The following is a 70602-nucleotide window of genomic DNA, read 5'->3' as shown; positions in this document are numbered from 1 at the left end:
CTCAATGATGGTGGTTTGTGGCTGTTTTCCTCAAGAGCGACTCAGGTGACCTTCAGGTTGGGGCCTGCAGCAGTCCCAGGGGCCAGCTGGGTGGAGGGCCCGGTCTGGCCGGGTTGCTTTTCTCGCCCCTTTGCCCGCCCTCTGGCTTCACGCACAGATTACAACTTCCCCTCCTCGGCTGTCTTACGCAGGCCACCTCCGGCGGGCCATTGTCTCATTGTTTGCCGAGGGAAGCTCCAGGAGGAAATTAACCTGCTACTCACCCCAAGCAGGGAGTCGCACCCCCAGTCCCCACTGGGAATGCCTGGGGGCCTGGCAGGAGGGGGGGCAGAGATGCTAGTAGACAATACAACAGGCAACCTTGAAAGGGGTGAGCTCCCAGGCAGAAAAAAATGCAAGCAGAGGCTACATTTACAGGCGAAGTTTATTAGGGCCCTATCATGGGTCAGGGACCTGGAGATGCAGATACAAATCAGAGATCGTAAGGATCCTGTCACTGATTGGAGCCCTCCAAGCCAAATGCCTCTGGGCAGGTGACAGAAATCTGAAGGCATGTGGGCAATGGGGGTGGTGGGGCATTCGGCAAAGTGAAGACGGCATGAGTCTCCTACAGGCCTTTAGATTCCACCTTCATTTTAAAAAAGTGCTGATGAAATGAATCCCCCAGACTCATGCAGCTCGTAGACTCCCAATCCAGATCTTTAAAAGGGAGTTTTTGTTCGGAGTACAATTGGATCATTTGTTGTTATCAGTGTCCCATACGTCATCCCTTCAACCTACCACTGACTTTAGCCATAGCAGCAGTGCCCCCCACCTCGCCCCGCTGCCCCCAGCACAATGACAGCATCCCATTTCAAGGGCCCGTCATTAGGTTTCTCTGAAGACTTGGCACTTCTCTCAACCAGGACCTGGGAAGAGTCTGATGTTCCCAGTGGCAACCATCAGTCCCGGGGGGGACGGGCCTCGGTGGGTAAATATCTCAGCCTCCTATCCATTGGAGGTGGTTCTCCTTGGTGGTTCAGAAGATCAGGCACTAATTGCCCATATTGGAAACTAGCATAATAGCTTACCTTCTGTTGGCTTTCCTCCCTTCTCTGTCTCACTCTCTCAGATCCCTCTGGGCTTCCTGGACTAGTGGCACTACAATCCTTGCCTCAGGCTCTGCTTTCAGGGCCATCCAAATTAAGACAATCTAATGTTCTTTCTGAACACAGTTTATGATCCTAGTCTTTTGTGATTCTAAAATTGAATGGCTTTAACTCTGTGATGTAAGTTCTCATTAGTTAAGTCATCTGTGATTTCTGAAAAATGTCATACTAGTATGGCCAAAACACACCTATCAGCCATGTTATACTGGTAATGTAACACCCCATTTTCTAACCATTAATTAAGTAAGTAAGTAAGTAAGTAAGTAATCTCTACATCCAACATGAGGTTTGAACTCATGACCCTGAGATCAAGAATCAGATGCTCTACCAACTAAGCCAGCCAGCCACCCCGTTTTATAACTGAATTTTGCTTCACCTGAGTACCTATTTTCCCTGATGCCAGAAAATGTAGATGTCAGTCACATCTAGACAAAAACCAGTCATTTCACATTTGAACACAATTGAGTCAAGCTTCCTCCCCACTTCCTCCTTTTTCTCTTGAGTTGATTTAAGTCCGGGATGGGTGGGGGCATCTTGACATAGGTTGGGAGTTGAGGTGTGTGTGGCGGGTATTTCTCAAGATGTAGCAGCCCATCTGGCCCGCCAGCATGCCTCCCCTATTGGTGTCCACTGGGAACACTCCACCTGCATTGACAATGTAACATCTACGATCAAAGAAGCATGGTTCTTCCTAGGCCACTAACTGTAAGTAGAGTTAAATCACCTGGGGGAAAACATGTGAAAATTTTCTGCACCTCATGCAACCCTGGTACACAGTCTCATCACTTAATCAAATGTATTTGCTGAGCATTTGTGTTGGGCATTGTGCCAAGCACTGGGGATACAAAGATGAAAGGGCGTATATGGTTCCTTCCCTCATATCATTCAGAAGCCAGGTAAAGTGTATAGATTTATAGGTTACATATTGTGAAGTCTGTTATAAAGGAGACTAAGAGGGTGGGCTGAAAATGTCTCTTTGCAGAATTGTCTCTTAAACTAAGACTAAGAATATAGCATCAGGAGGAGCTACCAAAAGACTGAGCAGGAAAGGAAGAGGTCTGAGTTGTCTCCATAGCTGAAAGACATTTTGTAATCCTAACAACATCTCCTGCATTTCTCTGTACTAAGGTTTTGTTGGTGACCTCCGTCCCCTTAGAGAAGGGATTAGGAGGCAGAAATGGAAGAAATATTTTTCTGAGTCTCAAAGGCCAAAGCTTTTGATTTGCAAGAGTCATGGACATTTAGTCAAAACCCTGAGTAATTCGAGGATATATAATTTATGTCATAACTAAAAAGGTGAGGAGAATAGATGAGTCAAAATTGGTTTTCCTATTTAGAAAATGAGATAAAGACTATCTGGGAGGGGGGAGGAAGTATGGCAGATATAGTCAGTTGTCCCGCAGTGATCTGACTTTTTCTCCTGGAGCTCCAGATGGCCACACAGCTCAAGACTACATTTCCCATTCTCCCTTGCAGGCAGGTGTGGCCACATGACTGCGCTCTGACAGGGTCTGTAAGCCTAGTGCTGTGTGCAACTTCTGTGTCATGTATTTAAAAGATAAAGGGACTTTCTCTTGGCCTTCCTCTTCTTTTGTTCCTGCCAACTAGAATCTGATACTGTGGTAGCAACTGCAGCACCCATCTTAGGTCACAGGATGGAAGCCACATATGAAGAAGGTCAGAGCAACAAAGTGGAAGGAGCCAGGGTCTCTGATGCCATGGGACTCCATGTCAGCCTGGACGGCTGATGGAGAAATCAACTTCAGTCATAGGACACAGTTAGTTTGGACTGTGTTACATTAGCTAAATTAGCATCCCCAGTTAATACAGAGGGTTGGATAGAGGAAGCCATGGTGAGGGGAGATACTGGTATGTGACTCTGTAAAAGAACTCAGAGACGTGGGGTAATCGTGAGGGATTGGAGGGCAAGACCCAGGGCCTCAATCTTGAGTCAATGTCAGGAAGTCACACACCCAGAAGTCTGAGTGGATGTGTAGGCCCCCTGGACCAGGACCCTTTCTGCACAAATGAAAAAGTGAAAAAAGATACCCAGGATTGATTAAGTTTCTACCACCAGTGGAATGGAGGGTATGGACTGAGAGTGATACCTGCTTCACATTTTTTTCACTTTATTTATTTATTTGCCTCATATTATTACTATTACTACTACTACTACTATTACTACTTCTTGCCGTCACATCACTTCTCTGAGCCCAGGTGATCTCACTGGGCACATAAAGGAGTTGAACTTTAGAAGGTCCAACATCATTGTTATTTCTGCAATGATGTTCTGTAGTTCTTCTCTGTGTCTGACACTGAAGGAGTTTCAGGATATGTGTAATGAAGAGTCTCTGGTCCAATCCGTGGAGAGAGAAGACACAAACACATGGGCATACACACACACACACTCACACACACACACACACACACACAGACATGGATAGTCACACATGACAGTAGCAAAGAGGAAATACAGCATTAAGGTTTAAGACACAGGCTTTGGTATCGAACTAAGCAGAGTTGCACCATTATCTTCATCACTAACTATCTGGTGACTTTGGGCAAGTCACTGCACTTCTCTGAGTCTTGGCTGTATCATATTTAAAATGAGATTAACAGTATCTACCTTTAGAGCTCTCATGGAAATAAAATGAGTTAATATACGTGGAGCTGCAAGACCAGTGCTGAGCACATGGTGGGTGTTCAGTAAATGGTCATGATGAAGATTGTGAATCATGGTAGGAACCAAATGAAAGGTAAAGGAAGGCAGAGGTGGGAGGTCTAGATCATACAAGAGAGAGATCCCTGAGGGCAAGGGTGTGGGGAGGCTGTTGGAGGAGGAAAGCCATGAACAGTGCAGGGATGTGTGAAATGGTTAGCAGAGGGGGATGTGGTACCACTGGCAATGTTGTCACAATGATTACTGGAGATGACATAAGTCAAGCACCTATGAAGATGCCTGGATCATGGAAGCTTATCAAATATCAGTTTCATTTCTGATGGAGTCATGAAATATCAAGGCTAGGACTCACAAAATATCGGGGCTCAAAGAATATCCATGGTAACACACACTTGAACTGTTTGTATATCATCCATCAATCTATCCAATGATCATTTATCCATTTCTCATACATCCATTAAAATGCAAACAATTGGGACGCCTGGGTGGCTCAGTTGGTTAAGCAGCTGCCTTCGGCTCAGGTCATGATCCCAGCGTCCTGGGATCGAGTCCCATATCGGGCTCCTTGCTCCGCAGGGAGCCTGCTTCTCCGTCTGACTCTGCCTTCCACTCTGTCTGCCTGTGCTCGCTCTCTCGCTCGCTCTCTCTGACAAATAAATAAAATCTTTAAAAAAAAAAAAAATGCAAACAATTTATTCATCACCTACTCACCATCCCTCTAGCCAAATGTCCATTCATCCTTCACCCACCATCTATTTCTTATCCATCATCATGAATTAACCACTATCCATCTACCTATCCTCCATTCCATACCCATCAATCTATTTATCATCCATACATCTATTCCACCAGCCAGCAAGCTATTGTTATTCCATCTGTCTGTCCACTTACCATATATCCATCACTCATCTGTCCACCATTCACCAGTCACTAATAGCCATCCACCATCTCTCATGCATTCATCAGTTCTTCATCCATCCATTATCTATGCATCTATTCATCTATTTATTCCTCATCCATCCACCCATTACTCCATTCATCATTTATCTACCCACCATCTCTCATGCATTGAGTATCCATCAAACATATGTTCCTCATCCATTCCTTCGTATCTACTTACCATTAACAAGCCAATCGTGAACTCATCAACCTATTCTTCATCCATTCCCCTTTCATTCACCATCTATCCTTCATTCACTCTTTCACTAAATATCTACTATTTATTAGCCACATCTATCATCATCCATGCATCTGACAACTATATAACCACGGGTAATTCATCTAATCACTTCATCACCCGCCTGTATCTACTCATCCAGTCATCCATCCATTTATGTTTCATTTTCTGTATCACCTGCCAGCTAATCTGCACTAGGGATAGAGACTACATAAGCCGAAATCTGTCCTCAAGGGGCTCTGTGTCTAGTAGTGATAGTGATAGTGGAATGATAGTAGAATGATTGTACCATGGGAAGGACACAGGAGATGAAGGGAGGACTCATAGTGGGGGTGGCAGTTGAACTGGGTCTTGAAGGATGAGTAGAAGTTCGGTAAGTTCTTGTGGGGGAAAGAATTGAGTCCTAAACCTGGGTGGCTCAGTGGGTTAAAGCCTCTGCCTTCGGCTCAGGTCATGATCTCAGGGTCCTGGGATGGAGCCCCACAGCGGTCTCTCTGCTCAGCAGGGAGCCTGCTTCCTCCTCTCTCTCTCTGCCTGCCTCTCTGCCTACTTGTGATCTCTATATGTCAAATAAATACATAAAATCTTAAAAAAAAAAAAAGAATTGAGTCTTAAAGCAGTGAAGTAACTATATACAACCATAGTGATAGTTAGCAATGGGTAGAGACTTCTAACCAGGTTTAGCTTTCTAGACAAGTTATTTCCACTCCCCCAGTATGGGAGGGCAAGTACGTGAGGAAAGCCCACCTCAGAACAATGAAAGAAGGTTGCATTCTCAGAATCTGCCTGTAGACTGGGTGGAGAAGAGGATTTCCTTAGACCTCGGCTCTCCATTCAGGGAGAGGTGACAACAGAAACCCCCAGAACTGGCATCTCTTTGACAAAGGGAAGGAAAGGATGACCTTGGGAGGGCGAAAGGGAGATGGGGAGGGGGTGAGGTAGGGAACACTTAGGTGTTAGCTTCTCAGGTAAAGTTGGATCAGAAAAGAGACCCCAGTATTTCCTTGTTACCTTTACTCAGACAATTATTATTACTATTACTATTATTATTATTATTATTCTAGCAGTCACGTTTCACTGAACACGGCTATGTGTTAAACACTGTACTATAAGCTTTCCATTCATTAGCTCATTTTGTCTCCTCTCCCCAGAAACCGTAAGACGTAGTTATTAGTTTTATTCCCATTTTACGGATGAGGGAATTAAGTGCCAAGAGGTTAAGCTAGGATTTACATATAGTTCATGTGGCTACAAATTCCACATCTTTTCCACTTCTTTTCATCGCCTCTTTTTCATCATTCTTTCGGTATGGTATATGGCTATGCTTGTCCCTGGGCATGGGAGATGAGTGGTGAAGGAGGAGGAGCGGTAGAAAGAGGAGAATCAGACATGATGCAGACACAATTATACATTTACTAAAATGTATGCTCCATCGTATTTGAGATTCTCTCTGGATCCTCAGACCTTCAAAGAGTGCCTAGCACATACTCAGCACTTAACAAGTATTTGTTCTTGCTTGAATTCTATTGCAAAGAAAATGGATGGACAATTAGAATATAGATTATATAGGTTCATCTGTTCTAACACAAGTCCAAAGGAGTACTAGCAAAAAGAAGATAGAATTTTATTTCTCTCAGGCCTGGGTATAAGTAATCCCGGACTAACTCAATGGAGATGGGGTCCCAGGCTGCTTCTATCTTGTAGCTCTGCCATCCCTGGGGTATTGCCCTGATCTCATGGTCTCAGATGGCTCCCCCATATCTACACACAGTCAGTGGGCTCAGGGAAAGGGCAAAGGGCAGTCATGACTTTGAAGATGCACACATCACTTCTGTTTGGATACTATTGGTTAGAATTTGGTCACATGGCTATAACAGCTGCAAGGGGAAGGCTGGGAAATGTAGTCTTTATTCTGTGTGGCTAAGTGTCCAGCCAAAAGTCAGAGGTTTTATTTCCATAGGAGAAGGGGAACATGAACATGGGGGGCAACTGGTGGTCTCTGCCACAGATGAGAAGACGACGTGTGGGCACCAGTATCCTCCACTGCGTGAAAGGTCCATAGGGAAAGACATCATCTCTCCCACTAGGCCCTGAGGGGGGCTATTTTAATCACCCTGATGTTTCTGGCAGCTTCTAGCACACACTGAAGGAAGATGACCTCTCAGATCCTGGATAGAAATTTGATGATTTGATGGCATCAGAACAAGTGGGTTAGAGGGTTTTTGCCTGGTGATGATCAAGGTGGGGAGGACTAAAGGTCAGGCCAGGCGCCTGAGAGGCAGCCAGCAACCGCAGAGCAACACAGGAAGGTGACTTGCAAGGGGGCTGGATTGGGTGAAGGGGCAGAGAAGAGTCTGGAAAGGAGGAGGCAGTGTGGCTGGAGGGAGGGATGACTCAGTAATCATGGCTCTTCCTCAGTAGAATGCTCAGCAGTCTGCCTGGCATGTTGGCCTCTGTTACCTCATTGGTGAGGACGGGTGGTGCCTGAAGCTGGGGGTCGGGTGGGGGATGGGGGGCAGCTTCAGTGCCGCTGTCTGCCCATTCTGTCAGAGAGAACCATTGCGGGTTTCCTTCTTCCTTTCCTTCCATCCTTTTTCCCACTCTCCCTCTCCCTTTCTTTCTTTCCTCCTTCGTTTATTAAACTCGCCTCAGAAATTTGAATCCTTCTTCCAGAAAGGATTCCATTGTATACTGGGAGCTTCAAAGAGGTGTCCAGTCTGTTCTTAATCGGGCAGAACACAACCCATCCCCTCTGTGTGTATACATAAACATAAACGCTAATATACCTGTGTATTTATACACGTACTCACATACGTACACAGGCATACCTAACCACTGGCACGTGTCGGGAGGTACCATGTTGGTCTCTGAGAGACACAGTGGCCAGCAGGTCAGACAAGGTCCTTGCCTTCATGGAGCTTCATGGAGCTCATGGAGACAGGGAATACAAAAATAATTATTAAATTAGTACTACAGGAGGTACAGAATGCTATGAAAGCACATTTACTAATAATCCCAGCGTTGATTATACAAATATTTAACAAGAGAGATTATATGTGTTAGAGGATCATTTTTACAAGAGAATAAAATTATGCCTCTCATTCAAATATAATATGAACATGTTTCAAAGTTCTGATTTAAATCATTAATTTATGAGGGAACCAATGTTAAGAACCAGTTCAAAGGAGAATCCAGAGAGAAGACACGCACACATACATACACACACACGTAAATGAAGGAGGCTGAAATTAACTGGCTGAAGATGTAAAATTATTTTCTTCCAAGAGGGCTGGGAGGGATGCAGGTCAATTGTGTCTCGAGCAGATAAAATCTGTTTGCACCTCTTTGGACAAGAAATACTTTTGTTACTATCAGTCTTGTTACAACTTACAGAGCTATATGACAGCTCAAAGATAGTGACAGGCAGGGACCACTGTAGAATCAGTTAACCCGAAATGAGGTGAAGACAATGCAAAATATTCCATAGGACATCCAGTAATCTTTTTTTTTTTTTTTTTTTTTACCATTTCAGACTCTCATAATTTTCCCTGATGTGAGTCAGACCTGTGGTAATACAGAGGTAAGCCATACACACCCAGAACCTCTCAGGGGTTATACTATTCCTTTCTGTTCTAATCGTGGGCTAGAGGGCTGGGGGGCTGGAGAACAGACAGCATCTGGAAGCCAAACTGGGTCTTTCCCATTTTTTCTAACAGTCAGATTATAGAAGCACTTTGTAGGCTGAGAACTACCAGGCCCCTCTGTCTAGTTCTAAATCCCCTAATAACCAAAGCCTGAGCCTTTCCTGTAAGTTACTGACTCTTTAACAAAACAACTTCATTTCTTACTTCTGCAAAACTCTGTCTGAAAAGATGTGATTACACTTGCAGATATAATAATCAGGAGAGAAAATTGCTCTTTTGTCTACTTTGGACAGACTGACTCTAGGTAATTTGTTTTCCCTCAAAAAATCTGTTGTATTTTTTATTTGGTGATTTATGGTTCTAAAAGCTGGAACTTCTTGTAAAGCTCCTTTTCTTGAGATAACAATTGAGCACACACACACACACGCACACACGTGACAACTGAGGTAATTACAGATTGTTTTAAGCAATGTGAAGTAGATAAGTGGAGTGGTACAGCAGAGATGCATGTGGGAAGAGGGAAGGAGTGCTTTGGATCAGGGGTCAGCAAACTTTTTTTTTTTTTTTTAAGATTTTCTTTCTTTTTTTTTTTTTCTTTGACAGACAGAGATCACAAGTAGGCAGAGAAGCAGGCAGAGAGAGAGGGAGGAAGCAGGCTTTCTGCTGAGCAGAGAGCCTGATATGGGGCTCGATCCCAGGACCCTGGGATCATGACCTGAGCCGAAGGCAGAGGCTTAACCCACTGAGCTGCCCAGGTGCCCCCAGCAAACTTTTTCTGTAAAGGACAAAATAGTAAATATTTTAGGCTTTGAAGGGTGTCCAGTCTTTGTGAGAGCTCTTGGCTCTGCCACTGTAGTGGGAAAGCAACCACAGACCATGTGTATGGAAATGTGCATGGTTGTGTTCCAATAAAACTTTATTTACAACAATAGGTGGTGGGCCAGATTTGGAATGTGGGCCATTGTTCGCCAATCCCTGCTTTAAATAAGGAGGTCATGTAAGGCTTTCCTGAGAAGATAATATTTAAGATGAAACCTGAAGTATAAGAAGCTGGCATTCTAAGCAGAGAGGACAGGATGCACAAAGGCCCTGAGGTAGAAAAGACTGGTGTATCTGAGGAACAGTAAAGGGGCCAGTGGCCGAAGTGCAGTGACAGAGGGAGAGCGTGGTAGAAGACGAGGTCAGTGATGTTGGCAGAGGCTGGGACAAGATGGAGGGGTGAAGCTAGCAAGGAGGTGATAGTGGTCATTTGGGCAAGAGAGGAAAGCAGAAAGCAAAGATGGTACTGGAAAAGAGGAGGACGGGTTCTAGTATTTTTGTAGGGTGGCAGGGATTCATCTCAGCGTCAGAGACAACCTCTCCTCCCATTTCCTGTTGCCTAATGGCTGAGCTCTGCTCCTGGTGGCTGGACATTAATGAGGGGACCCCCATAACCCTTCTGGCCTCATTCTCCCTGCTCCTGCCTTTGCCTCCCTTCCCCCCATCCCACCCAGGAGAACGTGCCAAGGTCCTGAAGTGGCGCCCCGACAATCTGTTGTCTCCCACCTTTGCACAAGTTGTGCTTACTGTCTGGTCTCTTGGCAGACTGCTTGCCTGTCAGGCCACCTGCTTCCCCTCTAAACCTTGATCTTTTTGAGGGCAGGACTAACCACTGATCTGTCGTCACGTGAGTGAACAGAGTCACACAGTCCTGATGAACATCTGCTGCCTGAACGAACAAATAAACCCATAGTGCCTAGCGTAGGGCTCTCGAGCCGTGGTTTGTGCTAATCCTCATGGAATTGATTCCTTTATAAAAGAGTGAATGGGGCGACTGGGTGGCTCAGTCGGTTAAGTGTCCGACTCTCAGTTTGGGCTCAGCTCATGATCTCAGGGTCATGGGATTGAGCCCCACCTGGGGCTTCCCACTCAGCACGGAGTCTGCTTGGGTTGCTCTCTCTCCCTCTCCTTCTGCCCTCCACCTGCTTGCACTGTTGCTCACTCTCTTAATAAATAAGTAAATAAATAAATGAATGAGTGACCAACTGACAGAATGAATGAATTCATGATGCCTAGCATCAAGTTGTGCTTACAGACCAGGTGCTAATAAATATTTGTTTTCATTATTCAAAATTTGAGGAAGTACTATATTAGTAAGTTTCAAAAATATAAAAAGGGTGAAGAACGTCCTTCCCACTGTGTTTCCTATCTCTTTGGGTCCCACCGTGTTTATTCATTTCTCTTCTTTTCAGAGGCTCTTCATGAAAATATATGGAAATGAAAATACATGCTGTATTCCCCTCCATGGGGTGGGACAGCCAGGTCCACTACTTCCTGAGAGTGGGTTAGGTGTGACAGGTCCCACCTGAATGATGGTTTGTTGGAGTCACACCTCACAAAAGCCACAAAAGCCCAGAGCAAGAACCTTCCTCCTTTTCCAGTTTTCCTGCAACTTGTTATTAAGGAGAAAGTCTCAGTGTTGCATGCTGGTGTGTTTTTAACACCTCTCTTAACACTTACTTCCCTTTTTAACAGAAACCAAGCCTCTACCTCCAAGCCTTCGGCAGGCAGCCGTATCTGGCAAGAATTTAATGACATTGTTTTGTTTTCATTGTACTTATTTTTATGGTTACCTTCTATTTATGGCACAAGAGACTGGTTTTCCATTTATGGAGGGATCTAAAGTTCCCTTTTGAAATGAATATATTTATGTACTTTAAAGAGGATCCATTTAAAGAAAAAAAAATAATTATGTAACTGGCAGCACAGGTGGTACCCAGACACGGAAAAAATTATAAAGATGGACATGATGGGCTGGAAAGGAGAATATGCATCTCAGGTCAGATGCCTCTCCCAGCCCCTATTTAACCGGAGGGACCACTGAGGTTTGGCAGGATTGGGGTGCGGCAGGGAACCATCCAGACTTTCTCAAAGTCACACCAAAGACATGGACCAAGAACTGGACCTCCTGATTCACCCGTGGTGGGGACAGGGTGTGCCAGAATGGTAGGGCAGGGCCAAGTCACAGATAGAGGGCAAAAAAGCCTCTGTGTCCTGAAGGAGAGGAAGGAAGCACGGACGTGTTCATCCAGAGCCGTCCATGCACTAGACCCCGCACTGGCGGCTGGACTTTGCCTCAAGGGAACTCACAGATTCAGAGGGAAGACACATCCTACAAAAATAACTCAAGTTCCTGGCGGCAGTGGGGCAAATGCTCCAACACAGGCGTTGCTTGTAACATCTGAGGCTCTTGCCTGCCGAATGGCCATTCCCCCATTTTCTTTTAGGAAACTGCCCCTCCTCCACTTTTGGTCCTTGCAACTCAGGCCAGACAAAGCTGCATCCACTTCAGAGGTGAGCACGTGACCAGGCCTGGCCAGTCAGAATGCTTCATCCCTCTGGCTACAGGGATTGACACCAGGTGGGCCAAGTAACCCAAGGTCCAAGCCAGTGGGGGCCTTCCCCAGGACCTTTCGCTGGAACTGCTGGGGACAGGGCCCAATCCAAAGGCATTTCTACAAGGGTAAGTCGTGATCCGGAATCCCTGGGGAGGACCCTGGGATCACGACCCGAGCCAAAGACAAATGCTTAACCGACTGAGCCACCCAGGTGTCCTTGTCCCTATTACTCCTGAAGGGCTGGTGAGAAACCAGTGGACAACACAGGCCAAGTCCCTGCCCTCCTTTTAGCTTCTATTCTAGCTGAAGGAGGCAGACAGTAAATATGAGGCATACGTAAATAAATGTCATAGTGTCAGGTAGCAATAACTTGTGAAGAAAAACTAAGAGAAGTCAAGGGGATAAAGATTGGTAAAGAGTTCTTCAGAATGATGAAAAAGTTTGTAATGTTTCTGGTGATGATGCGCAACGTTGTGACTGTACCACTGAATTATACATTTAAACCTGATGAAAATGGTGAATTTTTATGTTATATATATTTTACCACAATAAAAATAAAACAGACTGGTGGAGGCGTGCTATTGTAGCTAGGGTGGTCAAGGCAGGCCTCCTGGAGGAGGTGGCATTTGAGAAGAGATCCAAATGAAGGGAATTAGTAAGCCCTGAGGATATAGTGGGAAGAGCACTCTAGGCAGAGGGAAGCAGAAGCAAAGGCCATGAGCCTGGAGTGTTCTAAGGACTGAAAGGACACTGGTGTGCCTGGGGCCCAGAGAGCAAGCTGGGAGAGGGAGGGAAATGAGGCTGCCGGGGGCGGGTGGCAGGAGCTGGCACGCCAGAGAGAATTGGTTTATAAGGGCAGTGGGAAGACAGTGCAGGGTTGGGCGGGGGAGGAACCTGAATTTTCCCAAGGCCCTACAACTCAGAAATAGCTGAGCTGGCAGTCCACAATACCCAGTCCCAAGCCATGAGCACACAACATCCAGAAGAGATGTCTAGGGGTCCCTGGACCCCACATGATGCTCGGTTGTCATGAGGGTTTTTGGAGGAGCGTAGGTTCATCATTGCTTTCATCACAGTCCCAGAGGGGTTCTTTATAATCCCTACATTGAAGGTGACCTTGTGCTTACAAAGGAGAAAGATAGGGAGTTTTTGAATATTGGACCGATGAGGTCCAAGCTATGCTTTTAGAAAAATTACTTTGGCTATTCATCACGACATTATTCATACAGGAAAATATTGGAAGCATCCTTAATGTTCACCACGAGTGGCCACATTAATTATATTACGGCACAACTGTCCATAGAAGGGAATACGATGCAGCTATAAAGACGAAAAAGGGGAGCGCCTGGGTGGCTCAGTGGGTTAAGCCGCTGCCTTCGGCTCAGGTCATGATCTCAGGGTGCTGGGATCGAGTCCTGCATCGGGCTCTCTGCTCAGCAGGGAGCCTGCTTCCCTTCCTCTCTCTCTGCCTGCCTCTCTGCCTACTTGTGATCTCTCTCTGTCAAATAAATAAATAAAATCTTTAAAAAAAAAAGAAAAAAAAAGACGAAAAAGGGATCTCTTTATGCACTAGTATGGAACGGGTCCAAGATACATTTTTAAGTAAATGAAGCAACATGCAGACCAGGCTGCATAATAAGCTTCTATTTGTGCTTTTTTAAAAGGGAGGAGGCAAGATTATAGATCTGGGTTTGCTTCTCTATGCACAGAATATCTTTGGCAACATTCGCAAGAAAATAGCCAATGGAAACCTTACCTCATATGGGTTTTATGAAGATGAAATGAGTTAATATTACATAATTGCTCTGAAGAGTGCCTGGTACATAATAGGCACTCAAGGAGATTTTGTTGGATAAAATAAGAGAGGGGCTGCCTCAGGGGACGGAAGGAGTGACTCGGTTTGGGGAAGGTGCTTAGTTTTCACCCAATGCTCTTAGGCACCTTTTGAATTGGGTACTACAGGCAAACATTGCAATATATTTTTTTTATTGTTAAAATTAAACATATCTCGATAGATAAAAGATAATCTGAGGGGGTCAGAGACTGGAAGGAGGTCCCGCCCAGCCTCCCCGGGAATTAGCTGGAATTGGTCAAAGGCTACATTGTGTGGTGTGAAAATCAGGATGGGAGGAAAAAGCGTGGGGGGGGGGGGAGTGGGGGGTGGGGGGGACACCAAAACACCCACGCCCCAGGGCCCACTATAAAAAGCACATTTAAAAACACCAGACTGGAAACGTTTTTTTTAACTATTATTATTATTTTTTTAAATAGCCAAAGCACGTCCCCCCAGGAGGCGTGTTGCAGCTGCGGGCCTGGGCCTCGGCAGTTCCCAGGTGATGTCAGTCCTGGCCAGGCGCCAGCCCCGGCCCCTTGGAGACGGTCTTGGTGGGTTCAGCTTGACTGTTTTTCCTTCCTGAGACTTGAGGACACCTTCCTGTCTCAAAGAAAGCAGCCTTTCCAGGGCTTTCTGAGAGCCGGGGCTGGGGGTGCATGGGGGGGGCGGTGGGTCTGGCTGAAGGGGAGGGAGAGGCAGGGGGAGGGGGGACAAGAGTTGGGGGGGTGCTGTCTCCAGGAGCGCAGTGAATAGTGAGAGCCAAAGACAGGCCTAGCTCAGTGGCTCCTTACCCATCCCACAGGGGGCAGGAGAGGGTGTGCTCCTTGGGAATCCAAGGCCCGCCTCTCTGACCCCATCCTCCCCATGCCCTGACTGCTGCCTGGGGGACCAGCTAGGGTGGGGTGGGGTTGGGGGGCAAGAGATGTTCCCACGGAGTTCCCAGCTGGTCAGCGCCTTTCCTCCTCCCTAAGCTCTGGGCCCATCCTGCTCTCCCTTTTGGTTAAAGGCTTGTTGCCAGTATCTTCTGAGCTTCCAGGCCGCGTGGGTTTTCTGCAGACCGGATGAGCCACAGATCTGGGTTCGAGGCATGACAGCACCCCTAGCTGGGTGACCTGAGGCCGTCCGCTACTTCCTTATGAGCATCATCTGTGACATGGGTATAACAGACCTTGCAGTGCGGTGTGTAGATTGAGACAGCGGGATGCCCCTGGGTCCCTCTGCAGGTGTCTGCTGAGCAGCCCCTTCGTGCTGGCCCTGTGTCTCGAACTGGGGGTGCTGCGCAATGTGGTGCAGCCCAGGGAGGGTGGTGGGCAGGGGCTCTGGCCTGGCTTTGGGGCCTGGGGAGAGTTGCCTTTTGCCTTGAAAGCTCAGCTGTTAGTTAGCCCCTGGGCAGGAAAGAAAGGAGGTGAAGAGGGCAGGCTCTGTACCCTGTGTGACCTGGGGGAGCCATGAGGATGCTAGAAGCCCCTGGCTCGCTGGGGTGGGGAGCAGTAAGTGGGTTCCCTGGCCTCTGCCCACTGTAGCTAGGGACGTGTTTGGCTGCTTCACAGAGTTGCTCCTGAGGCATGAGGAGATTGTCAGTTATTTTCAGGGGGGCCCTGGAACCCGCAGACGCCCCATCGTTCCTCTGGCGCAGGGTGGGCTAGACAATTTTGCAGAGCTTTTCATACTCAGCAAAGCCTTCCCTGGCCTCAGAGCATCAGCCCTGTTTCCTATATTCTCTCCCAGAACCTCCTCCCCACCATGCCCTAGAAGCACCTGTCACATTTTTATTTGCTCAGAGCCTGCTTTTTTGATAGACTGTGGCCTCTACGAGCCCAGGTACGACATCTGTCTTATTCTCTGATCATCCCTAGAGCCTTGCATGGTTCACAGAGCAGCTTGACACGTGTTTGTTGACTGACTGACTGACAGTCCAAGCCACCTACCTGCAGCTGGTCTATGGTGTTAAATTCTATCCTATGCCTCCTGATGAATTTTCCCTCCTCTCTGTGGCTTAGGCCATGGGAGCTGGGGCCAGACCCTCTGGATTCACATCATGACTATGCCATCACCTGGCTGGGTGGCCTTCGACTTGGTTTTCTAGACTGAGATGAGGACGATGAGAGAACTTAGATAGGCAGGCTGTGGCCTAGATTATGTGAGGCCATGTGTGTAAGGCTCTTGGAGCAGTGCCTCTGACTGGGGAGCCCCAACAAGGTCACTTCCTCTCATGCATATCTCTGCTTTGGAATGTGTCACCAGGCAATGAAAACAGTGACTGCAACACATGGAATCTGGTTCTGGCTCATCTCTGACTCACTGTGACATTGGGGATGTGCCTTGCCAGCTCTGGGCCTCAGTTTCCCCATTGGTGACCTGAAGGGCTCCAGAGGCCATTCCACCGAGAGCCTCCAGGAGTCTGTGTTTGAGCCTCTCCAAGTCTGGGAGCATCGGTAAGGCCAGGGAGCCCATGGAAGATGCGGGTTCTGGGGCCCACCCCCCAGACTCCGACTTCCTCCATGCAGGCTGGGCCCTGGACTCCTCAGGGCACACTGAGGCAGAGGTGCAACCTGAGCTGTGCAATGCCAGAAGCTCAGGTTCACTTGGAGTCCTCTGGGACCAGACACACACAGACCTGATGATGCTGTGTGGTTGAGCCAGGACATCTGGTTCAAAGGCACTCGCTCACCAGCTTCCCTGTGACCTTGAGCAGATTCTTTAACCTCCCTGTACCTCCCAGTTTCTTATCTACAAAATAGGGCAATAGGAACATCTGGGTGGCTCAGTTGGTTAAGCATCTGCCTTGAGCTCAGGTCATGATCCCGGGGTACTGAGGTCAAGTCCCGGGTCAGACTCCCTGCTCAGTGGGGAGCCTGCTTCTTCCGCTACCTGCCTCTCCTCCTGCTTGTGTGCTCCCTTGCTCTCTCTCTCGGACAAATAAATAAACACAATATTTATTTTAAAATGGGGCAATAAGTACAGACTTGTCGAGTAGGCTAGATGGATTAACTTATGGAAAGTGCATGGACCAAGGATTGACACATAGCAGATTTTCAAAAAGTGAGGCATTTTTCCAAGCTTAGAGGCTCTGGGCATTAAGAAACAACAACTCTTAAATTCTATTAGCCTTCCCTCCTACAAGGCCAGTCTGCCCCGTCTATGAAGCCCCCCGTCCACCGTGAGCAGACTGCTGAGATGAGGAAAACCGACACCCAGAGAGGGGAAGATACCCAGCTCAGGTCACACAGGAGCGGCAGCCAACAAGCCAACCCAGGCCAGGGCTCCTGCTTTCCAGCCTGTTCACCCTCAACACCTCCCCAGTTTCCAGGCCCTGCTGGCCTGCCCTCTGACCCTGGCCCCCTGGGAGCCTGATCCCAGGCCCGTGGGGTCTCCAAGTCTGTTCTGGATTAGATACGCTGAGAAGCAAACGCTGCCCCCACCCCCAGCAGGCTGCCGGGCGGGACCCGTGCACACAGCTGCTGAGGCTCACAGGGACATAAATCATGGTGGCAGGAGGCTCAGGGACTGGGACCACCCTAGCCTCCCAAAGGGCGTGGGGGCCTGGGAGTCATGGACAGGGACGCCTGAGTCCACCAGGGTTTTCTCTATCCTCAGTTGGAGCAGCTGAAGTGAGGGCGAGTCAGAGGAGGCAGGAGACCATCTGGCAGGCCTTACATCCTCACAAGCCAAAGTCTCGACTTTGTTCTAACTTTTTATTCTGCAATCGTTTCCAAACATCCAGAGAAGTAAAAAGTGGTGCAGAGAACTCCAATATGCCCTTTACCTGGATTCCCAAAGTTTGAGCCGTTTGCCACATCGGCAGGATCCTTCTCTTGCCCACATGTGTTTTTCCAGCGTAGGGCTCCTCTACCCCTCAGTGATACCCAGGGGCATTATTTCTTAAGCACAAGGATATCCTCTTACATAACCATACTGTTAGCAAATTCGAAAAATGGAACGTTGCTCCAGTACTTTTATCCAATCTATTGTTCTTATTCTGACTTTGTCATCTGTCTTCTCTAGCATATCCCCCTCTCCCCTGCCATACCCGGGGCTTGCGGACCCAGTTCAGGGTCACGTCCTGCATTTTGTTTTCTGGGTCTCAACTCTGGAAACCATATCCACAAGAGGTAAAACACACGGCAGAAGGAGATGCAGACATTTAACTTAACCTGTATGTCTTGTAAATTGATAGTTTTGTAAATCTTCAATTTATATATATTTTTTAAAAGGTCTTATTTGAGAGAGCAAGAAAGAGAGGGTATGAGCAGGGGGAGAGGCAGAGGGAGAAGCAGACTCCCCACTGAACTGGGAGCCTGATGTGGGACTTGATCCTAGGATCTGGGGACCATGACCTAAGCCAAAGGCAGACACTTCACCCAGTGCCCCTGTAAATCCTCTATTTGATATTCTCATGATAATGCTTTGTATTTGTGACCGTGTGTGGATGCTTAAGAGTTAACCTGCTAAATCTACCACACATTTTTGGAATTTTGTTTTTTGGTGTTTTTTAATCTAACAGGAGCCTCATAAAATGGAGGACCAGTGAGGGGAGTTTAGGCAGTAGAGGAGCCCTGCCTGGAGGAAGGGGTGCTGCCTTCTCAGTCCTGCTCAGATCCCAAAATTGCACAACGGTGGCCCACTGGTGTTCTTCTCTGGGCTTTGGCATCCCTCATTGCCACGGGCAACCTCTGAGGTCTTCCACCTGTGGTTATGAAATTTGGGAAGAAAGCCCTGTGGGTCATGGAGGCTACCCGGGTTCCTAGGGACCCAGGAGGGCCAGGGACTCACTGGGAGACCCGAGGGAGGCTGCTTCTTCTGGACTGACTCAGTCCCTTCATTGTGAAATGGGGGCCTCGGAGACCATTTTCACGTCGGTGTTCCTAGTGTCTAAGAAATTTTGGGTAGAGATTGCAACCAGAAATCTAAGCCTCCCCTTTAGGGTCTCAGGTGGCCTGGCTGGACTGAGGCTCAGGGGTGCCTGTAAGCGGCAAAGTGCATGAGATGGCGAACTGTGCAGCCGTGACCAAGTCTGAAGGGGCTTTCTTTTTTGGTGCGAAACAGTGTGTGTGCAAGGCCGCCGCTTGTATGGGAAAACAATGTCTGTGTGGCTTGCCTATAGAGGCAAAGCCTGTTCCTGCAGGAATCCCTGAGACCCTGATGAAGAGTAATTGTCTCCCAGAACAGGAATTCAGTGGCTGGGCAGGAGGGAGATGTGTGGCTGCTTTATTCTCTTTGGTATCTCTTAGCTGTGGGCTCTGTAAGTGTATCCATTTCACAGGAAATACAATGGGAAGAACCTGGTGTGAACAGAAGTGCAAGAGAGGCTCCGGGATGCTCTCACAGCCACTTCCTGGTCTGCACACGGGGTACACGAGTGTGTGCAGCTTGTGAAAACTCACTGAGCTGCACACTTACTGGCAGGTGCACTTTCTTGCATGTGAATTGTACTTCAGGGGAAAGCTGTAACCGAGTACGCTGTACATGATTGTTTCGGTGTCCGTTTTACAAAAACTCTGCAGGATGACAGCGCTAACTGCGGTGATCTTTGGGATGGGTGCTATTTCTAGGGTCTTGCAGCGCTGAAATGTTTTACAGTGAAAACAGAAGCAGAGAAACCAATGGCTGCTTTTTCAGAACCAGAGATCAGGAGAGAGCACTTTTGGAAGGACACACAGGAAAGGACTTCCAGCCACTGCCTTTGGGGAGGAGCCAGAGGGAGGTATGGGATTACTTACCCCATGCAGAAATGGTCTATTAAAAACTATTTAACAAGGCAAAAAAATGCTTATCATTCTGTCCCAGCTATTCTTGCTGGTGATGGACTGGCCTGGGGAGGCCTGGGACGGAGGTCGTGCAATTTCTCTGGGGTCACCCGGCAAATCTGGTGGCAGAAGTGGGCCTCCAGCCCCCAGCACCCAAGTGTCTGCTGTCCCCGCTCCAGGTTTCCTGCCATTGACAAGTCACAGTCCTTTCCTATGGCTTTGCCAGGGGCTGCCTGGCCCTGGGCAGACACAGGGAGCACAATGTGCTTTCCTAATTAGCTCCCCCAGGGGGAAGCATGACTACACTGGGACAGGATAGGCAAGCCCCATGTCCCTGGAACCCACGGGACATGGGGTAGAGGGTGCGTGGAAAGATCTCCCGGGCTGGACCTCAGCCCCTTGGGGCCCTCCTTCCTCTACTTCTCACCAAAGAGGTTAAATGTGGTGGTTTCATGGTCACTCCAACCTGGACTGACCCTCTTGTTCTCCCGGAGCCTCGGTTTTCGTCTGTGAGGCAGATAGGGGTGGGTCTGGCTCTCCGCTGTGGGGTCTGGCATGGAGACCGTGCTCAGTATCTTTTAGTCTGCGGAATGGGCAGCCCCATCTCGGGCTCAGTCAAAAGGTCAAACGCAGAGCAGAGTGGATACAAGCATGGACTCTGGCCAGGCGTCTGTCAGTAAACACTAAATAAAAGTGTTTGTTAAATTCATTTTTCAAATAGGCATGAGTGTACCCAGAGGCAAGGGTGGCTGCCCGGCTTGGCCACCTTTCCTTACCTCCAGCCTCCTGAGCCTCTCTGATTCTGGCCTCAAAGGGACTGTTCCAGCCAGAGAGCCGAAGGCACTTGGCTGTACCACCCAGCTGTCCCCATCACCATCGTGACTGAATCTGCAAGATGGGGAAACACCAGCCCTCACCTTGCAGGCCTGCTAGAGAAGCATCGGGGCCCTGGGGGGCTGGCACTCCAGTGGGGCATCTCCAGGGCCGGGGAAGGCTTTAGGGGTGGACAGACCTCACCTCATCATCCTGCCATATGCCTTGGGGGGGTCACACTGCTCCTCCAAATCATCTCAGCTAAAACAAGGGTAAGAACATCCCATTAGTGCATTCACTTGCATGTGTGGGAGCTGCGTGCCTACATGGCCCCGTCTGCAAAAACACGGATAAGGGAGAGGTTACAGTATAGAACATTCATCAGGCGGAACACACAGTTACTAAACAGACGAGGCCATCCTTTACCTTTGCGTGCTGACTTGGGATGACAGCCAACCTAGGTCAGGGAGAGCAGTGCAAGGTGCAGAAAGCACGGACAACACACTATTGTTTGTGTAAAGAGTGGGAGAAAGTTAACATATACATATATTTCTGTCCTTGCTTGGCTATTCATAGGGAATGGGACAAGATCTGGGAATGGGACCGATCACAAAATGTGGCGGCTAAGGCTGCCTGAAGGGAGAGCTGGTGGCTGGAGGGTACAAAGAAGGGAAGCTTCCCTGTATTTCCTCTCGTACCTCTTGAAGTCTGTACTGTGCGGATCAATAGATTCCTTACTCAAAAATAAATCAGATTAAGATTTCTTGACCAACCGCCACAGACAGCTAAGGGCTGTTCAAGAAGACTGTGAAGTCTGGTTATCTTGACTTCTGGAGACGGTCCTCCTGCCTCCCCCCGTGCCCCCCCATTCCCGTCCCACAGCCCCACCCCCTTCAGGGCAGAGGGCAGCACCTGTGACATCTGGGCCTCTGCCAAGTCTAGGAGAGGGGCCGCCTCTGACCTCTGATGTCCCTAGTCCTCACCCAACCCCCCATCACCATTCTTCAGCTGGGAACATCTTTTATTTAAAAATACTTTTTTATTTTAAACCCACCAATTCTCTCTCTCTCTTACACACACACACACACACATCCCCACACTCATTCACAGATATGCACACATCCTCTGTCACCAACAGTCTTTGTTTTTCCAAAAGTTCAGCCTTGTCTCTGACCGGCCAGGGCTGGGGCTGGCTGGCTGGGTCCTCATAGCTCTCTGGGGTGCAGTGGAGATGTCCCAGGGAGCCTGCCCACAGGGTCATGGGCCCAGACCATTGTCTCCTGGTCCCAACACGAAAGAGGTTTGCATTGGGCTCCTGGGGTCTTCTCCCCTGTTTAACCAGTGGCTGGCCTCTGGCCTTCTTCTCCAGGGTCCTGCTTGGAACAAATGCCACAGGGGTCTAGGCTCATCTCCGCGGCACTCGGAGGGGGGTCACCCCCCTCACCTTCAAGCAGCTGCCCCCCAGGTCACGGCGGCCGCCCTGCAAGAGGAAAGAGAAAGTTCGGTCAGGTCACCGTGAACACTGGAACTAACCTGTGTGTCCAGCAACAGGGGACTTGATAAATAAATCACGGCCGCACAATGAAGTTCTCCACAGCAGAACGCCAAAGGGAGTCTTTGTGACTGACAGGGAATGATGGAGAGACAACTGCATTTAAGGACAAAGGCAAGAACTGAGTGAATGTTCCTGTGTGCTGAGACGTCTGGAGAGAAGGGCACATGGGAAATTGCTAACAGGTTTCCTCAGAGGACAGGGATTTCATGGGGGACAAGGCATGATGGGTGGGAAGGAGGTTTTCTCTCTTTCGTTCTTTCTTTTTAATGCGATGTACTTTTTTACTCTTTTTGTTTCTTGTAATTTCATTTTATGTAATTTGTTACTTTTTTTTTTTTAAAAACCCAATACATTTAAAATAATATTAAATGGTAAAACAAATGAACTCCACAGTGGTCCTCCTAACTGCCTGATTGTATGCCCAGTGGCTTACGCATCAACGTTCCAAAGTAGACTGTGGATTTCTAGCCTCCCTGCCTTCATTCAGGGCCTTCTCTCTGCCAGGAACACGCACTCTGGTCCTGTCTCCCTGGGAGGTTTCTCTATTCCTGCCATTACCCAGCACTTCCGGGGATATTTCAACTGGGAGAAACTTGGAAGGGGAAGACAGAGTTTCTTTTTGTTCCCCCCTCAGGCTGGGAGCTGAGGGAGGAGTAGAGAAAACGTCCTCACTCCATAATCCTGGTTGTAGCCCTGAGCCCAACATGAGTGGGTGCCAACTACTGCCCCTTGAATCCGTGCTGCTCACTGGGAGATGAGCTCATGGTGGCACCCCTGAAGTCACCTGTCCCTCAGCCCGCAGGGACCATCCCTATCTGGTGATCTGAGGTCTGATGTGGGGCTATCATCCTCGCTGTAAGTCAGTGAGGTCCCAGGCATTAGAGCACCCCTCTGTTGAGGCCTCCAGCCGCTTAAGGCCAAGCCGAGAGGCACCCAGCCAGTTGGTTAAAAAAAAGTTGGGCTAGAAATCCGAGTTGTCTTGCAGTTCTGCCTCCAGGACCTGCTGGTGTCTGAAATCCCACCGTCAATGCTCACCCCACCGAGCCTGGCTAGGAGATGGGGGGACAGGCCTCCTTCTTAGCCATCTAGAGAAATAGCCAACCATCTGGGAGCTCTGCCCCCTGCCCCCTCCGTCCTGGGCCCAGGTTGGGGCAGATCCATCCAGATGTGAGCCCAGCCTCCCTCGAGGCTCTCTGGGCCCAGGGACAACGTGTTCATTCACAGGCAGGGCTATTTTGAGGGCTGAGGCCACAGTCCCAGCAGAGCCGCGGGGCTTAGGCTTCTCAGACAAATCTGGCAGGAGTGGCTGAGAAGGGGGGACAGGCGTGGGGGGGAGGGGGTGTAGTGTTGGGGGATTAAAAAACCCGCCTCCCACTCTTTCACGACCTCAGGGACAGGGGGAGCCATCTCTCAGCCAAGTCTGGCAGTCATCAGGAGACCCCAGTCTCATGCTAATGCTGGGACTATTGGCCTCCCTGAGATTGTGTCCTCATCTACAAAATGGGGTCGAAATGATTCTGCTGCCATCCCAGGGTGCAGGCTGTTGCAGACGCAGCTGTGAAAGAGGCTTGCAGACAGCCAAACGCACTTAGAAGGGACCCTGACCAGGACCCCACTTCTCTGTCCCCGAGAAAGTCAGTGCCCAGGGCTCTGGGAAGCTGAGTAGGGCTTGAGTGAAATGGATCCAGGCTTCAATCCCTGCTCTGCCATGGACTACCCATGGGCAGGTGACTTCACCGCACTGAGCCTGTCTCCCTGTGTGTAAAGCAAAGTCACGGTGACGATCATACGCATTCAGCTAGTTAAAGCCCTTAGTACCGTGTCAGACACACAGATAAAGCATTCAAGTAGATATTCACAAGTATCATTATCGGCATCAGCCAGTGAGGGTACCTCCTTGCCTCCCCCCCACCCTCTGTGCCCCTCTCTGTGCCTGAACTGTGTACGCCAGCTGGGCGGCGGGGGTGCTTTCCAAGATGATCCTACCCACCCCCAACTCCGGGTGACAAAGGGGGAAACAGTAGAGACAAGAACCCTCCTTCCGTCTCCCACTTGCTATTTCTAAAGAACCACACTTGACCCCTCCTTAGACAGAAAGATCCTACAGAGAGCCTGGTGGTCCCTTGTGACCCCGTCCTCAGACTAGCCATGTGGGAGGGAGGGGGTGGCTCAGAGTTAAGCAGCAGAATCTGGGCCTTGGAGCTCTCTGGCCCCCTGAGCTCAGAAGGGGGACCCTGCAGTGGCTCCATGAGAGTCCATTTTCTTTCAGTTGAGCCTTCGAGGGGCCAGAGCTGGCCAGGATCGCCCCTCTTGCCTATTCCCAGAGGAGCCTGTGGGGGAAAGCATGGCTTCTGCAGCCAAATTTGGCTAGGTTCTTGGTCCTGTAACAGATCGCGGGGAAACAGCCAGACCCAGGCGAATAAATCCCTATGATCCACAGGACAGGCTGAACCCAGCAGAGAAGGCCCCCCACCCTGCCCCGCTGCAAGTGTGGGTGCATAGCAGATGTGACTTCTCCCGCAGGCCTGCGGTTATAACTCGCCAGCCCCCTGCCCTCCCTCCCCAATAACCTTTCCCACTTCCCAATCAGGCAGGCTTGAGTTCAAACCCTCACTCCATCATGGACAGCGTCTCTAAGCAGGTGGGGGCCACCAGAGCACCTCTGCCACTAAGGGGTTTTAATGGGTGATGAGTGCTTAGCCCAGGAAATCAGTGCCCATCACGACTGCCTCCCCTCTGTGCTCTACCACCTTCAACGTCTTTCCCCTTCCTTCTCTATATCATGTTTTCTGACGCCAACTCTTGGGGTGCCCTGCTCCTAGAACACTTTTCCGTATCCACTCATCTGTCTGCCTGTTCCCAAGCATGTGTCAGGAATTCAGCCCCTAGCTGGGAGCTTCCTCTGGGCTCCCACAGTCTCTTGGTGCTCTGCCTTCCCACCAGGAGACTGTGGCCTCCCTGTCTTCATCCCCATTCCCTTGCCCTGGCCCTGGGAATTCATGACTGTGGTTGGGGCCCCACGACCTGCTTCTCTGGGAATGTTCTCAGAGCCAACAAAAGACAGCTATTGGGTAGATAAGGTTGGCTGAACTGAAGGAACAGGTGAAGGGCAGTCCGAGGGTTATCACCAAGGGCCCGGCCAGCCCTCTGCATCCCAGGCCAGGTACATGAAGGCCCACATGGCTTTCCCACACCACCTGGAACACCAGCCGGGGCCCACAGCTGGGAGTTGGCAGGGTACAAGTCAGGCAGAGCCTGAGACGACTGAGTCAGGGAATCTGAAGCAGCCATGGGGGTGAGAGGCCAGGCTGGGAGTCTGATGAGTCAGAAGAAGACAGTCTGGGGCCAGGACACATGGGCTTCCCCAGGACAGAGTGAAGCAGGGGGCCTAGAGCGGCTATAAGAACCAAAGAGTGGGGAACTCAGAGTCTGACTCTAATTCTCTGTGCCCTTTCACTTTCCAAAAGGCTGTGGTTCAGTCAGGGGATCCCCCAGTCTCACTACCTCCATATGTAAATGCTAGCTGCTGGAATCCAAAGCTTTCACGCAGACCAGCTTCCCTACTGTAGGAGAAGGCTAGGACAAGAGAGGGAAAGGTAGGGGATGAAGCAGGCTCCTTGGGGCCTAAGCAGGAGAAGAAACTTCCAACCAGGAGAGCTCCCTTTCAACCTCTGCAGTTACTCAGCCCCCTCCGCCCCCTACCAGGCTGGTTCTCATCCTTCTGTGGGGGGACACACCACAGGAGCTCAGCTCCAGCTCCATCCAGCTGACTCAATGGTGACCTCGCCCCCACTCTCTATCCCTTTTGTGAAGACCCCCTTCTTCACTCCTACTGCTCATTAGCTGGCCATCTCAGATTTTTAGTTGGAGGTACGTGTTTCCTCTTCTCAGTCTCCTGCCTTTGGGTCAAGTCTTAGGATGGCGGACAATTATTTTACTGGTGGGGGAAGTTCATGGCAAACGTGGACCAGCAAGCAACAAAACCTGCGTTGTGGCTTCCCAGGTGAGCAAATGCGGGCATGCGATCACACCCCCCTGAGCCTCAGATCCTCATCTGTGATAAAATGGGCAGAATAACTACCTGCCTGGGAGTTCTCGTGAGGGTCAAAGAGGAGGAGGAATGCAGCTCGCACCTGGGAAGCGCTTAATAAAATGATGGCCTTTCTAACTACTTCTCACGCTCTTTCCCCAGCACACCTTCAGTTAAAGGGGTGCCCTTCAAGGAGCCAGCTCCGTTTTCTGGGCTTTCCCGCACCACTTCTGTTTGGGGGACTTCGAGCGAGTGGTTCTGTTCCACATCAAACCCTGGGCTTGGAGCGCCGCAGCCCCCGACAAACTTCCTGTCTCTTCCCCCTCTCTTCGTTGGGGTCTCCGCTCCTCTTCTGCTTCCCTAGGAGGCCCCGACCCCGCTAACCCCCGACCCGCGGCTACAGTCCTGGGGCTCCGCGCACTCACCCCTTTGCGCTGGTTGCTGAGGCAGAAGGTGCAGATGGAGCGCGGCTGGCGGCCGCCGTCGGGGGCGGCGGGGACCGCGCTCTTGGCACTGCCGGCCGCACGGAAGCACGGCTGCCCGTCGTCGGCAGCGTCGCCCAGCAGCAGCACGTTGGCCAGGTGCGCGATGTAGCTGGACGCCAGGCGTAGCGTCTCGATCTTGGACAGCTTGCGGTCCACCGGCTCGGTGGGGATAAGCGTGCGCAGCGCTGTGAAGGCCGTGTTCACGCTCTGTGTGCGGTCCCGCTCCCGCGCGTTGGCCGCCTGCCGCTGTCGCACCACCACCACAGGACCCGCGCCGCCGCCGCCGCCGCTCGCCCGCCGCCCGCCCCCGGGGCCCGGGCCGCGCCGCGCCGCCTCCAGCCCCTCGCAGCAGCCAAACGACTGGTCGGACGCGTCGCTCTCGCTGCGGTTCTCCTCGTCCTCGCTTAGCAGCCGCACGTCCGGGTACAGCACGTGCGCGCCGACGGGGCGCAGCAGCGCGAACGCCATCGGCTCGGGGCCGCGTCTCTCCGTGCGCCGCGTCTCAGCGTCTGCCGCGCCCCGCCTTGCGCTCTCGCGCGCTCCCACGGCCCCGCCGGCCGCCGCCTTATAGCCGGGGAGGGGCCAATCACGAGGCCGCCCCGGCGGGGGCGGAGGCCGCCGCCCTGACCAATGGGGAGGCGCCCTTCGCGCTCCGGCCAATGGCGAAGCGCCCACCGCCCCCGTTCCCCAGGTTGAAAGCAGCCCGGGAGCCAAGCCGCCCGCCCTGAAGGCTCCAGGCAGCGCAAGCGAGCCGGGCAAGTGTCTGGGGAGTTTGGTTGCGTGGGCGGGGGGTGTCTGGGTGGCTGGGATGGGGTGTGCCCAGGTCTGGACTCTTTATCTTTGGTCTAGACCCGCAGAGAGACTCTCAAGGCTTGTTTCCTCGTTCGGTAAGAGGGTTGCAGAGAAACCAGCTCGGGGTTTTCCCGCCCCCACGTTCTGATACTGTGGTTTTGCAGCTTTCTTGTGTGTAAGAGCTGGGGAAGGGGGCTGTTGGCATGACAGATTCCCGGGTTCCTCCCGTTCTGATTCAGCAGGTTTGGAACGGGACCAAACCCAGGAATCTGCATTAGGATGGTGTCCATGGAGAGCACTTAAGAGAAACACTAATCTTTCCAAATAAGGATTACACAGTGTCACATCCTCAACGGCAAACTTTAAAAAAAAAAAAAAAAGCGGGGGTGGGGGTGGGGGACAAGGACAGCACAACAAACCAGTACTTCATTCATTCATTTATTCATCCAACAAATATTTCTTGGGTGTCTGCGTTGTCAGGAATGGTTTTAGGTCTGTGAATAGAAAGGTGACAAACTCTTTGCCCTCATGGAAATCGACATTTTGGTTGAGGCCTTACTGTGTGCTGGCCACCATGCTGAGGGCTATACTGATCTTTACTACTCCTTGTTGACGTTGTGGGGGAGTATCCCCGATTTACAGATCAGAGAGCTCTAGCCATCAGTCTTACAAGAGGTGAGTGGAGGCTTTAGCCACAGCCTGTTTGACTTCACCATCACCCGTGGCCTACTAACCCTCACCACCAATAAAACACAGATTACTTTCCTGTAATCTCCACAATCCCACTCTGGCTCCAAATCCATGCCCCTCTCTTTCCTCGGAATGGCACCGAGAGAGAGAGAGAGAGAGGGGGGGGGGGAGAAAGGTGTGACTGTCTTTCCTTGTTGCCTTCCTTCCTTTCTTCCTTCCTTAGGGAAACCTTAGATTGTTGAGTCTGACATGTTCTCTTTCTTGGGGGCCCTGGGAAGAATTACTGAGCTGTTGATGGCGGCTGGGGTCTCCACGCTGTGCCCCCTTCCCAGCTCCATCCTGGGGAATGGTCCAACCTGTACCCTTAGGATTTGAAAATAACTCTCTTCAACCTGAATGCATCTATGTGGTAGAGAGGGCACAGGGACTGAAGGCAAAGGGTTTCTAGATGGGTTTTTGGCTTGTTTTCCTTTCTGGGCCTCAGGTTTTTTGAAGATGACTCCCAGTTCTGCCACACTCCTTTCCTGGCTTCTCCTACCCAGGGCAGAATGGGGGAAGGGAGCTAGAGGGTTTCCCTTGGCTGTCGGGAGAGCAGCCCCTGAGGTCTTCAAGCCCCAGGGTCTGTGGGAATTTCTGTTCCCACACCTGGCTCCCCCACCCCTCCTCATTTGACCGTGACCCCAGCCAGGCTGGGCTTTGGGGAAGAGGAGAAGGAGCCTGCGCAGGCCCCCTCCCCACAGGGCTAGTCCCACGCAGCCCCAGGCCAGGCTGCTGCTTCCTGAGCCGATGAGTTATTACCGGGAGATTTCCTTCCCTGTCGGCGCCTCCTCACAGGGGCTCTGGGCTCCCTTCACTTTCGCTTTCTCCCCCTTCTCCCCCTCTCTTCTGCTCTCAGTCCTCAGGCAGCTTGAAATTCCTCTGTCCGGCCCCCTCCTCATTCCAGCTCCAGGTTGGAGAAGCCAAACAGGGCATGAACTGGGCCCGGAAGCCAGGGAGGGCTTACTTGCTAGGCTCATTCATTCACTCGCTCCTCAGGCAGGCTTTGACTCTGGGGACCCTGGGAGTAAAATAAAACCATGAATGAGACTGAGTTAGGCCTTCAGAAAGCGAGCTGTAAACAAAGAACTCCAGGACAGTGTGATGGGAGCCATAAGCCTGCCTCCTAGAGCCCCGGTCCAGCCCAGGGGTAGCTGCCTCGTGGAGTTCGGTTTCCTGCTCTGAAAACTGGGGATAATATTAGCACCACTCCCTAGGGCTAGTGATGGTTCCAAGAATGCATGCCGGTTAAGCCGTGGCCTGGCACCTATCGAGAACTCAACACATAAGAGGAGTTTGTGCTGAATCTCTTAGAGGCTGGCTGCAGGTGGAGGAGAGAGCCATGGCCAGCAAAGACTGAGCAGCTTTGACTCTTCCCAGTCCCATCCCTGGGAGTGGGCATGGGGCTCCTTGCCACATTCTTAGCTCACCCACGCGAGGGGCTCAACTCCTTCCATTCCCTGTCCTCTGTCTCTGCTCCACCCACACTTCTTCCTCACTGCCTGTGGAGCCCACATCTGCTGTGCACCCACCTGGATACCCCCTAGCTTAGTCCCTCACTTTCTTCCTGTCTTCCCTTAAATCTCACCTCCTCAGGGAGGCCTTCCCCCACCACAGCCCCTACCCCCTCATCCCTGCTAGCACCCCCACAACTCTCCCTCTCCACTTCATCTTGCTTTCCTTCTTTCCATGCACCTGTTACTGCTTCTCTTCCTTCATCTGCAAATATTAATTGAGCACCTACTATGTGCCAGGCACAGTTCTGGGTCTGGGGCATACAGCAGTGAATGTACTACATAATTAGCTGGCTCCCTCCGCTGGAACATAAGCGTCATGGGGCAAGGGCACGGTATTTTGCTCATCTCATCTCCTCTCTATCACAACCTTCCAAGGTAGGCATCGTTATTATTCCCAATTTACAGATGAAGACCCCCAAGGTCCCAAGAGCGGGGAGTGACTTTCTTGATTGAGGTTGCTCTGTGGGCCAAGGGGATCTCAGGTCGGTCATACTCTTCCCCAGCCACAGGGCCTCTCTGGCAGCCCAGAGGTGTGGGAGGTCTGAGAAGGAGTCTGTCTGGTAAGAGGAGGAGAGTCTTTTTTTTTTTTTTTTTAAGATTTTATTTATTTATTTGACAAAGAGATAGAAAGTACAAGTAGGCAGAGAGGCAGGCAGAGGAGAGGGAGAAGCAGTTTCCCCAATCATCAGGGATCCCAATGTGTGCCTGGATCCCAGGACCCCAGGATCACAATCCCAGGTAGCCTCTTAACTGACTGAGGCACCAGACACCCCTAAATGCAGCTTCATGGTGAAGCCCGCTTTGCTGCTCTCCTGCCTTGGTGCAATCTGGCTTGTTGATCACACTGTATCCTGACTTCTCTCCCTTTGTCGCTGATTCCTCACTCTCCTTTCCTTCCCCACACAGGACACCCACTCTAATATATTTTTTTAAAGACTTCATTTTTTTTTTTTTTTAAAGAGCAGTATTAGGTTTACAACAGAATTGAGAAGGCACAGAGCTTTCCCCTCTTCCCTTTGCCCTGCCGCAAATAACCTCCCCATTATCAGTGCCACTTGCCAGAGTGGTGCATCTGTGACAATTAATGAACCTACATTGACCTATCATTATCATCTAGAGACCATAGGTGACTTTGGGATTCGCTCCTGCTGTTGTACAGTCTGTGGGTTTGGGCAAATGTTTATAATGACATCATTATCTTACCATCATTATGGTCTCATACTGACCATTTTCATTGTCCTAAAATTCCTCTATACACTGCCTGTTCATCTACATTGCATGCCTGCCACTGCTGATCTTTTAATCATCTCTATAGTTTTGCCTTTTCTAGAATGTCATATAGTTGGGATCATACAGTACATAGCCATGTCAGATTGACTTCTTTCTCTTAGAAATATGCATTTAAGTTTCCTCCATGTCTTTTTGTGGCTTGAAGATGCATTTTTAAAGCATTGAATAATATTCCATTGTCTGGATGTATCACACTTATTTGGCCATCCACCTACTGGAGAAATCTTGGCTGCTTCCAAAGTTTGGTTATTATGAATAAGGCTGCTGTAAGCATTGTGTGCAGGTTTTTGTGCAAACATAAATTTTCCACTCCTTTGGAGCATGATTGTTGGATTGTATGATTTGCTTTCTTATTGTTGAATTTTACGAGTTCTTTGAATATGTTGGATAACAGTCCTTAATTGGATGTGTCTTTTGCAAATATTTTCTTCCAGTCTGGGGCATGTCTTGTCATTCTCTTGACAAAGTATTCCATAGAGAAGAAGCTTTTGATTTTAATGAAGTCCAGCTTCAAAGAACTTTCCCGTTCTTTCTTTGATGGATCTTGTCTTTGGGGTTGGATCTAAAAGTCTTTACCACATACAAGGTCATCTAGGTTTTCTCCTATGCTGTCTTCTAGGTATTTTATAGTCTTGTGTTTTACATTTAGGTCTGTGATCCATTTTGAGTTAAATTTTGTGAAAAGTGTAAGGTCTGTGTCTAGATTCATGTTTTTGCTAATGGATGCCCAGAGTCCAGTTGTTCCAACAACATTTGTTGAAGGGACCATCTTTACTTCATCATATTGCCTTTGATCCTTGTCCAGGGTCAGTTGGCTATAATTATGAGGGTCTATTTCTGGGCTCTCCATTCTGTTCAGTTGATCTTTTTGTCGATTATGCTGCCATTATAATGCTGTGTTGATAACTGTAGTTTTCTCGTGAGTCTTGAAGTTGGATAGAATCAGTCTCCAGCTTTGTTCTTCTCCTTCAATATTGTGTTGGCTCCTCTGGGTCCACTAAATATTGGCGATGTGTGTCTTTGAATATGCCTATGTCCTCATAAACTATGTGGGGCTGATTCATGTGAGTGGGTTATTAATGAACACAAATGGTAGTTTCTATAGATCTGTTTGGTAGGTTGGTTTGTTTACTTGACACTGTGCTCTGTGGGCTGACTCTAACTCAAGTGCACTCCTTCTAACCGCTGCTTAGTATGTATAGTGTATATGCACCTACCAGGCCTCCTTTTCCATTGCCTTTAGTGATGGATCCTATGGTCGCCTCTGACTTGTGCATCTCTAAGCACAGCTGTGATGGACCTCTGGTGCATGACTCTCACAGACTCCTGTGTGTGTTTCTCTGGGATAGACACCCAAGGACAGGATTTTGGGGCAGAGATAATGCACACACTTAGCATAAGCTCTCTCTGACTGTGCTCTGGGATGGCTGCTCCAGTCCACATGCCCAGTGGGCTTGAGGCACCCTCAGCCTCATGTCATCCCTGGCACTTGAAATGATCTGATTTCCTGTTTTAATCTGCATTTCTCTATGATGACAGAGAAATGGGTTTTTTCCATCTCATTATGCTTGCCTCCTCCACTAGACTGTGAGTTTTCCAGGGCATGGGGTGGAGCCTAGTATCCTAGGCCAGAGCTTGGCACACTGTGGGCAATGAGGAATACTTGTTGAGTGAATGAAGACATGAAAAGGCTGGTGCCCAACCTCCCACCCCTACTCTGTACCTAGATGGTATAGAGTACCATCTGTCTCTATCTTGTATACCATCTATCTATCTATCTTGGGCATAGATAAGAGACGCAGCAGAAGGACAAAGTCCCACACATTAATCTGCTTGGAGAAGAAGACTCATGAAAGTATTTATTGAGGGCCTTGTTTGGGTCAAGAACTCATCGACCTATTACTTGCCATCTCAAGTTCAGTCAGGCAAGATGAAAATATTTTTCTCTGTCACATTCAAAGTGTTTACAGATCCTGCACTCTGTGCTGTGGTATCTGGGCTGGAAGAGGGCCCACCATGACCCTTGTCTCTCGGTATTTCCACCCTTGTGCAGACCCTTCCCCCAACGAATCACTTCTGGCTTGTGTGACCAAAAGAACCTGGCAGAAGAGATAGTAGCTGATAAAAGCATTGAGCTTCTGCCTCAATCTCTTGAATCACCCACTCTGGGGACAGCAACCACCCCGTGATGAGGATATACTGGTTATCCTGTGGAGAGGTCCCCCAGCTTGAAGGCAGCACCAGCTGGCCAGCCCTGTGGGTGAGCCTCCTTGGGTGTTTGTCCTGAATTCCCGACCCAAAGGAACTGTTAGAAAGAGCAAAGATAAGAAAGAAAGGCACAGATAGATAAAGATAATGAATAATGATTGATGTCGTAAGCCCCTAAGTTTAGTGTCTTTTGTTGTGTCACCTTAGACAACTAAAGCAGGTGGTGTCAGGGACCCAGGCTCTGTCTATCTTTTTGTTCCATCGTATGTGGCCTCTACCCTCTAAGTTGTCTCAGACCAAAATGGCTGCAGGGGGGGTTCTGTTGGCAAAAAGGAGAAAGAAGAGGAAGAAGGAAGGGCATGCTTCACCCTTTAAGGACACTTGTCAGGGAGTTATAATCACACTTCTACTACTTTTGTTCCCTTGATCAGACCTTGTTATGGGCCCTTACGCTACTGAAAAGGAGGCTGGGAAATGTAGTCTTCACTGCAGGTGGCCACACGGCCACTGAATACTGGGTTTCTATTAGAGGAAAAGAGTGGAAGACTGGATACCAGGAAACAACCAGGAATGTCTGCCATCATGTGGTTGAGTCTGCAGACAGGGAGCCTGACTGCTTGGGTTTACCTCTCTGCTTTCCAAAGCTGTATGACCCTGAACATTTGACTGAGTTTCTCTGTGCCTCAGTTTCCTCATCTGTAAAACAAGGATCCCCCTAGAGTCTGTCTGCGGAGGGTGGCTGTGAGGAAAGGGGAGCCATCCTGGCACACAGTGTGTGGTGTGTAAGTGCTAACTGTTATCATTAGTTCATCTTTACAAGTGTTTTCCCAAGGTTACATGGTCGCTAAGTGAGGGATGCAGAATTTGGTGTGATAGCAATTGACCCCAAGATCCAGGTCAGTACCTGGCATGTAACAAGCATCCAGAAATATCTGTTGCATGAGTGTGTTAAACATTTAGACTGCCCTTAAACAGGTTTTATTCTGCTGTTCTGTTCAGGCTACTGAGAAAGTTCCATTGACCTCAGTCATGGGGTTCCTCTGGCTGGTTTCTTCAATTCCACTACCAGAACTCAGTCCCTCAAGGACCCTCCAGGCCATCATTTTCAAGAGAGAATTCCTGGGAGCTATTGTTCTGGAAGGTGCCCAGAATTCCATGATTTAAAAGTCTGGGGAGCTGCATTTGGCATCCCCCTTCTAGAGAGTTGTAGCACTTTTACATGTTAAAGGCTCTGAGAAATCCTGCAGTGAATCAGCTTATCAGTCTGCATTCTAATCTTCATTTTCTAGTCTCATTTGACCATAGACCCTCCTACCCAACCCCCCACCCCCACCCCAAGCCAGACGCCTAACAGAGAATATAGTTTGGCAGACGCCTCTCTGCCTGTTATCAGGCTGTTATCAGTGATATCCACTGCAGTGTGAGTGGGTATCCTCCTCTTTCTTGAGAGCATGTCTCCTAGGAGTGAGGGGGGAGTGAGTAGGGGGCACTGGTTACCAGGCAGAGCAGAGTTAAGAGGGGGACCTCCAGGCATTTTCCCAGAACACTACTCTCTAAGGGACACTAAAATGTTATTGGAAATGTAACATGTTGGGGAGAAAAAATGTGTTTCCTGCCATTTCTGTAAAGGGAAGTGTAGTGAAAATTGAAACATAATAATAATAATTATTTTTTTTGTTGGATTGCTATATGCCAGGTACACTCTTCTAAGTACTTGGGTATATTTTCTCTCTCCATTTTTTTTAAGGAGTGGGGGAAGAGGAAGAGGGAGAGAGAGAACCTCAAGCAGACTCCACACCCAGTGCAGAGCCTAACACAGAGCTCGATCTCATAACTCTGAGATCACGACCTGAGCCAAAATCAAGAGTCAGACACTGAACAAACAAGCCACCCAGGTGCCCCATTTTCTCATTTAACCCTCAGAACAGTCCCATGCACTAAGTATTATGAATATTCCCATTTTACAGTGGGGTAAACTAAGGAACAGAGACGTTAAGGAACTTGCCTAAGGTCACACAGCTAAGGAGTGGACAGGAATTTTTTGATAAGCTGCTTGTGGTGAGAATGAGGAGGGAAGAGCTGCACTTCAGGGTAGTTTAAGCCCAAATGCTCCCAAAACTCTGTTCTAGGGAGAAAGGACCTGCTAGCTGAGCTACTCTGATTTTGTTGAGTAGGGGATGCAGGTTTGAGGCCAGAATGAGTTGTTCAATAATCGAAGGGAAGCTGATGCGTCATGGGTGCCCTCCTTCAGTTCCATCCCTCCAAAGAAATGTTGGGCAGATGCTTAAAGACCATGAGATTGAAGGAAGTGCTGAATAATTTAGCTTTCCCAGGTCCCTACAGGCTGAGGTTGGCCCTCACACCTGTGCCAGGTGACAGTCACCAAGACATGTCAAAGAGCAAGATGATGTTAAAAGAAACCAGCATTTAAGGAGTCTTTTGAAAATTCAAGGAGAGCTGTTGAAAATCCTTAAGGCCAGGTGTTGGGGGCAGGGGCTGCATCCTAAAGCAGTAGCTGACTGTGCCCTTGGCAATTCTCCTCCCCTCTGCAAGCGAGATAGTGGGGGAGGGACAAGTTGGAGAGTGACACTGGTCGATCATATTACCCCCATTCCAGGTTTGGTTGCTCAGCCCAGACAATAGGATTTCATAGAAGAACAAGATCAGAAACCTAGAGCAGGCTGGTAAGCCTTCCTGGATCAAGCCAAGGGGGTCTTGGCTACCTTACATAGAGACCCCATGATGAAGATGTGTTTTGGTCTATCCTCAGAGGTCAGTGGTGATGCTTGCACAGCAGGTGCATTTGCAGGATGCTTTCCTAGGTTGAATGCAAACACTGCTATATGCTTATATGATATCCAACCCCTCCCTCCATCCCTCAGCAGAACCCTCATTTGTCCAGGAAAGCAGTGGGTCTAGCTATAAATATTCCCCTTCTTCACCTTCCATGCAGCTGGGACAGCCATGTGGCTCATTCTGGCCAATGAGATAAAGATAAAAGTTCCTAGGGAAAGGTCTTTTTCCTTACATGAAATTACAGAGTGTCCTGTCCAGAAGGTTGGCCGGTTACCTTCAGTCTCTTCCTGCCTGGAATGGAGATGCGATTCCTGGAGGTAGAGCAGCCAACTTAGTGCCATGAGGACAATAGTCACATGCTAAAGATGGCAGAATGGCTGAGTCCTTGATGATTCCTTTGAGAAGCCACACTAGTCCCTAACTTCTTGAAAAATAATAATTTAAAAAACACTCTTATTTGGTGAAGCCCCTATATATTGGTTTTTGTTTTGTTACATGCAGCCAAATACATAATCAACACACCCAGATCTCATAAGGAATAATGTCCGTAACACTACCATCTATAGTGCACTGTGTGCCAGGCACTGAACAAAGTGCTCCAGACCCCTTGTTTCATTTCATCCTCACCATCCTACAAGCAGGGGGCTGTAACTGGCAGCATGTTACAGGAAGGGACATAAGGGCTCCGAGGAATTAAGAAACTTGCCCCAAGATGGCCCAGCTAGGGGAGCAGCAGGCTCAAGAATTGGACTCGAGGGGCGCCTGGGTGGCTCAGTGGGTTAAGCCTCTGCCTTCAGCCCGGGTCATGATCTCAGGGTCCTGGGATCGAGCCCTGCATTGGGCTTTCTGCTCGGCAGGGAGCCTGCTTCCCCCTCTCTCTCTGCCTGCCTCTCTGCCTACTTGTGATCTCTCTCTCTCTCTCTCTGTCAAATTAAAAAAAAAAAAAAGAATTGGACCCGAGTCTCTAATTTTCTGAAGTCTGTATTAATAGCTATAGTGGCTTAAAAATACGACCTCCAATCTTCCCATCAGGAGCTGGGGTCTACATCCTCTCTCCTTGTGTCTGGGCAGGCTTGTGACTGCTTCGAACTTGTGACTGTTGAACTTGGCAGAAGTGACTTTCGAAGTGACCTGGGACTTCTGAAGCTGGGTCATACAAGGTGATGCACTGGAACCCACTTTTGCTTGGCGCTCAGAGTTGCCATGTGACAAGTTCAAATGCCCTGAGAGCACCATGCCATGAGGAAGCCCAGGCCACATGGAGGGCTACACAAAGTTGCCTCTGATGGCTTGTACTCTTCTTCCCGTCCTCCCAGCCCAGGGGAGAGATATGTGAGGAAAGATGCTTTCATAGGACCCCAGCCCCAGCTGGTGGGTCTTCCCAGTTGAAGTGCAGTGCACTTCAGGAAGCAGAGACAGGCCTTTCCTGCTGTGCCCATTATGACGAATTCTGAATTACAGAATCCGTAAGCATAAGAAAATGGTTGTTTTAAGACACCAAGCTGTAGGGTAAATTGTCCCACAGCAATACTAGTTGTAACTGTAGCTCACCGCAGCGCCTTCCAAATATCTTCACATCTGAAAATACCCAAAGCCTGAAAGTACAGTCGATTTTTGATTATCTGCCGTAATTATATTCTGTAAAGTCACCGCAAAGACTGAATTAGCAGTTAACGGAATGACAGCTCCTAAGGGGGAAATACAGGGTGAGGATCCTTTGAGCCTCAGGTCATCATATTTTCATCAACTGATCAATACTTCCCCAGGTTTATGTGTGTTTCTGTTGAAGGACACCTTATTTAATATATACTTTTGATTCATTAACCTTGAATCCTGGATACCAGGTAACTCATGCCTGAGCAAAGCTTATTTAACATGTGTCTTTTCTTCCTAAGGCGCATTACAGCTTTCTGGAGCTTACGAACACTAGTCAGCGTTTTAGGACTATTACTGGGGACATTTTAGATAGCAAAATCTCCAACAAAAAGCCCATGGGTGTGTAAAGTGGGGCACTAAGTAGACCACAGAAACGGACCCCCGTTTACAACTATGAGAGTGGACAACAAGAAGACAGAAGGACAGCTTGACCCACCTCAGCTGGGAACGTGTATCCAGAGGCTCAGGGAAAGAATGGAAGCACTGGGAGTATTTGTTTGTGAATTACACATACATTTCGGTGAGTAGGCAGATTCCTTAATACAGAGTCTTTGAATAATAAGGGTTAACGGTATTATTTAATACGTTCAGGGCTTGCAATCCTGGTTAATAACCAGAGGAAGTGAGAGGCATGGAGCAGATAAAGGGGGCACCCCAAGTGCCTTGCTTTTGTCATTTGTGAAATGTGAGCGATGACTCCTACCCCATCCGGTTTGCGGAGGGAGGGAGTGATAGCAGTAACATCGGCTATTACTTATGGAGGGTTCCATGCTGAACACTTGACATGCCTGTTCTCATTAACTCCTCACCACAGTCCTTATGAGACAGATCCCACTATTAAGCCCATTTTACAGATGAGGAAACACAACCCCAGCCAGGTCAAGGGACTTTGCCCCACATTTTACAAACTTGACCAGATGAAGCTGGATCCCATTTCTGTCTGAGTCCCACGTGCATGTCCTTTCCCACACTGCTCCAGACTGCGCCAGAGCCCCTGTTTACAAGACACCTGGCACAGAGTGTGTTCAAAGTATGTGGAAATGCTTTGCTGATGACCCTAAACTAGGATCTGGGGCCTTTGAGGCAGTTCTGTAAAGGGAGAGGGGAGGCCGAGCCCTAGGCAGGGTGGGTGGGGGGCAGAGTAGGAGCCATGGGGAAGGAAGGAGCCTGTGTGGTAGCAAGGCAGGGCAAGGAGCTAGGAGGATCTTGAATCAGACCCCGTGCTCCCCTCCCACAGAGGGTTAAAGCAGCCCAGGCTCCTTCCGGCTGAGCGGAAATCAGATTTTGAGAGCTGAGCAGAGCTCCAGAGGGATGTTTTTCTTCTCCATTTGTCTGCTGTGGCTGGCCCATAAAATCTACCGGAACTCCATGCTGAACTGAGGAATTCCTGCTGAACGGCAACATGGAGAAAGCAGGCAGGGGGCGCGGGGGGGGGGAGCCCTTATCAGTGGCAGAGACCACTCCATCTTCAAGACTCCACCTCTGGGTCAGGGGATCCCCTCTGGAGGCCTCACAGGCTTTCAAGGAAGAAGGACATCCCTTCCCCCCAAGTGAACTTGGGAGGTAAGGAGTGAGTCCAGGCAGGGAGGGGTCTGGCCATGGCAGGTCAGTCAGTAGGGTACGGTTCAGATCTTCTCCTTCTACACTTGGTGAGGCTGGCCAAGTCTCTTCCCGTTTCCTCCTCGGAGAGCCCACGGGGCTGAAATGAGATGACCACCATCTGTAATTTCCTAGTCAGAGCTGACTGACAGTTTGAGGCTTTTTTCTATCTATCAGCTCCCTTGCATGCACTTCCTCCCCTGAAGGCAGAGCCATTATCACCACTCCGATTTTACAGTAAACTGAGGCACAGAGAGGTGAGGTGGCTAGCCCAATGTTGCTCACTCTGAAGGGGCAGGGCAGGCTTCAAATCCAGACAGCTGGTGCCAGAACCCATCTCTCAAGTGTTCGTCCTTCCGCCTCCCAACGGGAGTGACCCCAGTTCTCCATGTCCTCAGGTGCCCTCTCCCGTTTCTCTTGGTTGATCCCTCACTCTTTAAGACTCAGCTCACGCAATTTTTCCTCCAGGAAGCCTGTCCTGAGCAGCCAAGCCTGACTGGGTCTCCTCTCTGGCTGTACATGCCTGGAAGGTGACTGTTTTGGTTAGTGGGCTGTGAGCCCCCAGGTGACCAGAACCACTTCTAATCCTTCCCTGTGCCTCCTGCATCAGCCAACAAAGGAAACTTTGTATTTGCCTTGAAGATCCTATGTGCTGGGAACAGTTTTGGAATGTGGCCCCACTGAGAGGCAGGGTCCACGTGCCTTCCACTTGAGTCTGGGTGGACTTGGGACCGTGTTTATCCCGGGAGGTTGGCGGAAGTGATTCTCCGTGACTTCCAGTGCTGGGTCGTAACAGGTGGTGCAGCTTCACCTTGTCCCCCGGAACACCTGTTCTTGGAGCCCTGAGATCCTGTGAAAGAAGTCCAAGCACTCTGAGACCACCATCCTGTGAGGAAGCCCAGGCCACCCCAACAGGTCCCAGGTGATCCTAGTCCAGCAGTCTCCAGAGGATTCCTGTTCGTGGCTATTGATTCACATCTAACCTTGGAATCTTCCAACGGAGGCTCAGGACCCTGAGCCCTGAGTAGAGACCAGCCATCCCCACCACACTTGGTCTGAAGTCATGAGCATCGTAAAATGGTTGTTGCGTTAAGTTGCTGAGTTTTGAGGTAGTTTGTTACACAGTCACACTAACTGGAACACTACTACCACCCAGGGCAGACCACCTTCATTTCTTCCCAGGATTATTGCAGTGGTCTCCTCACAGGGCTTCTTGATCTCTCCGTCTCCTCGCATCTCAATCTCCTGGTTCCTCCACAGCGTGTCCTTTGACCCAGCAGTTAGAAAAGTCTTGCAATGCACAGATCAGACAATGTCCTTCTTCTGGACCAAATCTTCCCTTGGCTCCCAGTTCACTCTGAGTAAAAGCCAGATCCTTATGATGACCCACATAGGACCTGCCCTCCCAGCCACCCCATCACCCCTCTGTCCTCTCTCCCGCCCTCTCCTCTTACTGACGCCTCTCCAGCCACACTGGTCTCCTTGCTACTCTTCATACACCAGACACTCTGCCTCAGGACCCTTGCACTTGCTGTGGATGGAACACTCTTCCTCTTGGTATTGCCTGGTTCACTGCCTCATCTTGTTCCAGTTCCTGCTTGGATATCACCTTCTCAGTGCCCTGTTTAACCGCATGAGCCCTCCTCCTCACTCTCAAACCAGTTGCCTTGCTTTATTTTTTATTTTGCCATAGCCCTTATTACTGTCTAACACCCTGTATACTTTACTTAGTGTATTTATTATTTATTGTCCCTTCCCTGCTGCAGAGTAGCAACACTGCAGGGCAGGGATCACTGTTTATTCTCAAATGTAACCCCAAGTGCCTAAAATAGCACCTGACATTCAATGATGCTTTGCTGAATGAATGAGCTACAGGAGCCCAAATGTGGGGATGTCCAGGTGGGGAGGCAGATGGGAGTCAGGAAAAAGCAGGAGTGGAGAGGCTGGGTTGAGCCAGTGCACCAGGGCTGGAAGACATTCCATGGAAGTGACAGCTTGCTCACCACCAACCCCCACCCTCCTCCCCGGGAACCCTGAGAATGGGAGAGCAAGGGGGCAAGGCTTTGAAGATACAAACATGGGGCGTCTCCCTGGGCTTTCCTCCTGGGTCTTGTGTGCCTCCGGCACACAAGATCCAGTAAACAGGATCTCTGGGCAACTGCCTGAGAACACTGCCCACTGCCCCAGAGGCCTTGACTTGCTCCTTCCTGTGCTATAAATCGGGCCCCTTCCATCTGTGACATCCTGGATGCTGCTGGGGGAGGTAAGGCAGGGCAGATTTGTGGCAAAGAACTGTGTGTGACCCTGAGCAGCACACTGCACCTCAGTTTTCTTGTCAGCAAAATGGGAATGCTAGGAGGATGGATTTCAAGACATGACCATGAAGTTGAATGAGATAATGAATGAAAGTCCTTGGGAAATGGAGGTGTTCCATGGACCCATTAGGAGGTAAAGACACAAGAAACAAATCCTAGCTCAGTCTCATTGCCTGCAAAATGGGGTGAATGTGAGTCACTAATGTCCTAGGATTGTTGAGAGATTCAAAATGCAAATGAAATTCTTAGCATGCAGTAAACACGCAACAGTTGTTTGTTTTTATTAATGGTAATTATTCTAATAATGGTAGAGAATAAAATCTTCTTGAGAAGTCATCTGGGAGCCCAGGAGCCTCAGTTTACAGCCCAGAGGGAACTATGACCATGGACTCCACACAGCACAACTTTAGCCCTCTGTCTTTTGTGTGCATTTGGTTCTAGAGACTCTTTCCCATGGACAAGGTCACCTCCTCTCATTGCCCTCAGCAATCTATACCCATGAGCACACTTCTTCCCTAAAATATGCCACAAGAGTAACTAGCTTGCTTTGAAGCCAGCCTCAGAGTGGGTGTGTTGGGAGTTCAAATCCGGGCCCCACCACTCCCAGGCTATGGAAACTAAGACATGCTAATTGCTCTGTGCCTCAGTTTCCTTTTCTGAGAAAGGAGAATAATAATAGCTCCAGCCTCTTACAGTTGCCATGAGGGTTGTGTGAATTAAAATGTGTCCAGGGCCTGGTCGTGTGCCTGGCATTTAGCAAGTAGCTTGTGTATCATATGGAAGAATGTAACTATCTTTGTTCCACCAAAAGGTAAACTGAGGCTTAGCCAGGGGAAAGAACTTGGTTCAAGTTATCAGTTGTCATGTTTATTGTCCAGAGCTGGATTGGTTTCATTACACCAGTAGAAGCCTCATCCTGTGAACGTGAACTCACTGTGAGAGACCTCCTTTTTCCTCTTAGTGGGGTTTTTTTGTTGTTGTTGTTGGTTTTGTGGTTTTTGTTTTTTTGTGTTTTTGTTGTTGTTGTTGTTGTTATTGTTGTATGGAGTCCCTGCCAATAAGGTTAGACTAATGGATAAGGGGAAAAACTTAACATTGGGGAAATCTCATGCATAAACTTCTTTTCAGGAAGCTGGGGAAACACTTAGCTTTGAAGGCTCTTGAGCAGGAGAACCGTGAACTTGAAGGAGAGGAATCTGGCAGTGTGTTTGGTTTCATTTATGTTAACTGAGGTCTGGATATGGCTTGGGAGGTGGTTTGCAACCAAGCACAGTGACGGAATTCCACAAATATTCAAGATATATTTGTAGAGCCTAAATGAAAGCTGGTGTGGAGGATTTGCCGTGAGCAAATCCAACCAAATCCTTCTGCCCCAAGCTTATGGTCTGGAGAAGAGATGGACAATACACGAAGATACAGCTTGATCAATCACATGTTGGGGAAGGAGTGTTCAGAAGAAAGCCAAACAGAGTAGGGGGAAGACCCTGAGTGGGGAGAGGTGGTTTGCTTGGAGGCACAGATGGAGGGAGGATGAGCCCTGGGGACACAGAGGGAGAGAGCTTTTTAGATGGAGGGACACTGAGGTGGGAGCAGGCGCGTGGCAGGTTCAAACTCATGCCAGGAGCCCCAGGTGGGACAGAGAAGGGGAAGACAGGAGGAATAGGTGAGAGAGGTCCCACTGTCAGACACACAGGGCTTCAGAGCCTTCTTAGGAATGTTTTACTCTGGGGCACCTGGGTGGCTCAGTGGGTTAAAGCCTCTGCTTTCAGCTCAGGTCATGATCCCAGGGTCCCGGGATCGAGCCCCGAATCGAGCCCCGAATCGGGTTCTCTGCTCAGCAGGGAGCCTGCCTCCCCCTCTCTCTGTGCCTGCCTCTCTGCCTACTTGTGATTTCTGTCTGTCAAATAAACAAATCTTTAAAAAAAAAATGTTTTACTCTGAGTCATGCGGGAGATCATCGGAGGCTTCTGAACAGAGGAGGGACAGGCTCTGACTCAGGTGTTAAGGGGGGACAGTGACTAGTTCTGCTGTGGGGTGGGTAGAGGTGGGGAGGGGTGCTCAGACTCCCCACCCATCACAGAGAGATGGAGTTGCGAGGTGATTGAAGCTGGGCAGTGTCTGTCAAAGCTGCAAGTGCACATAGCCGTTCACCTAGCAAATCTGCATCTGGGGCTATATCCTACAGTTACATTTACGCATGTGTGAGATGACCCAGATACAGGGATGCTTCTTGCTGTGCAAAGAGAGAGCTGAACAGGCTGGATGGAGCCAAGTGTGGGTGGGGACATGGAGGTAGTGCTGCGGAAGTGGGGACAGAAGCAGCCATCTGGAGAGCAAGCTGTCACATTAAATATACATGGGAATGTATAAAAGATGACCACTGAGTCTCTGATCATCTTCCCAGCAACAGGTGAGTTCTATGCACAGACTCTCTGCCTCTGGGCTGCTCCGTGACCAGTACTATGGCAGAAGTGATGCTGTGACAGCTTTGAGGCCCAGATCTCAAAAGACTAGCAGTTTCTGTGCTCACTTCAGCAGCACATATGCTAAAATAGGAACGATCCAGAGAAGATTAGCATGGCCCTTGTGCAAGGATGACATGCAAATTTGTGAAGTGTTCCATATTAAAAAAAAAAAAAAAAGACTAGCAGCTTCTACTTCCTCTTTCTTGGAATGATCACTTGGAGGGAAGTCAGCTGCTATGAAGGAAATCCAGGCACCCCGAGACTGCCATGCTGGGAGGAAGTCTAGCTAGCTATAGAGAGGTGTCCTCTAGGATGAGACAGCATGAGAGGGAGTCAGAGATAGAGAGAGAGAGAGAGAAAGACCAGGTCCATCAAGGCTGCAGACATGAGTGAAGAAGCTGACTATCTTGGAAGGGAACCTCCACTCCCTGCTGTCTCGGCTGACCCCGCATGGTTCAGAGCCGAGTGACCCAGCCAAGCCCTTACTGAATTCCTGACCCAAAAAGTCTTGAATAAAACAAAGTGTTGTTTTAAGCTTCTAAGTTGAGGATAAGTGATTGTAGTGCAAAAGATAACCACCAGTTGTATTCCTGACTCTTGGTCCAGGTAAGATTCTCATGGCAATCCACACAAGGACACGCCAGTGTAGTGATGGTGTGGCAGCAGAGACTTAAAGACCAGCAAGGTGGGGCGCCTGGGTAGGTCAGTGGGTTAAGCTGCTGCCTTCAGCTCAGGTCATGATCCCAGGGTCCTGGGATCGAGCCCCACATCGGGCTCTCTGCTCAGCAGGGAGCCTGCTTCCTCTTCTCTCTCTGCCTGCCTCTCTGCCTACTTGTGATCTCTGTCTGTCAAATAAATAAATAAAATCTTAAAAAAAAAAAAAAAAAGACCAGCAAGGTGCCAGTTCCTGGGGTAGTAGAGGGGAAAACACATGACTGCAAACCAAGGAGTCCTAGTCAGTATCTAGACGCCATAAGTCAAGCCACAACCCAGACCAATATTAAGCAGAAATGAAGACCAGAGTGAAAATGAATTAAAATGCATATCCAGAAAGCAACAATAGCCATGCAAGCATACTGTGTTTTTTAGGAAGACTGACACAACAAGGAACACATGGGACCCATTAGAATAGGTCTATGGAGAAGCAGAAAATGAGAAGGGGAAATGGGACAAAAAAGAATATATAGAGAAAAATAAAACAAAGGAGAGGCATGTAGGGGTCAACAATGATAATCTGCTGTGAACTGAGGACCTTTTTTTTTTTTAACTCAATTCTGTACATTTGAAGCTTAAAAAGTGATAGCAGGTAAACAAAATGAATGTCCATAAAAGGAGGGTTGTTGAATAAATTACAGCTCATCCACATGACAGTATACTTATTAAGACATGAAAACAAATGTTGAAGTTTCCTATGTATGACTATGTAAGAATCTGCAAAGTATATTTGCATGGGGGCAGAAATGATATAAAAGGGTGTGTATAATAGGCTTCCATTAGGGAGGAATAAAATAAATATATGTATATATATAAAATAAATATATGTATTTGCATATATGTTTGTTTTTTTATTTTTTTAAGATTGTTTTATTTGAGAGGGAGAGAGCATGGGTAGGGGGAGGGCAGAGGTAGAGGGAGAGAATCTCAGGGAGACTCCCCGCTGAGTGTGGAGCCTGATGCAGGTCTTGATCTCATGATCCTGAGATCATGACCCAAGCAGAAACCAAGAATCAGACACTCAACCAACTGAGTCACCCAGGTGCCCCTGCTTATACATTTATAAACAAGTGGTATCTCTGTGTAAGAATATTCCAGAAACGAATCCAAGTGGATGCTTCTGGGGAAAGGAGCCAGGTATTGGGGGATAGGAAGGGTTGGGAGAACTTCAGAGGGCAACTACCCAGTCTGTCAGTGCTCGCTTTTGCAATCCAGTCACCAAGATGTGATAATTCAGATCCCATGGAGAGGCTGACGTGGAAAGGAACTGAGTCCCTCTCCTTTCTCCTGCCCTCTGCCCCTAGCCAACTGCTAGTATCAACCTGCCAGCTGTGCAGATGAGCTCCTCGGGCAGCAGATTCTCCAGCCCCAGTCAGGTCTTCAGATGAGGACAGCCACAGCTGACCTGTGAACGCAACCTAAGAACCAGAACTGCCCAGCTAAACCACTCCCAAATTCCTGACCCTCAGATACTATGAGACAGTGTGACTAAGATATGACTAAGAAATATCACTGTTCTAAAGCATCATGCTGCCGGGTTGTTACACGGGAGAGCTAGCTAATACAGAAGGGTCCTGCAGCCCTTCCCAATAGGAATCCCCCTCTCCACCCCAGAGAAACCACTATCCTGATTATTATTCCCCTGAATGTTCTAACTTTACTACATACATAGAAATCCTTACACAGGGTGCCTGGGTAGCTCAGTTGGTTAAGCCTCTGCCTTTGGCTCAGGTCATGATCTTAGAGTCCTGGGATCGAGCCCTGCATCGGGCTCTCTGCTCAGTGGGGAGCCTGCTTCCCCCCTCCTTCTGTGCCTCTCTGCCTACTTGTGATCTCTTTCTTTCTCTCAAATAAATAAATAAAATCTTTTAAAAGAAGAAATCCTTACACAATATAGAGAATTATGTTTCGTTCATAGAATGCTCATGATTTAATAGATACATTTGTCTTTATAATGTGTATCCTATCTTACTTTCTTTTTTCTTCCACAATATGCTTTGAAGATCTGTCTGTTGAGGCAGGCAGTTGTAGTTCTTTTTTGCTAATATAATATTCCATTATATTAATAACATATTATATCTTATAATATTATATTCCATTATATTAATAATATTATATCTTATAATATTATAATATAATATTCCATTATATTAATAAATACTACCATTTAGTAGGCAGATGTGGTGTGTAAGTGCTTGGCACACACAGTCAAATTTCATCCTCACTTCTGTGATAGCAACTGGACACCACGTATACCTACTAGATGTTAGCTAGGCCAGTGACCTCTATCTATACTTGAACTTTTTATTTTGAAACAATTTTGGACTTACAGAAAGGTTGCAAACTTAGTCCAAAGAACTCCTGTAAACCTTCACCCAGATTCCTCAAATGTTCACATTTTACTACCCTTGCTACATTTATATTCTGCTTACATTTCTGTCTGGCTAGGAGTAAATTGCAGACAGGATGCCTCTTCTAAATTATTCCATGTATATTTTCTAAACACAAGAACACTCTTTAATAAAACCACAGTACAGATACAAAAATCAGGACATTAACATTGTTGCAATACTATTGTCTACATTATAGGCTTAGTGAAATGTTGCCAATTGTTCTACTAATATCCTTCATAGCAAACAAACAGAAAACATTTTTCTTTTTTTTCTGATCCAGTATCCAATCCAGGATAGATGTTGCATTTAGGCTTTTTTTTTTTTTTTTAAAGTTTCCTTTTATCTGGAATAGTTCCTCAGGGCTTTCTGTTTGTTTGTTTTTGTTTGTGTGCGTGTGTGTTTTACTTTTATGAATTTGACATTTTTTTATATGCTCAGACCAGTTTTTTTTTTTTAAGATTTTATTTATTTATTTGACAGACAGACATCATAAGTAGGCAAAGAGGCAGGCAGAGAGAGAGAAGGAAGCAGGCTCCCCGCTGAGCAGAGAGCCCGATGCAGGGCTCGATTGCAGGACCCTGGGATCATGATCCTGAGCCGAAGGCAGAGGCTTTAACCCACTGAGCCACCCAAGCGCCCCAGACAAGTTGTTTTGTAATTGGTCTCCCTAGTTGGGTTTTTCTGTTATTTCCTTATGATTAGATTCAGATCAGTCACTTTGGGCTACAATGTCACAGCAGTGATGCTGTGGACTTTGCAGTGTGTCCTGTTGGGGGGGCCAAGATGTCAATTTAACCCCCTTGCTAGTGGTGTTCACCTTGATCACCTGATAAGGTGTTATCTGCCAGTTTTCTCCACTAAGAGGCTCTAGTTCTCTCTCTCTCTCTCTCTTTTTGAGGATTATTTATTTATTTATTTATTTGACCAACAGAGATCACAAGTAGGTAGAGAGGCAGGTGGGGGGGGCAGGCTCCCCGCTGAGCAGAGAGCCCAACATGGGGCTCGATCCCAGGACCCCAGGATCACGATGAGCCGAAGGCAGACGCTTAACCGACTGAGCCACCCAGGCACCCCTCTAGTTCTCTTTCTAATTAATAAATATCTGTGGTGGAGATACAATAAGACTCTGCAAATATTCTGCTTCTCTTCATACTTCCTACCCACATACTTCCTAGCAGGATGATATATTTTGCATTAAATGTAATTATTATTTGACCAAGAATCCATGAATATGGGCCAATAATTCAACAATATAAAGAAATGTAAGGCAAATCTCCCTCCTACTTTCTCCCCAGCCGCCCAAGTCCTTTCCCTGTGCCATTCCTATTGTTGCTATTTCTTGTGTCCTTCCAGATTGTTCCATGCACAGGGAGGCTGATACACACATGTTTCCTGTATCCTCTTTTAGAGCTCTATGCACATGGAAGGTGGGTGAATATACATATTTCTCTGCCTCTTGCTTTATTTCACTTAACATTTTGGAGGCCATTTTCTTTTGCTCATAAAGAGAGACCTCTTAGTGATTTTAGAACCTTATGTCCACCTGAGATGCGATCCCTGGATGTTCACAAATAAGGGAACTGAGGCCCAGAGTGGTGAAGGGCCAGGTCCCCAAAGTTAGAAGGCAAAACAGACTTGGAAGCCTGTCCAGGACCCCTGGATAAGAGGGTTGACAGGTCTCCCCATTGGGGAATCAGGCCTTCCAGGGGCTTGCCCCAACAAGATGCCAGACCCAAGCTCACATCTCTGTTCCCAGCTGGGCTTCTCCCCACTGCATCCCCAAACTCCGTGGTCCCCTTCTTAGCTCTTGTTAGGGACTTCCCTCCAGCTCCCTGCTGGGCCAGGCCTTGGGAGCCCCATTGATCCTCTGACAGCCCAAGACGGATCGTTGGGGAGTGTGTATTCAGGTGCAGGCTGAGCACATGGAGGCCAGATGAGAACAGAGTTGGGGGGGTCAGGGGCCCACTTGGGTGGGGGATAGAGGCCTGAGGAAGGGGAGGATAGAGGATCCCAGAGACACCTGCCTCATCTTCGCCTCCCCCACCATTCCCACCCTCCTTGGAACTTCGGCTCCCCCGACTCTGCCACCCACGCTCATGTGGGGTGGGGCTCCCCCATGCCCTCTCCTTTCCCTTGGCCTAGGAGATCTGGGGTGTAGCAGAGAGAAGTTAAGATATAAAATGTACCCTGCTTAGTCCAACGGCAGCCCAGACCCTCCTGTGAGAGTCAGGCAGATGGTATTTCTTCTTGAGCCTCAATTTCCCTGGGGCGATGAGGAGGAAACAGGCTTCCCAGAGGTCTAGCAGGCAGTGGGACAGGGCCAGTATATCTCTCCATGGCCCTTCAGTGGCCTCTTAACCCTCGCATTGCTCAGTCCCTCTCTAGTATGGAGGCCCTATCCATCTTCCCTGACTTTCCCCACCCCAGAAGGAACCCAGCACTTGGGGTCAGGCTTCTTGACCCAATAGGGTTTCTGGAATGGGGTTCCTGGAGCTTCTGGGTTCCACTCTAGATGAGCCCTGTCACAGCCCCGGGCTGGTCTCTGCTCCTGGTCCTGGGATGATGGGTGCTCCCTCCCTAGCCGGGTGGCCCCTGAGCTCTGCCTGTTTGTTCTCCTTTCTCTTTTGCAGAAATCTCCCCCACACCCCTACCATGGCCTCTTCAGCGCAGTGTGGTCCCCAGAATGGGAAGTTGGCTTAGATGCCCCGGGACCCCTGAACAGCCTTTAGATGGCATGTGCATCTCAAGTGGGGTTTCCCAAGGATTGTGTGGTGTGCAAGGGGGTCGGGGGCTGTGGACACATGGGGGCTCGGAGAGAGGGGAGGGAGGGTAGAGAAGTAGGGCTCAGTGAGGGAAGAGGACCTTCAGAGGAGATGTGACAGAGAGAAGAATGAGGTTCAGGGAAACAGACAGGGGACTTGGTGAAGGTGACAGGGTCTCAGAGGGAGGCTGGGGGCGCAGAAAAGGAACTAGCAGAGCAGAGGGAGGGTGGGGTTCAGATCAAGGGCTGCACACTCAGCGGGGGGAATGGGGACAAGGTTGGGGTCTAAAGGCTCAGATAGCAGAACGGGGCACAGAGAGAAGGACTGCACACAGTCCACGGTAGCCCGGGGTGGAGGAGGAGGCTATTACGTGGGGGGTGGTCCGGAACAGAGCCCCGGGAGCAGCCCAGGCCAGCAGCTCCTTCCCAGCAGACAGACCCTGAGCTGATGGTCCTTAAGGAGCAGCTGGGCACAGTTTGCTGGAATTCACAGCCATGGCCCGTGTGTCAGCACCCTGCAGGGTGCTAAGCCTTCTGGAGGGTGCCATTCAGGGAGCCAAGGTAGATTGCTGGAAGTGCTGCCCTGGCCTTGTGCTGGGCCAGAGAAGGTGTTGGTTTGCCTTCCCTGCAAATGAGATTATTGGAGGGCAGTATGGACTGGAGGCGGGGGGGGGGGGGGGGCTGGCGTCAATGATTCCAACACCAGGGGTGTGGGTTCTGGGGAGGGGACGGGGACAGGGCAAGTCCTGGGACATGCCATTGGGGCTCCTCGGAGGGAATGGCTAGCTGCGCGTTGCAGAAACAAGGGATAGGCCGGAGGGATAGTTTGTTATTCAATGTCACACAATACAACACAGACACTCATTGCGTATGTCTGTGCTAGATCCTGTCCACGCATGTTACTGAATCCTCACTACCAACCCCACAAGGTGATTACTCTTATTAACCCCATTTTACAGAAGAGGAGATGGAAGTGCAGAGCAGTCAAAAGCTAGCTGGGATTTGAACCCTGTCATCCCGGCTGATCCCCATAGGTGCAGTAGGGCTGGGAAGCGCTCAGACCTGGGTTTCCCCTGGCCATGGGGGCTGACAGTGCCTTTCTCCCCCTCATTCCCCTCTCTGCAGGGATGCCGGGTATGTTTGGTGCCCCCGGCAGGGTTGGGAGGTGAGACTTAAGTATAAATAAATAAACAGGGAGCAGATGGTGGGGAGGGGGGGTACAGAGAGGGGCAGGGCCAGGGCCTCCCACTTCTCCCTGGGAAAACATTACTGGGCCAGAGCAAATGGATTCCAGACTCAGGGCCTAGAAGCCCCTCCCCAGGCTTGCTTTCCTGTCTGCTGGCCTGAGACCTGGCACAGCCCTTGGGGGAAATTGTAGGCTGAGATCCCGAGTCCTAGATTCTGCCCATCTATCACTTCCTTCTCTTTTCCTGTGTGGCCTTGAGCAAGTCATTTTACCTCTATGTCCCCATTTCTGCACCTGTCAAGTGAGTGGAAGCAGAATGAGTGGAAGGAGGTGGTCAAGTGTGGGTTCAAAGTCCACCTCCCCAAGGAAGTCCTCCTTGATTGCTCCATGCAGATTTTGTTAGAGCAACAGCCTAGAGTAGCAGAAAGAATACGGTATTTGTGTCTTTCCTCTCACAGCAACCCATTCAATAGATTTGCTCAGCATCTCCTATGCACTGGGCACTATCCCACCTTCAAGACTGACATGGTTACCAGAACATAGCTTTTTCTCTGTAGCTGCAGCAGCTGGCCCACAGTCGCTACTCAGCCCTTGTTAGGGGAACACATGAATGAGTGCGGGGATGAAAGATGATATGAGGACCTGCCATGTGTCCCAAATGTGGAAACTGCATCACTGTGGTGAGGGTGGGGGTGGACAGAAGGGAATAGGAGTGAACCGCAGCAGGGTCTTAAATAATCCATCCATGGTGAGAAATTCATTCTTTCTTCACTATCTGCCAGGCCTTCCCACAGGCCAAGGAGCATCTCCAGGGATGCCAAGCGCACCTTTCTAACACCTGTGGATTTCTCTGTCTCGCTGTGTCTTTCTTTTTATAACCCGGAGGAAGCTAGTCTGCAGGCAATGGTACCAGCTAGAATTTAAGAATATTATTTCATTTCCGTTTTATTCATTTAGGTCAGTTACTTTTTATTTGTGGGAAGGAATTCTGATTTTTCATTTTTGTTTGGGTATTGCTGGGGGAAGCAGTGGTGCTTAACTGGTCTTTGGGAAACTCTGAAGTGTTTGACACTTTCTGATAGAGTGACGGTCTGGGACCAGGGTGGCAATGGGGGGCCTGACGGCAAAGGGGCACGAGGGAACTTGTGGTGGTGGTGGAGTCTGGATAGAGGTGGTGCCTCACGGGTGTGTGTATATTTGTCAAGATGTACTGCACCGTATGCTTTAAATGAACGCATTCTGTTGTATGTACATTATGCCTCAATAAAGTTGATTTAAGAACACACACAGCCTCCCAAGGCTGACGGGAGATATTATGTACATAATATATATGTACTTAAGATATTAAGTGCAGATCTTCTGTGGCTGTGCCCAAAAGCATGATGATTGTTTAACACATAGTAAAGCTGGGGAAACATGGAGTCAATGAATAAATAGATACGAGACAGAATGAATGAATGAATGAATGAATGAAATGAGCAAGTGAATGATTATCTATCCCCATGTATGGTAATGAGTCCATTCTACATAATCCCCATATCTCAGGCGGTCATGATCAGGTATTGGCCTATCTCAACTTGCATAGCTCCTGTGATGGGACACTCACTACCTTTTGACATTGTCCTTTCCATCGCCTGAACACTAGGACTGTGAGAAAGACCTTTTCTCATATTAAGTTCATTTTCCTGTGGTCCCCTGCCCTTTGCACTCCACAGACACATCTACTCTCCTATCTGGGGACAGCACAAATGCCACCCATCTGCTCTACTCTGAGTTTTTTGTTTCAGATGCCCAGCTGATGCAACCACCAGATTCTGCTTGCTTGTACTATGGTGGGGCAGCAGGAAAAAGAATAAGTACACAGACGAATAATCAAAATAACTACAAGCTGCAAAGGGAAAAAAGAACAGGGTGAGAATACCGGGGAGACGATGGGAGGATGAGGAAACAGGGAAAGCCTCTCTAAGGAGCTGACATTTGAGCTCAGTCTGAAGGATGTGAAGGAGCCAGAAAAACCAGTGGAAAGGCATTCCAGGCTCCAGCAAGAGAAACTGGAAACAAAGGCAGTCAGGCTTTGGACAGGACAACCTGCCGGTTGTTAGGGCATTGACCATGAGGAGTCTGGGATTGTTTTTAAAATCAATCCTCAAACACTTTTAAGCAAGGGGTGGTATGATATACTTAAATTTTAGTAGACATTTTTACTGCATTAAAATTAACTGAGGGGTTTTCTAGTTCCAGAAGCTCAGTGATTCCCAAGTGATAAAGAAATGCCTTCAAGAGACAGACAGTGTGGTGGTCCAATGATGGCTTCCACAATGAGAGGAGGGTTTGAATCTTGGTTCTGCCTCTTCTGTGCTGTGTGACTATGGGCAAGGGACCTCGTGTCTCTGAGCCTCAGTTTCTTTATTTACAAAGTGGGGTAATAAGTATACCTACATGTTGTATTAGTTGGCTTCAGGTTTGGGAAGCATTTAAATAATATCATAAGGGCTTTCTGGTTGTTAAATAAAACTGAAGAAAAAAAAAAGGTAAGGATACAGAAAGCAAGAGGATGAATCCTTTCTCATTCACTTTCACTTCTGACTCCTACAAGAAGAGAGCCCTGGGTTGGTGGACGTGGGTCTTTCAGACACTGGCTACAAAGAGAAAGCAGCCTCGGCCCGATCTGGAGAAGTTGGTTAGGCTCTTGTGTTTACACTATTTGTATTGATAGGCACATTTCTTTATGTCACGTGCTACTGATTTTCCATTTAGTCTGGCTGACTCAAGTTTCCTTAAAATAATTTTTTTTTAATGTAAAACAAAAGCAAATAGATTTAATGATTCAAAAACAATGGTCCCTGAAGATGAGATGAAGCCCGCCTGTCCCAAGTGGCCCATATTGTGAAGGAGGCTCTTGATGGGTTTTGACAGATGTTTTTCTAACTTCAGCTCCTCACTGTGCTCTTGGGGAACCAGAGGACCTACTGTGTGTTCTGTTCTTGGCCAAGTCCACCAGGGCACCAGAGGGAATGGGATTCACTTTGGAGACTCTGTCTACATTCTGGTCTGCAGGGAAGGTTCTGGAAAGGACTGGTGGACTCTCAAATTTGGGGGTTACTGAGGTTCTTCCTGTCTCATCCCTCACATCCAGTTCCATCCACTGGAAAATTCTGGGACTCCATCTTCCTGTTACATCTGGATTCTGATCCCTTCTCTGCACTCTGGTCCAGTTCACCAGCCACCATCTGGCCCTGGTGACAGCAGTAGACTCCCCCTCTATCCCCTTCCCATTTCTGCTTCACTCAGCAGCCAGAGCCAGCCCAGGTCTCCCCTCTGCTCAAAGTCTCAAATGGCTCCCAGATCACTTAGAGGGAAAAATCAAAGTCTTCACCACCTGAGATGCCCTTCTCAAGCTGATGGTGCTGATCTCTCCCACCTCTTCCCCTGTCCAACCCCAGCATCTGTTTGTCCCACCCAGGCTGCCCCCTACCACAGTGACCTTCTTGCTGTTTCTTGGACACACTAAGCAGTTTCCTACCTCAGGACCCTTGTACATGCTGTTCCTTCTGCTTAGAACACACTTCCCTCTGATGTCTGCAGGGCTTCTTTCCTCTCTGTTCAGGTGAATGCCTGAACAACTCAGAGAAGCCAACCACTTTAACAAAGTCAATATTTTCAATCTCATTCTTTCTTCTTCCCTTGCTCTTTTCTCATAGCATGTATCACTATCAGATACTGCGTTTTACACTTTTTAAATGTTTTGTGTGTGTTTCTTGCCCATCTCCCCTGGATGTACCTCAAGACAACAGACATTTCCATCTTTTTTATTCTCTGATGACCCAGCGCCTGGAACATTGGCTGGTGTGTGTTTCTGACACCAATTTGAGGGTGCAAGTCCAGGGAGGTGTGTGAAGGTTGGAGGGGCAGTGAGCCCCAACCCTGCCTAGCTCTGTCTGTGACCTGTTGGTCTCTTCCCTGAGCATGGTTTCCTTCTCTTTCTGCCATCACCCCATCACCCCTTAAGCGTGGGACAGGACAGTGAAACTTGCCCTTGGGAAGGGTTTCCAGCTACAGGCAGACCCTCCTCCTACTTCTCCCTCCCCTCCAAGCCTGTGGGGAGGCACAGCCACAGCAGATGTACCTTCCATGGAAAATCCTCAAAAGACAGAGGGCCTTAGGGGCAGGACATGCTGGATGTCTTGGGCAACCCTGCTCCCAGCCCCTGTGTCCTCACCTGGAAGGAGGAGCGATGAGAGTAGACCACCCTTGAAGTTCTATTGTACAGACAAGAAGACTGAGGCTCAGGGCAATGAATCTGTCTGGGGGGTGGGCAGGGTTCCCTCCTCTGTAAGTGGAGGATAATACCTCCTCCCTCCTAAGGTCGTTGGAGGATTAAATGAATTAAATAAAGCCTGTAAGCTCTCAGTGGTGTGTGGCACACAGTAGTGCTCAAGAAATGCTGGCTGCTACAGCAGTTGTCCTGCGAGGTGAACCCGTCCACTGACAGGAGGTGGCAAAGTCAAGGTTCAAACCCAGGTCTGTAGGAATCTAAAGCGACTCGCCGGCTCACAACCCTGAAACAATGACAATTATAGTAATTGAAACAAGGACACCACCACCGCCATTAATAGCCTTTTCCACCCCATAGGGTCGCTCCGGGGGTTAGAGCAGAAAGCTATCAGGGGACAGCACCTGCCCAGCAGCCATCGCCAGGGCCATGGGCGCCGAGTCTTCCTGTCCCCCGGCTCCCTCCGCAAGGACAGGTTGGCGGCTAACAAAGCCTCCCGCTGGGGGCGCCCCCAATCCCGCAGCCTGGGGGGCCAAGCGGGGCCCCTGGGCTGCCCCAGGGAGCTCCCCGGGGGTGGGGGAGGCGAGCGCGGCCCTCGGGCTCTAGCAGGAGCCGCGCGGCCTGGAAGACATTACACGGCTGTCGGCCGGGGGGCGTCGCTCGGAGTTCCGGAGGGGGTCCCGGCGGCGGACGCGCCGGGCAAGGGGACGGCCCCGCCACAAAGCGCGCTTTGTTCTGCGCGCCCCCCCGGGAGCTGGAACCAATGGATTGGCGGCAGCTGAGGTCATCCGTCAGGCAGCGCCGGGGGTCAGGCCCGGGGAAGGGGCCGCGAGGGAGGGCCGGGCGGATGGCCGGCGGGGGTCCGTGTGTGCGGGCCGGCGGTTAACCGCTCTGGGGGCGGTCGCCGCACCGCTTCGGCCTCACTTTACCCATCCTTCCCAGACGGAAGATAAAGTCTGCCCCGTCCACCTGTCGGGACCACCTTGTCAAGCGTGGAAGTCACGATTCTGAGGATGGCCTTTCGGAGATGAGCTCTCCCTACCTTCCTGCTCGGTGGGAATGCTGGAGTCCGATGGGACCGCCTGGGCCGAGCAGGCAAGCGGGCTAGCAACTAGGGCTGTAAACACGCATGCGTGCGGGAGACTGGGATGAAGGCCTTGCAGCCTCTTCTGGCCCAGGGGAGTCAGCGCCTCTGCCTGCTTCCCCACTTTGTCCCTCGATGCCAGACTGAGGCTCTCTCTCTGGCTTCTCACGGCTGACAGGTGGAGCAGCCTAGCCCCTTAGAATCCTTCCCTGTCTCCCCACAGTGTTTTTTTCTGACTGGAGGCAGATTAGATCTGAACACTTTTCTCTAACCCCACAAAGCTACATCCCACTTATTCACCCATTCACACCCCCATCTGTGTGTGCTTCAGGGCTCCCGTCCCTACCATCAGATAATTAGGCTTCGAACATTCCATACAGGGTCTGCTGCGAGATGAGACCATCAAGTCCAAGGAGCCCCAGGAATGGCCCAATGTATTTGTGTGTCCCGGAGAAAGGGCTTGTGGCTTTTTCTGGATTCTCAACCATGTTTGTGACCCAAAAAAAGCTTAAGAAGCACTGGCTGGAGTGCAGGGAAGCAAAGCAGCTCCTCCAAGCTCCGCTGGAGGAAAACACCCCTGCAACAGCCACCCTGCAGAGCAATCTGCTTATACCTTAGAAGTCAGAATCTGAGCTATGGGTCAGCGGGCAGTCCCTTTCCCAGCGACACAGCTGAGAAAGAACTTGAGAGTGACAGCGGAGGTTGTCTGTAGCAGCAAAGCTGGAAAGCTCAAACTTCCATTAATAGGAGAGTGACCAGGAAGAGTTGATATTCAGACCCTGGGATGCCACATATCAATTAAAAGAATGAGGGGCGGGGCGCCTGGGTGGCTCAGTGGGTTAAGCCGCTGCCTTCGGCTCAGGTCATGATCTCAGGGTCCTGGGATCGAGTCCCGCATCGGGCTCTCTGCTCAGCGGAGAGCCTGCTTCCCTCTCTCTCTCTCTCTCTGCCTGCCTCTCCATCTACTTGTGATTTCTCTCTGTCAAATGAATAAATAAAATCTTAAAATAAATAAATAAATAAATAAAAGAATGAGGGGCGCCTGGGTGGCTCAGTGGGTTAAGCCTCTGCCTTTGGCTCAGATCATGATCTCAGGGTCCTGGGATTGAGCCCCGCATCAGGCTCTCTGCTCAGCAGGGAGCCTGCTTCACCCTCTCTCTCTGTCTGCCTTTCTGCCTAGTTGTGATCTCTCTCTCTCCCTCTGTTAAATTAAAAAAAAAAAAAAAAAGAATGAGCCACACCTCCATGGAATTTAGTCATCCAACCAATATTTATTCAACACTTACTATGTTTTGGGCGGTGGGCCTACAGTGATAAGACAGATCAAGTTTTGCCTGGAGAATATTTTCTAGCCGGTGAGACCGACAGAAACAGACACAAGATAATTTCAGAGAGTGTGATAAATGCCACAAAAAAAATAAAGCCAAGGAAGGTGACAGAATGATGGGGAAGGAGACTATTTAGACAGAATGGTCAGAGGAGGCCCCTCTGAGGAAGTGACCAGAATGAGGGAGACTCTGGGAGAGGAGCAAAGACAGTTAATGGGGTGGACGGCAAATAGTGGCAAATAATGGAGTGAATGGCAGAGTGCTGGTGGGGGGGGGGGGCGGAGAAAGGCAATTTGCAAAATAATGTAAAAAAGAAAAGCATGCTTTATTGTACTCTACACACTACACTACTACAAAGTTCGAAAAAGGTCTGGAAGGGTATATGCCAAAGTCATGAAGGCAACTGTCCCAAATGTGGGGAGGGCAAAGGGACCACCAGGACTAGGACTCAAGTGTGTTTCAGCTTGCCTCTCTTTTTTTAAAATTTTTAATTATTTAGCATTTTAATATCTCAGTGTTTAAAAGGTGAATCACACACATCTAACTTGTGAAATTAAAAACCATGTTAAGTCTTCCATGGTGACTTGGGGTGGGTTCCAGGGCAGCAAGGGGCCTACGGGGTCCCTACACACTTTCACTGGAACTGAGTTCCTGGGGGCGGCGGGCAGTGGTTTGTCTGGGTGGGGGGGTCACACAGACTGGGAAGCCCAGAAGAGGCATGTGGCTTAGCCTGAAGTATCCAGAAGCTTGCAAGAGGTACCACCTTTGCTAAACTTGAGACCATCTGGCTTAGCCCCTGCCCCCCACGGTGTAGACTAGAGGAGAGGCCATGATGTGAGACCACAGAGCCGTAGGGGACAGGGTAAATAGAACCTAAAACTCCCAGCCAGGTCTCCTCAAGCCTTTGGCTTCTCTGGGCACCTGGTGCACCTCCCTCGCAGCCAGGCCCTTGCCTCCACCCCTTTCCCCCAGAACTTGCTCTGCGCGCAGGAGGCCCCGCCCCGCTCTGGCCGGCCAGAAAGCAGCGCCACCTCCTGGCGCAAGAGAAAAATGCAGCTCCCAGCCTCCACCGAGAGCCATCAGCGGGTTTCAGAACACTGCTCTTCTTGGACAGGAAGAAATCAGAGAGGGAGACAAACCATGAGAGACTCTGAACTCTAAGAAACAAACAGGGGGCGCCTGGGTGGCTCAGTGGGTTAAGCCTCTGGCTTTCAGTTCAGGTCATGATCCCAGGGTCCTGGGATCCAGCCCCACATGAGGCTCTCTGCTCAGCAGGGACCCTGTTTCCCTCTCTCTTCTCTGCTTGCCTGTCTGCCTACTTGTGATCTCTGTCAAGTAAAAAAAAAAAAATCTTAAAAAGAAAAAAGAAAGAAACAAACAGGGTTGCTAGAGGGGAGGTGGGTGGGAGGATGGGGTAACTGGGTGATGGACATTAACGAGGGCAATGACATGGTGAGCTCTGGGTGGCGTGTGTAACTGATGAAATCACCAAGATCTGCAGCCAACACTAACGATGTATTCTCTGTTGGTGAATTGGATTTAAATTAAAAAAACCATATAATAGTAAAAGAATGACCAATCCCTCCCACTTCAAGTCTGTTTCGCACCGCCCTCTCCCTGTCTAGATGCAGGCCCCTGGTGCTGCCTGCTTGGGTCTTCTGTAAGAAGGAAAAGCTTTTTCAGGAAGGGGCGACCATTCTGGTACCCTAGACCCGTGGGTCAGGAGGCGGTAATCACTCACATGAACCAGCGGCATCTCGTGACGGCAGTTTACAAAACCTGCCCTCAGCTTCTTGACCCTTGGTACAAATCTCAGGGGTAGACAGTCCATTTGACAGCTTGGAAAAAACCTCCAGGGAGGGGCTTGTCCAATGTCCTACGACAAACCGGTGGGTGCACAAGCTAATCCGGTAACATGGGCTAATCCAGTAACTCAGCCCAATATGGGTGGAGGGGGTGTCACCATATTTGAAAATCATGGTCTCAGTCTGCATTGCGGTCCCTGGACAGCAGCAGAAGCAGCTCTGGAAACTCCTTCGAAGAGCAAATCCACAAGCCCCACTCAGACCTGCTAAATCAGAGACTCTGGGGGTAGGGCCCAGCCCTCTGTGTTTTAGCAAACCTGTTTGAGAACCTAAACCGGCAGTCTGAAGCAATTACACTCCCTCATTTTTATTAAATAATCTTTTATTTGGGAGTGATTTTTGATCTACAGAAAAGTTGCGAAAAGAGTAAAGAGTGCAAATTCTGCACCCAGCCTACCCCATCATCACTCTACCCTTCACATGTACATTTGTCAAAATGAAGAGACTGACATTTGTATGTTATTATTAAGTAAAATCCAGACCTTATTCAGATCTCCAATTTTCCCAACGATGTCCTGGATATAACACTGCATTTAGGACTACATTCATTTTACGTTAAATTGGTCACCTCAGTCATCTTTCCCTGGGACAGAGAATGGGTGGGAAAGCTGTTGTCTTGGTTACTAAGCTGGGGAAACTGAGGCTTGAAAACATCCAGGGACGGAGCTCCCTTAGCAGGACAGTGAGAGCAAGGCCTGACTCACTTTGCACCCTTCCTGTCACTCTTCCCTTCACCCAGGACTCTTGTTTCCAGAAACCCCTTTGGAATGTCTCATCTGGCCTGCCCCCATCCCACCACGCAGACCTTGACAGATGCCTCTGGTAGAGCAGGCCCAGCTCTGGGAGAGATCCACCTGCCCCATCACCTCCTCCCCTAGATTTAAGGGCCAGGACAATTTCTTAGTGACTTCAGCTCAGTCAGCTCAAGATTTGGAGCAAAATGAGAGAAACGGTATTTTGCCTCTATGCAACCATTTGTGATTGATGAAAAAATGCTACCAATTCTTTGTGGTTGCTCCCGGTAAGAGGTAATTTTGCCACCCCTTGAATCCAGGCCAGCTGTATGATTTGCTTTGATCCAAAGAACTTTGCAAGGGATGTTGTACCAATTCTGGGCCTAGGACTAGAAACCTTGCAGCTTCTACTTTTGCTCTCGTGATATTCTGAAGCCATGTCAATACGCCTGAGCAAACCTGCTGGCGAGACTGCATGGACAAGGACCAAGTCACCCAGCCTTGGGCCTGCCAAATGCCAGGCAAGTGAGTGGGGCCACCTTAGACCATCCAGCCCTATCCGAGGTAACAGCTGAGTGCGCGCAGCCTTGGGAGTGACACTGGGCACGACCAGCACAACTGTCCCAGTGTGCCCAGCCCAAATTGCAAACCCACAGAACTGTAGGCAAATGAATGACGTGCTTTTAGTGGTCAAGTCTGGAGATGGTCTGTTACACAGCAAAGACTAACCGGTACACAATTCCTTATTTCTCTTTTGGTAGTAGGATTCCAATTTTATTTTAGGAAGTAGTGTGTCAGTCCCTGATGGGCTATGAATGGTCTAATTATAACAATTCTGATCCCTACCATCTTAGCTTTCTTTGTAGCCAGGGGTGGCAATAGCTGGTTTGGGCCAAGGAGACCTAAGTAGAAATACACAGGGGGACAGAACAGGAAACAGCCCTTTGAGAAAGGACTGACTTCATGATAGAAGTCAACAGCTGGCTTGGCCATTCTCCCCCCCAGCCCCCACACCTTTCTTCCTTGAACGCATCCACGATTCCTGGAGGCATAGCAGCCATCTTTGACCATGAAGTAACAAGCAACGAGGAGAAGGCCAAAAGGAATCAGAGATATGAGCCCTGCCTTTGCTGGGGTGCTGCACCAATACCACCTGTCTCCAGAATTCTCTTTGCTTAAGCCGCTGTAACCTAGGCTTTCCCTTACTTGTGGCTGAATGTGTTCCACATAATGGGAAATACACGGATGAAAACGTAGGAGCCTTGTCCTTGGGAATCTGGAACCAGGAACAGGTGGCTCTCCAAACTCATCTTCTTTTCCATTTCATTCTCTCCAGAATACCTCGAGGGCCCCGTTTCCGCAGCAGTGGGATCTGGGGCTCCCACATGGTTCAGGAACGAGTCCAAGATCTCGCAGCTCGTGAAACAGGTGCTCAGAGTCAGACCTCCCCCTGGGCGCAGAGATGGCGCCCCTGACTGCTTCCTGCATGGTCCAGCCCCCCCAGAGGCTGGGTGTGTCTTCTGGGCTCTTGGGAGTGTCAGGTGGTGAATAGGAGGCCGCTATTGTAAGTCTGGGGTAGATGCGCCCAGGTACACCCTGAGGTCCGAGAGGGTGGACTGGACAAGCTTGGCAGGGATGGTCTCTCGCTGCAGCTGCTGGTAGGCTGCATAACGGTGGCAGCCCCCGAAGGAGTAGAAGTAGTCACCGCCCTGGGCCCCTTTGATCCAGAGGACGTCAATAGGGGGGACGCTGTCTGGATCCTCCTGGAGAAGAGGGCACAGTGTCAGTGAGCACGGCACAAGGCTTGGCAGTTTGCGACGCAGACTCCGTTAACCTGTGCTGAGCTCCTATAGGGTATTTGCTGGCTCCCGCTGGCTTGTGAGAGGCAACTGTTAAATATTCAGGAATTCTGTGCACTGGTTTTCATCAACTCAGTAGCTTGAAAATCAGCCATGGTGATTTACATCAGGGAAATGAACAGATGCTACCAATCAGGGCTTTCCCCCCCCTAGAGACCAGGTTGTTAAACATTTATCAGTTTATTATTATACCATATACACACTATCTGTTTGGCCTTGTTCTAGACTCTGGGAATAAAGCAGAGGTAGAATGGGACAGACACAGCCCCTGCCTTCACGGGACTCTGGTCTGGTGGGGCAGATGGAATGAAAGTGAGAGCTGGAATGATCTATGCTATGAGGACAGTGACACAGGCTGACGGGCCAGGGACAGGGGTCCAAGAGGGCTCTTTGAGGTGACAAGGAAGCACAGACTGAACGCAGAGGAGTTGGCCTGGGAAGAGAGACAGATGGAATGTTTAGAGTCAGACCCTGACTGCCTAGGTTCAAATCTCAGGTCTGCTACTTAACTGGTACATGATCTTTGACAATGAATCTCTGTGCCTCTGCTGCCCCGTCTATCAAAAAGGGACGAAGACAGGAGACCCCCTCATAGAGCTGTTGAGTTACATGAACTAACATATATAAAGCACTCTGAACAATGCTTGGCACATGGAAAGTGCTCAATAATGTATGCTCTGCACTACCGGAGGGAACAGCATTCCAGGCAGAGGGAAGAGCAAATGCGAAAGACCCGAGGCCAGAACAAGTTCACCATGCTGGAGGCAGGGCAAAGAGGCCAGTGTGCTCATACTGGACTCGAGGTTGAGGAGTATAAGAGGTCAGAAATGTCAGCAGAAGCCAGGCTGTGCAAGGCTGGTTTCTAAGAGCAGTGGGTTGGCCCTGGAGTGTTTTAAACAGTGAAAAGGTGACATGATTTGATGACCCTTCTAGAAAGGTGTCATGAGAGAGTAGTTTGGTGGGATGGACAAAGGGGAAACCAAGGTGAGGCCTTCACAGGTATCCGGCAGAAGATGTGGTCCTGGATGAGGATGTGGACCAGGACGGGGAGAGGCAGACAGGTTCGGAACATGGTGGCAACTCTGAGAAGACTGGCAGAAGGGCTGAATGTGAGAAGAGAAAGAAGAGAATCTAGGTTGACTTCCTGTTAGGGGCCTAAGCAGCCAGGTGCAGGGTGGGTAAAGCCTGAGGTAGGGCGGGCTAGGGGATGGAGCACAGTGGGGAGACCACATTAGGCGAGAGCTTCCTGCCACTGGCCCATGTGTTTGCTTTTTTTTTTGAAGATTTTATTTATTTATTTGACAGAGAGACAGAGATCACAAGTGGGCAGAGAGGGGGAAGCAGGCTCCCTGCTGAGCAGAGAGCCCAATACAGGGCTCGATCCCAGGACCCTGAGATCATGACCTGAGCCGAAGGCAAAAGCTTAACCCACTGAGCCACCAGGCAGCCCCCTCCCGGGGTTCTTTTATTATGCTTATTTGATAGATTCATTTATCCATTTATTCCAGAAATGATGACTAAACCGTAAGTCCCAGTAGGGACAGGAGGGGACTCTGGACCCCAAAACACCTGCATCTAAATTTCAGCTCCTCCGCTGAGCCGCAAGACACTCGGAGCAAATGGGCTCAGTGCTCCGAGCACCACTCCTCATCTGTAAAATAGGTGTGGATGCTCATTGGGGCTGCAGGTGAAGAGTCACGGAGCTGATGCCTGTGAGGCACAGAGCACAGCCTGTCCGGCAGCGGGGTATGAACGAGGGGCTGGTGTTGGACAGGCCTTGTGCTGGGCACCGGGGGAACAGTGGTGGGTGGGTGGAGTCATGGCCCCTCAAAACGTCTACATCCTAATCCCTGGAGCCTGGGAAGGTAAAGGGGACTTTGCAGATGGAATGAAGTTAAGGTTCTGAGACGGAGAGATTATTCTGGGTTATCCAGATGGGCTGAATATAATCACTGGCATCCCTGAAAGTGGAAAAGGCAAAAGAGGAGGTCTGATATCGCTGGCTTTGAAGATGGGGGAAAGAAGCCATGAGCCAAAGAACTAGAAGCTGGGAAAGGCAAGGAAAGGGATTCCTCCCAAAAGCCTCCAGAAGGAATGTGGCCCGTGCTGACACCTTGATGTTAGCCCCCTGAGACGCATTTTGGACTTCTGAATTATAGAATTATGAACTAATACATTTGTATTGTTTTAAGCCACTGGTTCCCGGTAATTTGTTACAGTTGCCATAGAAAATGAATACATATGGTTAAGCAAAGACAGGTTTGGTTCTTGCCCTCACCCGGCATATGGTTCAAGCATGGAAGACAGGTGTCTAAACAGGCCATTCAAACCCAGTTTGATCAGAGCTGTGCTGGGGAGCATGCAGGTGTCTGTCTCCCCACCCCCACCCCAGGCCACTAACCCGGTAGGGGGCGTCAGGGAAGACACTGACACTGGGACAGCAAGACCAAGAAGGAGTTAGAAACAGTAAAGAAGAGATGGAAGAGGGGCGCCTGGGTGGCTCAGTGGTTTGGGCTGCTGCCTTCGGCTCGGGTCATGATCTCAGGGTCCTGGGATGGAGCCCCGCATCGGGCTCTCTGCCTGCCTCTCTGCCTACTTGTGATCTCTGTCTGTCAAATAAATAAATAAAATCTTTAAAAAAAAAAAAAAAAAAGAAGAGATGGAAGAGTTCCTGGCAGGGCAGGTGGGGGAAGCCTGTGCAAAGGCTCAGGGGTGGATCCTCCGGGAAAAGCCAGACATCACGGCTAGTCAGTGCTGAGGAAACAGCCAGGATATGACCAAAGTCCCTGCTCTTGTGCAGTTGACCTGAGGTGGGGAAGACAGACAATAAAACACAAATATGTAAGTCACGTGGACAGAAGTGCTTTATGGAGAAATAGCTCGGGTACAAGAAGAAATCTTGAGAGGCCAGGACAGTGTTAGCAAGGACAGAGAGGGGGCAGAGGCCTGAACCAGGAGAGTGTGCAGGCCCTGTGGCTATCTGGGGCAGCAGTTCCTGGCAAAAGGTACAGTGGTACAAACCCTAGGGCTGAACACCATTCTGGGGAGCGGCAGAGGGGTCCAGAGGGGACTTGGGAGTCTCACGGAGCCACCAAGGGTCTGATGGGGAAAGGTGACGCGATCCCATGTGGGCCTAAGCGGACACACGTTCCTTTCCCCCATAAAGTTCCTGCCAGGATCACTTCCCCATTCTTCAACACCCTCCCTCAATGATAAGGCTGACCCCTGTCCTCTCCCAGGTCCAGTTCCAGCAAGGGCCTCCCAGCAGGCACGACATGTCCAGTCCCACTGCCACGGACTGTGACCCAGAAATGACAGCACGGCTTAACTCTAGAGTGTGGTGGCCATGCAGCTGGGCGCTGGAGCCACTCTGCCACTTTCAAACTGCCTAACCTTGGACAAGTTACTTAAAGGAAAAAAAAAAAATCCTCCCGTGCCTCAGTTTCCTCATCTGTGAAAGAGGGGCAGTAGTAGCATCTACCTCACAGGGCTGGCATGAAGCTTAGGCACTTGAAACAGCTCCTGGGCACTGCAAGGGCTATATTTATAAATAGAGTTAGCGATCGTTTTTAAAATTATCTCCACCAATCTCCTGCAGTCCAATAGAGGAAACAGAGGTCCAGAGAGGCCCAGCCCCTTGCTCAAGGTCACACAGCAAATGCCGGGCTCCGGCACAGCGCCTGGAACCAGTGCGGTCTCGCGTCCAGTGTGACCTCCCTCCTGCGGAGCCCTCCCTCCGGCCCGCCTCCCCGGGCCTCACCCGGATCGTGTCCACGAGGCTCTGCACCTTGGCCGGGTCCAGCACGGACGGCAGCGGACGGATGAGCACGCTCAGCGGCACGTTGTGCACCGCGGCGATGCAGCCCGAATGGATGCTGCCGCCCTGCGCGCCGCCGCTGGGCCCGGGTCCCCCAGGCGCCCCCCGGCCGATCCCGGCCCCGGCCCTGCCCAGTGCTCCTCCCGCGCGCAACCCCATTGCTCCTCCGCCGCCAGCTGCTGCCGCCGCCGCCGCCGCCGCCGCGCCGCCCGCGAGCTTTAACCCGGGCCGGGCCGTACCACTCCGCGCAGGCGGCGGGGGCGGCCGCCGGGGCGAGCGCGCGTCTCCTCCACCCGGGAGTGGTCCGGCCCCGCGCTCCCCGCTGCCTGCGCGCGGCGGCCCGCGCGGGACTCGGGCTGTCCGCCGGGGGGCGCCCCGCAGCCTCCCCTCCGCCGCGCCGCGTCCCGCAGTGGAAGCGCCCGGGCCGGCTGACTCAGGGTGAGTCCGCAGGTTGTGGGGCGGGAGGGGCGCGGCTGACGCGGAGGCCCTGGTGACTCAGGCCCCCGGCGGGGGCGGGGGCGGGGACGAGGGGGGGTGGGGAGGGACGGCAGGACCTGCCCAGCGAGGATGAGTTGGCAAAACCCGCGGTGCTCGGCTGCCCCGGCAGTCTGTCGGAGCAGTAGCTGGAAGAGCCAAGGAGGTGATTTAAAACTACGATTCGGTGTTGTCAGGCGCTGTTCGGAAGCCTTTGCATGTATATTAACTTATTTCAGTCTCCAAACAACCCCGCGAGATAAGTGTGATTATTATTATTCCCCTTTTACAGATGGGAAGACTGAGGCACAGTGAGCTTTAAGTGATTCACCCAAGGTGACGGAGCTAATAAGTGGCTGAGCCTGTTTTTGAACCAGGGTTCAAATCCAGGGTGTCTCACCTCAAAGTACATTCTGTACCTCACTGCTGGCTGCCTCTTTTCAGCCAAAGTAACTGTCACAGGGAGCCTTCTGGAATGCTGCTGACAATGTGTGGGCACGGCCCTAAACATAAACACATGGCATCTTCATAGCACCACTAAGACGTAGGTGTTAGGGACAGAATTATTGAACTGCTTGTCCAAGGCAGGGCAGCTGAAAATGAAAGCCACCTGAGCCTGTAACCCAGCTTACAGATGTGGACACTGAGGCTGCGGAGTGGGTGGGGTGGGGTGGGTGGTGGTGCCTTGGGTCCAGAAGTGCTGAGTGCCAGCCCCACTCTCTCCCATTCAAAGTCCTCTGAGGCCCAGGTTCAGCACCCATTGTCCTCTGGGGCCAGGGGGAGGTAGGCAGAGGCTCCTGGTTTAAATTCCAGGTGTTTATCAGCATCTATGGCAACATTAGGACTTTGGCACAGATTTGCCAGGGTTTGGATCCCATTTGGCCACTTCCTGGCTGTGTGGTCTCAGGCAAGTTGCTTAATCTCTCTGAGCCTCAGCGTTCTCTTCTGTTAAGAAGGTGTGGGGAAATGGTGGAACATTTGGAGATAATGGCTGATGGAGGGCAGAGTGGGGGACAAATCTGTGCTTCCAAGACCAGTAACCAAGGAAAGTGACTGGTTTTATCATGAACACCCAGAGTGCTGAAGGAGAGGCTCTATTTGACTGAGAACCTGAGGAAAGACTCCTCAGAGAGAGGGATTCAAATTGGAAAGTGGCTTGGTCCTGGAAAGGGAAGGGAAAGAAGCAGGTGTAGGCTTTGGAGTCACTTAAATGGCATGGATTTGAATCCTGACTCCACCACCTACTAAATCATGTGACTTGAGAGGGTGTGCGTGTGTTTTTGTGTGTGAGTGTGGAGGGCGGGGGTAACTCACCTTCTCTTGCCTCAGTTTCTTCTCTGGATTGCCAGGGGGAGTAAATGAGAGTAACACACTTAGGGTTTAGAAAGGTACGTGGCCCTTGGTTAGTGTTGAATAGAAGGTAGACATGAAAGACATTCCAGACACAAGCACATCTTGAACAAAGGCAAGGAGGTTGGACAGCATCACACCTGGTTGAAAACAGGCATATCTGGTAAATATAGGTTTATTTGGTTTGATTTTCCTCCTCTTCACCCTGCTTGGCATCTGCATGGGAATGCCTGTCACCCTCTTAGCTGGAGAAAACCAGAAATGGTACCCACTGTCAGGAGGGGAGGCTGCAATATGGGCTAGTTACTGATCCTTTCCGTACCTGAACTCATAACCCTTTCTGATGAGCAATACTGCCTGTCACCTGAAGTCGGTATGGGTGTGAATTGTGAAGGTTTGTATAAGGGCTCTGTGCTTTATATAATGTCCCATCTGCCATTGTAGGCAGCAGGTTCTTAGTTTTTCATCCTCTATGTTCTGGATTTTAATCCTAGAGCTTGCCCCCCTTGCAGTCCCAAGATGGCTGCTGTAGCACCGAGCATCACATCACTGTACAACAACTTTCAGAGGCAGAAATTAGGACATCCCTTTGTGCTTCTTTTTAAGAGTGAAGAAAGCTTAACCAATTATTCCTTACCCCTCCACTCCCTGCCCAAGCGCCTTTTACTCATATCTCTTTGGCAAGAATTATATCACCTATCCATGCTCAAAACGATCCTTGGCAAGGGGAGTGGAATAAACATAATTGGCTTAGGTTAGTTGGCACTAACTTCTGTGCTCAGGAGGGTCTGTTTTCCCCTGAAGTTCATGGCCCCTGATTGCTGAGCAGAACTAGCAAGGTCTGGGGGTGCCTGAGTGGCCCAGTCATTTAAGCATCCGACTCTTGATTTTGGCTCAGGTCATGATCTCAGGATCATGTGATCCACCCCTGGGAGCAGGCAGGCTCTCCATGCTCAGCGGGGAGTCTGCTTGGGATTCTCTCTCTCTCTCCCTCTGGCCCTCCCCTTGCACATTCATGCTGTCTCTCAAACAAATCTTAAAAAAAAACAAACAGACAAACAAAATTAAAAAAAAAAAAAAAACAATCCCAAACAAAAAACACTCTCCCCCAAAGCTAACTGTAACCTAGTTTTCCTGTGGGGAACCTTCTTTCCCCACTCTCAGAACTGTGTTGGGGGGCAGATGCCCTGGTGGTGTAGATGGAGATGAAAGCATCTGGCCAGACCTGCCCAATCAGCGGTTCCTTTATACTGGCCCATCTGTCCTTTCACCAATGATGGAGATAAGCTTCTCCCTGGAGGTAAGATGAAGGACCTTCCACCGGGGCCAATGGAAGCCTGGAACTGGAAGTTGGAGAGGTTCTGGCATCTACGCAATATCCTTGTGCTTTCGTTTGGATTCTCCCAAAAGTAGACGCAGAGACAGGGACTGTGCGCAGGTAGTTTATTTGGAGAAAGTTCCAGTTATTACTGCTGCAGAACCAACCACTCCAAAATGTAGAGGCATAAAATAATCACTTTACTAACCCAACAGAGTCTGTGGGTCAAGAATTCAGACAGGACACAGCGAGGATGGCTTGTCTCTTCTCCCCAATGTCTGGGCCACCATCCAGGTGACTCAACAGTGGGGAGTGACTTGATGGCCGGGGCTGGAAGCATCTGGAGGTGACTTCCGTTACCTATCTGTTGGATGGTACTGCCTGGTCAGTAGGTATAGGGACGTCCACATGTGGCCTCTCCATGTAGCCTGGGCTTCCACATAGCATGGCGGCTGGCTTCTAAGAGTGAGTGTCCTAAGAGAACCTGGCAGAAACTTCATGGCCTTTTCCAGTCTTGTCTTAGAAGTCATATAGCATCATTTCTGCAGTGTTCTATTTGAGGGAGCTGTCACAAGTGTCCCCCCCCTCCCCGGCTTAAGGGAAGGGGACAGAGACTCCGTCTCTTGATGGAAGGAAGAGCAAGGTTCTAAAAGAGCTTGTGGGTGGGAGGTGTTGTTGTGGCCATCTTTGGAACACACATCACTGTAGGAGGCGATGCCAGGAAGTACTGGGGAAGGGAGAAATGCCAATAAAGGGTACGCTGATGAGCAGGTTAACTTGGTGGGCAAGTGGGGCTCACTCCTGCTAGGGCTTCTCTGAAGAAGCATTATGCATCGTGCATCAGAATTGTCCCCCCGAGGGACAGGGCTGGATATTTATTCACTGACTCCTGTCCTTCGTTGGTGGAGGGTGGCCTGAGGTTGTTACACTTCCCCCTCGACTGGCTGCTCTGTGCTCAAACTAAGGCATCATCTGAGGACCCAGAAGATGAAGCTGCCTGCTTACAGTGTGAACTCAGAGGTGGACCAAGGGAATTAGGGGCAGGACCTCAATAAATTCCTTTTCTATCCACACCAGCCAGAGTCCAGGTTTGTTGTCTGCAGCTAAAGCCTCTGACTACCTGCTCTCCCCATCCTGCCCCTGGGCTCTCTACTCCTCTTTCATTTTGGACCAAGAATTTCATGCAGCAGGCATATGGGTCTACGGATGACTTTTCTGAGTGTTTGGGAAGAGGAAAGGATTTCTGTGCCATAAAAGGAACATTACAGGGTGCCTGGGTGGCTCAGTGGGTTAAAGCCTCTGCCTTCAGCTCGGGTCATGATCCCGGGGTCCTGGGATTGAGCCCTGCATCAGGTTCTCTGCTCTGCAGCAAGCCTGCTTCTCTTCCTCTCTCTCTGCCTGCCTCTCTGCCTACTAGTGATCTCTATCTGTCGAATAAATAATAAATAAAATCTTAAAAAAAAAAAAGGAACATTACATTTTAGATTCCCCCACCCCTGAAATGCTCTTGTCCATTTCTACGTCCAGGATCCTGCCATGTTGCTTGGTCCCATTCTCTCTTTCTATTTTCCTCTTCATCTTCTCTTTGTCAC

At 49.8% G+C, this 70602-nt stretch overlaps 2 protein-coding genes and 1 non-coding gene across 3 annotated transcripts; 1 reads left to right on the top strand and 2 right to left on the bottom strand.

Annotated features, from left to right (window-relative positions):
• Window positions 1-21439: 21439 nt before the first annotated feature.
• On the bottom strand, window positions 21440-27020 carry TCF15 (transcription factor 15). The gene is made up of 2 exons (XM_045084011.1): window positions 26431-27020; window positions 21440-21900 (listed from the first exon to the last, which is right to left on the bottom strand). The coding sequence occupies exons 1-2, from the start codon at window positions 26956-26958 to the stop codon at window positions 21826-21828; spliced, it is 603 nt and encodes a 200-aa protein (XP_044939946.1). The 5' UTR covers window positions 26959-27020; the 3' UTR covers window positions 21440-21825.
• Window positions 27021-43911: 16891 nt separating this feature from the next.
• LOC123393151 lies at window positions 43912-44018 on the top strand. The gene has a single exon (XR_006607886.1). It is a non-coding gene; the product is annotated as a U6 spliceosomal RNA (small nuclear RNA).
• Window positions 44019-61101: 17083 nt separating this feature from the next.
• SRXN1 (sulfiredoxin 1) lies at window positions 61102-66088 on the bottom strand. Its single transcript, XM_004746814.3, has 2 exons — window positions 65812-66088; window positions 61102-61955 (listed from the first exon to the last, which is right to left on the bottom strand). The coding sequence occupies exons 1-2, from the start codon at window positions 66025-66027 to the stop codon at window positions 61752-61754; spliced, it is 420 nt and encodes a 139-aa protein (XP_004746871.2). The 5' UTR covers window positions 66028-66088; the 3' UTR covers window positions 61102-61751.
• Between the last annotated feature and the right edge of the window lie 4514 nt (window positions 66089-70602).

The sequence above is a fragment of the Mustela putorius genome, unplaced genomic scaffold (genome assembly GCF_011764305.1).
Source record: "Mustela putorius furo isolate JIRA1106 unplaced genomic scaffold, ASM1176430v1.1 tig00000743_pilon_pilon_pilon, whole genome shotgun sequence".
Classification (NCBI taxonomy): Eukaryota; Metazoa; Chordata; class Mammalia; order Carnivora; family Mustelidae; genus Mustela; species Mustela putorius.
This window is presented reverse-complemented; position numbering and strand designations above follow the sequence as displayed.

Excerpts from the sequence above, each read along its gene's own strand:
- TCF15 (XM_045084011.1), bottom strand. The coding sequence starts at position 26,958 with ATGGCGTTCGCGCTGCTGCGCCCCGTCGGCGCGCACGTGCTGTACCCG. Across the intron at positions 21,901-26,430 it reads TCAGCAACCAGCGCAAAGGG|GGCGGCCGCCGTGACCTGGG; the intron begins GTGAGTGCGCGG and ends TTCCTCTTGCAG.
- SRXN1 (XM_004746814.3), bottom strand. The coding sequence starts at position 66,027 with ATGGGGTTGCGCGCGGGAGGAGCACTGGGCAGGGCCGGGGCCGGGATC. Across the intron at positions 61,956-65,811 it reads GCCTCGTGGACACGATCCGG|GAGGATCCAGACAGCGTCCC; the intron begins GTGAGGCCCGGG and ends CCTCTTCTCCAG.